Here is a 72,089-nt window from a genome sequence, read left to right as displayed (position 1 = left end):
ATATAGAAGACCGGATTTTATCCCACAAACCTATGAACACCTCATTTTTGATAAAGGAGCTAAAAGTATACAATGGAAGAAAGAAAGCATCTTCAACAAATGGTGCTGGTACAACTGGATGTCATCCTGTAGAAGAATGAAAATAGACCCTTATCTATCACCGTGCACAAAACTCAAGTCCAAATGGATTAAAGACCTCAATATCAGCCCGAACACACTGAAAATGATAGAAAAGAAAGTGGGAAGTACCCTACAGGAGATGGGCACAGGAGATCGCTTCCTATGTATAACCCCAGAAGCACAGACATTAAGGGCAACATTGAATAAATGGGACCTCCTAAAACTGAGAAGCTTCTGTAAAGCAAAGGACACTGTCACTAAGACACAAAGGCAACCTACTGACTGGGAGAAGATCTTCACCAACCCCACAACAGACAAAGGTCTGATCTCCAAAATATATAGAGAACTCAAGAAACTAGACTTTAAAATGCTAATTAACCCAATTAAAAAATGGGGCACTGAACTGAACAGAGAATTATCAGCAGAGGAAGTTCAAATGGCCAAAAGACACTTAAAGTCGTGCTCAACTTCCTTAGCAATCAGGGAAATGCAAATCAAAACAACTTTGAGATATCATCTTACACCTGTCAGAATGGCTAAAGTCAAAAACACCAAGGATAACCTTTGCTGGAGAGGCTGTGGAGGAAGGGGTACCCTCATCCATTGCTGGTGGGAATGCAATCTTGTGCAACCACTGTGGAAGTCAGTGTTTCGGTTTCTCAGGAAATTCGGGATCAACTTACCCTTGGACCCAGCAATACCACTCCTGGGAATATACCCAAGAGATGCCCTATCATATGACAAAAGCATTTGTTCAACTATGTTCATAGCAGTATTATTTGTAATAGCCAGAACCTGGAAACAACCTAGATGCCCTTCAATTGAAGAATGGATGAAGAAAGTATGGAATATATACACGCTAGAGTACTACGCTGCGGTAAAAAACAATGACTTCTCGAATTTTGCATGCAAATGGATGGAAATAGAAAACACTATCCTGAGTGAGGTATCCCAGACCCAAAAAGATGAACATGGGATGTACTCGCTCATAATTGGTTTCTAGCCATAAATAAGGGCCACGGAGTCTACAATAGGTGATCCCAAAGAAGCTAAGTAAGAAGAACCTTCATCTGGTGATGGATAGAGAGAGAGACAGAGACCCACACATGAGCACTGGACTGAACTCCCAAGGTCCCAATGAGGAGCAGAAGGAGGGAGAACATGAGCAAAGAAGTTGGGACCACGAGGCGTGCACCCACCCACTGAGACAGTGGAGCTGATCTACTGGGAGCTCACCAAGGCCAGCTGGACTGTGACCGAAAAAGCATGGGATAAAACCGGACTCTCTGAACATGGCGAACAATGAGGGCTCATGAGACGCCAAGGACAATGGCACGGGTTTTGATCCTACTTAATGTGCTGGCTTTGTGGGAGCCTAGCCAGTTTGGATGTTCACCTTCCTAGATATGGACGGAGGGGGGAGGACCTAGGACTTACCACAGGGCAGGGAACCCGGACTGCTCTGTGGACTGGAGAGGGAGGGGGAGAGGAGTGGGGGGAGGGGGAGAAGCGTGGGAGGAGGGGGAAAGGGTGGGAGGAGGGGGAGGGAAATGGGAGGCTAGGAGTAGGTGGAAACTTGTTTTTTGTTTATGTTTTTTTTTCCTTTTTTCTTAATAAAAAAAAAAGGAAAAAAATGCCAGGGCAAAGGGGAAACAAAACTTGTAGCAGTAACCAACTGATAACTAATTTGGCCAAAGGTGCCCATGAGATGAAACTCATGCCCAACACTGCTCAGCTGCCCAAGAACCTGAGAACATGTTGCCCAGGGATCTAGAATAAAACCAAGTACTACCTGTCTATGAAAAAAAATGTAGTAATAAAATGACTCCTAATGATATTCTATTGCATGCCTAGATCAGTGTCTTGTCCAGACATCATCAGAGAAGCTTCCTCCTGCAGCAGATGGGAACAAATACAGAGACCCTCAGACAGACAATACACAGAGAATGAGATTTTGGAACACTCAGTCCTTAAGTGGGATGTCTACATCAAATTCTTCCCCTCAGAGGTCAGAGAATCCTGTAGAAGAGGAGGTGGAAAGAATGTTAGAGCCAAATGGAAAGCAGGACATCAAGAAAACCAGACTCTAAATCGACACGAGCAAAGCCCTTGTGAACTCACAGCGACTACAGAAGCATGCCCAGGGACTGCACAGGTATGCAACAGGTCCTCTGTGTATACATCATGGCTTAAAGTTTAGTGTTTTTATAGGATTCCTGAGTGTGCAAATGAGTTGGTCTCTGATTTCTGTGTGTTCTTCTGGGTGATTTTACTTCTTTTTGCCTTAGCCAACATCAGCGTAATAGCTCTTGTTTTATATTATTATTTTTTTAAAAAATTAATAAATTAAATGAATTAATTAATTAATTAAAGCCTAACCAGTGGGATAAAGGTTAATGACTAAACTGTCACTTATGCTTTCTCTGAAAGCAAAAATCAGTTTTCTCCAAAAGTCACACTGGGTGTATCAACCATTCCAGGATAGGTCTCAGGGACAGGAGAAGCTGAAAACATATGATTGACCTATGAACGCTTTTGCTTTGGTACTTTTATTTGGTTAAAGTTTGGTTTTGGTTTGGTTTTTTGCATGTATTTTTTGTTTTCTTGGTTTTATGTGATTTTATTGTTATATTCATTTTTGTGTGTGTTGTGAAATTTACTTTGTATTTGGGAGGACAGAGATGAGCAAGGGATCTGGAAAGACTGGGGAGGGACAAATTATGATAAAAATATATTTTAAATAGTAAGATGAAATAACAATAATAAAAAGAAATTTAAAATAATTATCTCTGATTCCAGAAGGAGCACCTCCTTCTGCTTTTTATTTTGTTTAGAAAAATTCTAAATATCTTTGTTGTCTTTGAAATATAAAGAAAAATATAACAGTTTAAAGTTTGTAGTGCTTTGAATAGGTTGTTCTGTAAAAGATGAGAAAATAGCTGGATCTTTGGGCTACCGGCGGCCCTGTTTAGTTGCTGAGGAATCCCATCAGGACGGGTGAGTGTGTGCTATCCAGGGGTGGACTGTCCCGGAAGAGAGCACAAACCCCCCTCCCCCAGCTCCTTCTGCAGGGCTGTCTTTCTTTTGCACGACCCAGGCGCCCCCCAGCACCCCTCCCCAACCCTGCCCTGCTGTATGCTAGGACCAGTGCTCAAGAACAGTTTTAAGCTGCTACACTAAGACTACCCACCCAGAGCGGTGAGTGCCTGCCTACTGGGCAGGCCTCAGGGTCCCCTGTAAGGGAGCCCGGGCACCTTCAGCTCAGGAGCCAGGCTTCCTGTGTGCACCTGGATACCCCCTCCCCTTGCTCCATTCATCCATCTGGCCCTGGATCTTTGGGCTACGGGAGGCCCTGTTTAGTTGCTGAGGAATCCCATCTGGACGGGAACGGTTCATGCTTCTACACTGAAGAGATATACCCAGAGAGCCAATCACAGCAAAGACTGGACCAAGACACCAGGCCTCTCCTGGCTCCATTTGAAGGAAGAGATGGGAAGGCGCCAATGCAAGAATTCCTCCAACTACCTGAAAGGCAACATGACACCACCAGAATCCAGGGATCCCGAAATAAGAAGAACTGTACACCCTACTCCAGAAGAAATAGAAGATATCGACTCAAAAGTGAACTATATGAAAATAATATAAGACCTTAAACAGGAGGTGAAAAACTGCCATAAACAATTAGAGATTACAAACAAAAAGGTAGAGGAAATGAATAAATGGCTCAAAGACACGCAAGAAAACCAAGAGAAACAAGAAAAAGCAATCAAACAGGTTAGGGAAGCGGTTCAAGACTTGAAGAATGAAATGGAAGCAATGAAGAAAGCACAAACCAAGGGAAGAATGGAGATGGAAAATCTGGGTAAACGAACAGAAACTACAGAGACAAGTACTAACAACAGATTACAAGAGATAGAAGAAAGAATGTCAGACACTGAAGATACCATAGAGAAAATAAACACACTGATCAAAGAAAACAGCAAAACCAACAAATTCTCATCACAAAACATTCAGGAAATATGGGACACAATAAAAAGACCAAACCTAAGAATAATTGGAGTAGAAGAAGGAGAAGAAGGGCAGCTCAATGGTCCAGAAAATATACTTAATAAAATTATAGAAGAAAACTTTCCCAAACTGAAGACAGATGTACCTATGAAGGTTCAAGAAGCATACAGAACACCAAATAGGCTGGATCAAAAGAAAACATCCCCTCGCCATATAATAATCAAAACACAAAATATACAGAATAAAGAAAGAATATTAAGAGCCGCAAAGGAAAAAGGCCAAGTTACTTATAAAGGTAAACCTATCAGACTTACACCTGACTTCTCTATGGAAACCATGAAAGCCAGAAGGTCCTGGATAGATGTTCTCCAAAAACTAAGAGACCACGGATGCAAGCCCAGACTACTATATCCAGCCAAACTTTCATTCACTATAAATGGAGAAAACAAAATTTTCCAGGATAAAAACAAATTTAAACAATACGTAGCCACAAATCCAGCCTTACAGAAAATAATAGAAGGAAAATCACTAACCAAGGAGTCCAACCATACCCACAATGACTCAGTCATCTAGAGACCCTTCACCAGCGCAACGCAAAGAAGGGAAACACACAAACCCTACTACTAAAAAAGTGACCGGAGTTAACAACCACTGGTCATTAATATCACTTAATGTTAATGGGCTCAACTCACCTATAAAAAGGCACAGGCTAAGAGATTGGATCCGAAAACAGGATCTGACATTCTGCTGTTTACAAGAAACACACCTCAACCACAAAGACAGGCACCTACTTAGAGTAAAGGGCTGGGAAAAGGCTTATCAAGCAAATGGACATAAGAAACAAGCAGGTGTGGCCATACTAATTTCTAAAAATGTTGACTTCAAACTTAAATCAATCAGAAGAGATGGAGAGGGACATTTTATACTCATAACAGGAACAATTCATCAGGAAGAAGTCTCAATTCTGAATATCTACGCCCCTAATATAAAAGCACCCACGTACGTAAAAGAAACATTACTAAAACTCAAGGCAGCCACCAAACCACACACACTAATAGTAGGAGACTTCAACACTCCTCTCTCACCAATGGACAGGTCAATCAAACAGAAACCTAACAGAGAAATTAGAGAATTAATGGAGGTAATGAAGCAAATGGACTTAACAGACATCTATAGATTATTCCACCCAAATAGGAGAGAATATACCTTCTTCTCTGCAGCTCATGGAACCTTCTCGAAAATTGACCACATACTCGGTAGCAAAGCTAACTTACACAGTTGCAAAAAAATATTAGTAAGCACTTGTGTCTTATCAGATCACCATGGATTAAAGTTAGAATTCAACAACAATGCTACCGCCAGAAAGCCTACAAACTCATGGAAACTGAACAGTCAACTACTGAACCATACCTGGATTAAGGAAGAAATAAAGAAAGAAATTAAAGTCTTCCTGGAATTCAATGAAAATAAAGTAACAACATACTCGAACTTATGGGACACTATGAAAGCAGTGCTAAGAGGAAAGTTCACTGCACTAAGCGCCGACTTAAAGAAAACAGAGAAAGCACATATTGGAGACTTAACAGCCCACCTGAAAGCTCTAGAAAAAAAAGAAGCAGGCTCACCTAGGAGGAGTAGAAGACTGGAAATAATCAATCTGTGGGCTGAAATCAACAAAATAGAAACACAGAAAACAATCCAAAGAATCAATGAAACAAAAAGCTGGTTCCTGGAGAAAATCAACGAGATTGATAAACCCCTATCCAAACTAATCAAACGGCAGAGAGAGAATACGCAAATTAATAAGATCAGAAATGAAAAGGGGGACATAACCACAGACACAGAGGAAATTCAGAGAATGATTAGATCTTATTACAAAAGCCTGTATAACACAAAACTGGAAAATGTAAAAGAAATGGACACTTTTTTAGATAAATACCATTTACCAAAACTAAACCAGGACCAGGTGAACAATCTAAACAGACCTGTAAGTCGCGAAGAATTAGAAGCTGTTATCAAAAATCTCCCTACCAAAAAAAGCCCAGGACCAGATGGCTTCAATGCGGAATTCTACCAGAACTTCCAAGAAGAGCTAATACCTATACTCTTTAATGTATTCCACAATATAGAAACAGAAGGGTCATTACCTAATTCCTTTTATGAAGCTACAGTTACTCTGATACCAAAACCACACAAAGACTCAACCAGGAAAGAGAATTACAGGCCAATCTCACTCATGAACATCGACGCAAAAATCCTCAACAAAATACTGGCAAACCGAATCCAAGAACACATCGGAAAAATTATCCATTATGATCACGTAGGCTTCATCCCAGAGATGCAGGGCTGGTTCAACATATGAAAATCTATCAATGTAATCCAGCATATAAATAAACTGAAAGAAAAAAAACCATATGATCATTTCATTAGATGCTGAAAAAGCATTCGACAAAATTCAACATCCATTTATGTTAAAAGTCTTGGAGAGATTAGGGATACAAGGGTCATACCTAAATATAATAAAAGCTATATACAGCAAACTGACAGCTAACATCAAATTAAATGGAGAGAAACTCAAAGCCATCCCGCTTAACTCAGGAACATGACAAGGCTGTCCACTCTCGCCATACCTCTTCAATATAGTGCTTGAAGTTCTAGCAATAGCAATAAGACAACATAATGGAATCAAGGGGATTCGAATTGGAAAGGAAGAAGTTAAACTTTCGTTATTCGCAGATGATATGATAGTGTACTTAAGCGACCCCCCAAACTCCACCAAAGAACTTTTACAGCTGATAAACAGCTTTGGGAATGTGGCAGCATAAAAGATCAACTCCAAAAAATCAGTTGCCCTCTTATACACAAAGGATATGGAAGCAGAGAGGGAAATCAGAAAAGCTTCACCATTCATGATAGCCAAAAACAGCATAAAATATCTTGGGGTAAATCTAACCAAGGAAGTGAAAGATCTATTTGACAAGAACTTTAAGGCATTGAAGAAAGAAATTGAAGAGGATACCAAAAAATGGATGGACCTCCCTTGCTCTTGGATTGGGAGGATCAACATAGTAAAAATGGCAATTCTACCAAAGGCAATTTATAGATTCAATGCAATCCCCATCAAGATCCCATCAAAATTCTTCACAGATCTGGAGAGGACAATAATCAACTTTATATGGAAAAACAAAAAACCCAGGATAGCCAAAACAATCCTATACAATAAAGGATCTTCTGGAGGCATTACCATCCCTGACTTCAAACTCTACTACAGAGCTACAGTAATGAAAACAGTGTGGTACTGGCATAAAAACAGAGAAGTCGACCAATGGAATCGTATAGAAGACCCGGATTTTAACCCACAAACCTATGAACACCTCATTTTTGATAAAGGAGCTAAAAGTATACAATGGAAGAAAGAAAGCATCTTCAACAAATGGTGCTGGCACAACTGGATGTCAACCTGTAGAAGAATGAAAATAGACCCATATCTATCACCGTGCACAAAACTCAAGTCCAAGTGCATTAAAGACCTCAATATCAGCCCGAACACACTGAAAATGATAGAAGAGAAAGTGGGAAATACCCTACAACAGATGGGCACAGGAGATCGCTTCCTATGTATAACCCCAGAAGCACAGACATTAAGGGCAACATTGAATAAATGGGACCTCCTAAAACTGAGAAGCTTCTGTAAAGCAAAGGACACTGTCACTAAGACACAAAGGCAACCTACTGACTGGGAGAAGATCTTCACCAACCCCACAACAGACAAAGGTCTGATCTCCAAAATATATAGAGAACTCAAGAAACTAGACTTTAAAAGGCTAATTAACCCAATTAAAAAATGGGGCACTGAACTGAACAGAGAATTCACAACAGAAGAAGTTCAAATGGCCAAAAGACACTTAAGGTCGTGCTCAACTTCCTTAGCAATCAGGGAAATGCAAATCAAAACAACTTTGAGATATCATCTTACACCTGTCAGAATGGCTAAAGTCAAAAACACCAAGGATAGCCTTTGCTGGAGAGGCTGTGGAGGAAGGGGTACCCTCATCCATTGCTGGTGGGAATGCAATCTTGTGCAACCACTGTGGAAGTCAGTGTTTCGGTTTCTCAGGAAATTCGGGATCAACCTACACCTGGACCCAGCAATACCACTCTTGGGAATATACCCAAGAGATGCCCTATCATATGACAAAAGCATTTGTTCAACTATGTTCATAGCAGTATTATTTGTAATAGCTAAAACCTGGAAACAACCTAGATGCCCTTCAATGGAAGAATGGATGAAGAAATTATGGAATATATACACACTAGAGTACTACGCTGCGGTAAAAAACAATGACTTCTCGAATTTTGCATGCAAATGGATGGAAATAGAAAACACTATCCTGAGTGAGGTATCCCAGACCCAAAAAGATGAACATGGGATGTACTCACTCATAATTGGTTTCTAGCCATAAATAAGGATCACGGAGTCTACAATAGGTGAATCTAAGGAAGCTAAGTAAGAAGGTGAACCCAAGGAAAAACATATAGTTATCCTCTTGGCTAAGGGAAGTAGACAAAATTGCCGGGGAGAAAATTGGGATCTTGGGGGTGGGATGGGATGTGGGTAAGGGGAGATGGGGAGAGAAAAGTTAGAAGGGAAGGAGGGGGGGCCTTGGGGAAACAGGAGGATTGGGATAAAGGAAGGTTGGACAGGGGAGCACGGAAGCACAATTCTTAGTTAAGGGAGCCACCTTAGGGTTGGCAAGAGACTTGAACCTAGAGAGGCTCCCAGATGCCCAAGCCGAGGTCCCCAGTTAGTTCCTTGAGCAGCTGAGGATAGGGAACCTGAAATGACCCTATGCTATAGCAATAATGACGAATATCTTGCATATCTTCATAGAACCTTCATCTGGTGAGGGATGGAAATAGAGACAGAGACCCACACTGGAGCACTGGACTGAGCTCCCAAGGTCCCAGTGAGGAGCAGAAGGAGGGAGAACATGAGCAAAGAAGTCGGGACCACGAGGGATGCACCCACCCACTGAGACAGTGGAGCTGATCTATTGGGAGCTCACCAAGGCCAGCTGGACTGTGACTGAAAAAGCATGGGATAAAACCGGACTCTCTGAACATGGCGAACAATGAGGGCTGATGAGAAGCCAAGGACAATGGCACGGGGTTTTGATCCTGCTTAATGTGCTGGCTTGGTGGGAGCCTAGCCAGTTTGGATGTTCACCTTCCTAGATATGGACAGAGAGGGGAGGACCTAAGACTTACCACAGGGCAGAAAACCCTGACTGCTCTTTGGACTGGAGAGGGAGGGGGAAAGGAGTGGGGGAGGAGGAGAAGGGTGGGAGGAGGGAGAGAAGGGCAGGAGGAGGGAGAGGGAAATGGGAGGCTGGGAGGAGGTGGAAACTTGCTTTTTTTTCTTTTTCTCCTTTTCTCAATAAAAAAAAAAAAGATGAGAAAATATTAGAAAGAGATCCCTTCATGCAGCTTCTATCTGGGAGATGTGTAGATAAAATTGGCTCCCACAAAGAGAGTACATGGTGGGATCACTGGTGACCTCCATTTTGTCCCACACTCTAACCTCATATGAAGGATATTACCTTGTAACAGGGTAGCACTGAAGAGTAATATACCCTGGCTGGAGAACTGCTCAGTGCTTAGAATGCTTTGCTTCCAAGTCTGAGTGTCCCCTCAGTTAACACCTGGTGGGGAGCAGCTTGCCTGTAATTCCAGGTTCAGAAGCCAGGGACAGGTTATCTCTAGAGGAACTGGGTAGTGAGATTGGCCATTTGTTTTGCTCTGTGTTTGACTGACATCTCCCGACGCAGTAAAGAGCACGATGGAGGATGATTCCTGACACCAACCTCAGTTTCCTGCATGCAGGGGAGCACAAATGTGCATGTGCACCTCCTCACACACGAGTGCCCGTCCAGTCCCAAAGATGTAAACACACATGAAAATCAACACTACGAAAAAATCCACAAGGCCACTGCTTCTTTCAGAAATCAGGAGCCAAACTGACAAAGCAAATGGCTTTATTTATTGTTTGGCTAAAGCCTTTCTCTCCCTCTTGTCTGCAGCAAAGTTACAATTTTATAACAATCGAACAGTCTCTGTCTACAGCCTCCAGACCTACAATGCCATCGTTTAAGAGATCCTGCTATCCCAGTGTTTCTCGTGGTGGTACTTTAATGTCTAACCTGGTTATAATTGTCCAGTTGCATCGTCACTAGTTTTCTTAGTTTAGGAACTTAGCAATGTTCAACAACTGTTGATCAAATGTGCTGGCTATGGTATTTGCTTCTCTCACTGTCATCTTCAATCTGCCATGCAAACTCACCACAGATAAGGGTCATCTCATCTCCACCTCCGCTTTCTGATGTTGCTCTCATGCTCTGACTTTGGAGAGAAATTATTTATATCTGACAGAAGGATTACTGCCGGCATTTTCCCAGTGTAAACACAAATCTAATCCTCATACAGTAGCGATGGTGAAATGAGAAGATGATATGAATCCACTTTCCACCTGTTTGGAAATCCTGAGCTAGTCTTGAGATAGTGCAATGGCAGACTTCTTAAGAAAAAGAGATGTATTGTTATAATATTTAATCTAATGTCATAATACATTTCATCATTAAAGCAAATGGCAGTTTGGTGGGAAAGGTCTGTAATCACAACATTTGGGAATCTGCAGCAGCTCAAGATCAGCCTGTGCTGCTAACTGATGCCAGGTCAGCCTGTGCTACTGTGACGGCTACAGAAACTCCATTTTATCCTTGGCATCCACCTTGGTACCCACAGCCTTTTGTCTCTGACTCCAATGCCTGGAAAATTAATTCCCAGTAATCATGAGTCAGTTATTCCCACCCAAAAATATGATAATATCACTTGTTATGATATGAATCATTTATTTTTTTGGCTTTTGTAAGTTGCTTATGTTGATACCCAAAGAGTGTTGTGAGTACCTTAGCCACTTTAACTTGGAAGAGCAGACTAGTTTTTGCTTGCTGAGGTAGATACAGAAGGTCTGCTTGTGGTTTTCCCCTTTAAAAACCCTTCCCCACAGGAGCACTGGACTGAGCTCCCAAGGTCCCAATGAGGAGCAGAAGGAGGGAGAACATGAGCAAAGAATTCGGGACCACGAGGCGTGCATCCACCCACTGAGACAGTGGAGCTGATCTACTGGGAGCTCACCAAGGCCAGCTGGACTGTGACCGAAAAAGCATGGGATAAAACCGGACTCTCTGAACATGGCGAACAATGAGGGCTCATGAGACACCAAGGACAATGGCAGGGGGTTTTGATCCTACTTAATGTGCTGGCTTTGTGGGAGCCTAGCCAGTTTGGATGTTCACCTTCCTAGATATGGACGGAGGGGGGAGGACCTAGGACTTACCACAGGGCAGGGAACCCGGACTGCTCTGTGGACTGGAGAGGGAGGGGGGGGAGAGGAGTGGGGGGAGGGGGAGAAGGGTGGGAGGAGGGGGAGAAGGGTGGGAGGAGGGGGAGAAGGGTGGGAGGAGGGGAAGGGAAATGGGAGGCTGGGAGGAGGTGGAAACTTGTTTTTTTTGTTTATGTTCTTTTTTCTTCTTTTCGCAATAAAAAAAAATTTAAAAAAAAAAAAAACCCTTCCCCATATGCTGCTTTGATGTTATGCCTGGAATTTGGCCGTGGCTTCTCTCTCTCTCTCTCTCTCTCTCTCTCTCTCTTCCCTTTCTTCTAGCCTCCTTTCAACAAATTCCACACTCAAACTCTATCTCTATGGTATATTTGTCACCTGCTGAGGTTTGGACCTACCACCAGCCACTAAGGTCTCTCTTCTGTGGTCCTCACCCTCCCTGGGACCCATAAAGGTCCCAACTCATGCTGAAATCCTAAAAATGACAACATGTAACTCTAGTTCCCTGGGACTCAATGTCCTCTTCTGGTCTGTGTGGGCACCTATACAAATGTGGCATACACTCAGACAGATATATACATAAAAATAAATCATATTAGAGAAACAAAGTATTTAATAATCTGTAGCACAATACACATTACTTGAATGTTTTGTATACACAGTGCAATGAAGCAAAATATAAAAACTTATACATCTTTGTAAAGTAGAGCCATGATGCTCCCAATATGTTACAAGGGTTTAGCAATATATGACAGAGCGGTTTTAAAAAAACAAGACATAAACCGAACTCTAGTGAGTCTATAATTTCATGTTCCATGATTATATCAATTAATTTTCAGAATGGGTCTATCAAAGTCTTAGAACCATGTCACTATCTTATTGTGTATACCCAATTTAAGAAATCAAGCAGTGAATCCTTCATTTAAATGAAAGTAGAATCAGATCCTTTTGCAACTCTTTGGTGACAAACAGCTGGATAGTGTTGTGGGAAACAATCAAGGCATAGACAAAGAACAGCTGCAAACAAGCTTCAACTACTTCAGTCTCACTACTTATTAGTCTTGCAAAAAGGCAAATCCATATTTTGTGTTTAACGTAGAAACTATAAATGAATATAAAATGAAACTTTACTGTGTATACCTTATCCAATTTATCCCATATCTATGATCTTTATTCTTGCAGAGAACCTTCATGAATATAGCACCAAAGAAATATTTCAGCACATTTACTCTCTGTGACTGGTGCATTGGGATTCTATGAAGTGGATGTAGTTCATATCATTTTTTCACAATTCTATAAAATATTTTCTACACATAGAAACTTTGAAGAACCCCAAATAGCATCTTAGTAGTAACATTTAGCAAGCACAGTATCAGGTATAAAATATAAAATTTCTTGGAATAACTTGACTAAACCACTATGAAATTGATAAAAATTTACCAGACTCATGTGTGTGCTTCCAGTCATGGTGACAGTTTTACTAAACATAATTAAGACCATTTTCTCTGTGCTGGAGACATGACTCCATGGTTGAGTGCACCAGCTTGTCTTCCAGAGGACCCAGGTTAAAATCCTAGCAACCACACTTTGGTTCAGAGCAACCTCTCTAACTCCAGTCAAGGGTGTTTGATGATCTCTTCTACCCTTTACAGGCACCAGGCATGGATGTGCTACATGGACAAAAATGCAGTTAATCCACGTGCAATTCAAATAGAGAAAAGTTTTTAAAAATTCCTTCAAAAGAGAGGAAAAGTGGAAAATGAGGTTTCATTTATCACTGTAATTCACTAAGATCTCTCTCTCTCAGCACAAAGCTGAGAGTCACCAGGAAAACTGACTGAGAATAAACACATGCCTGACCAGCTTTGTGAGATTTTTATCTTACCCACAACACTATGGAACTGAAATCCCTTCACACTCATTGAATAGAAAAATTAGAGAGATATTTTCCCGATTTCTCCAACTGAACATGCCAACATGCAGGCAGAAGTCCTTCCCTGTGAATCAACACAATGGGGCTAAAAGTTGCATAACCAAGGACCAGAAATTTTTGAATATTTCCCATCAAGGTTTTTTCTGCTAAAGAGAGACTTAAAAATAGAGAAAAAGTGCAGTCAGTCCAATAGAAGAAAACAAAACAGAGCATCAGAAGGAGGACACTCTGAGCAGCTCTCAGCTCAGGGGGAGTTCTGTAGAGAAGCTTGGAGTTCTGAAGGTAAAGGACGTGTTGGTGGTGCTTGTGGAGAAGAAGTACCATGTAGCCACTGGCCCCTCCCATGGCTCCCTGAAACACAGCATCTCTCAGGACCATGAGAGGGAGAACAATCCACTTTATTTTCTGACTTTGTAGCATAACATAACAATAGTTGTCTTCATTATTAAGCTGGGATATATTCAGGATTCTACTTGTGGCAGAGTGAATTAGGTTTATACTTATGAAAGCGTTGAGTATCCAAAAGAATAAAAAGAATGGAAGGATGTGCCATGCAGACTGTGGTCTGAGTCTCCTCCACCCAGATGCTCTGGGACTGATGATGATGGCCTGGACCACAGTGAGGAGACTGCTGGTGCAGATGGAAACCCCACGGGCCACCCTTGACAGGTAAATGAGGATCTTGCATCCTATGTCATCTAGGAAGTTTCTCAAACCAAAAGCTGCCATTGTGTTTGGCAATCCTTTTGTAAGAAGGATAAGGAAGTTTGCAAAGGCCAAGTGGATGAGAATGAGGTCTATAGGTTTCTTCTCAGGCCCTCCACACCAACTGATCATATAATTCACTGAAACAGAAATGTTTCCCAGCATGCCAAGCACAGTCATGAAGAAAAAAAATATTTCTTTAATGAACTTCAAGAGCATTTCTTTCTTCCTGGATACAAAGAAGAGTTTTTCAAGAAAACGTTAGTAATGCTAGACATTTATCTGAAAAACATTTTTGCATAATAGCATTTTCTGGTATACGAGAGTCAGTGATGGACACATGTGCTGCTATACACTGGGTCCCTGAGCTCCACCACTTCCCTGTAGATTCTGAGTTATGTGTGTGCTCTGACAGGGGAGCTTGGTAAACAGAAAAAACATCGTACAGTTTTAAAGGAGATATGTTTGAGCTCTGTAAAGGAAAATCAGCTTCTTCAAGTGTGTATTTGATGTCTGTCTGCTGTCTGTCTACACATATAGATCATCCTAGTTCGTTCTCAGCACGCCTGAATTGAACTGTAAATTTTTCTACTTTTTCCTTTATGTCATCATATTTCCCCACCCAGTTTACAAAGACACAGGCTCCTTTCTTATTTGTATCTTAATCAGTGTAACAATTTCTAGATTTGCACGTAACTTCAAAGCTTTATAACTTCAAATTCTACATCCTAATATTTTTAAAGTTTTAATGTTGATCACTCTGTGATTTTACTCCATATAAATGTTTACTAGATAATTTTTAAAAGTAGTTATCAAGGTCAAGTCCAATTGCACAGCCTTTTTAGATAAAACGCTACAGTAAAAGCTGAATCATAAAAAAAAAAAACTTGAAAATTTTCATATAACTCCCAGGCTGAAACTAGGAATGGTATCTAACAGAACCTTGTGTTGCCTTCTCGAAGAGGAGAAAACAGAGAGCTCTGATCCTACTGGATGACTTCTGGGCATCTGTACCCCAGTGACTTACCTCAGGACATGTAAGGGACCATGGGACAGATCTGGACCAGCGGATCTTGATGAGGTAAACCTAAGAATTGCATTAATGGGGTGTTATATACTGCCAAAAGCTATAAGTCCTCAATGTCAACTGCACGTAGCACAGTAAGTGGGGGCGTACTGGTGTGAGCAGAGGTTCCACTATCTAAGAGTTCAGGGTGGTGTTAGCTTCTGTGGGGCCTTTTGAGCAGCTATTATGTCAGCTGGATTTGCAGCCTGCTTTTCCTCCAACCTGTTTGTCAGGCAGACGGTTTTTTTATGCACCAGTCTAAGCTGATTCCAGAACTTGGACTCGGGGAGGATGTTATTCTTAAAGTTCTGGAGCTCCATTCTCATTTCTCAGGGTATTATGTTAAGCTTTGGGCACCTTTTCTAGGATATGAGGAATCAGAATATTCCAGTGACCACAAAGGTTTGTGTGTTCTAAGTACTTACAACGTCTCTGTTCACTGCCCTCCTTCCTGTTAAACTCACAAGATTGCTTTAAATGTCTATGTCTTCATCAACATAGCCTTGCCCTAGGTTTGTGTCCAGGTGGCCTCATGACTCTAAAAATGTCAGGTTTACTTTCAACTGCTGCTCTAACAGAGAGGCAATTATTGTCTATATCTGAGTCCTAGAAATCACAATACCATCTAAATATCTGTACAAATAAAAATTGCTCCAGATAGTAATAAAAATCACATCAGTATTCACTGACATAATTAGAATAAAAGCATTAAGTGTTTTGTTAGTGATTGGAATCTGTCAAAATCCCAAGAACTAATAGAAAATTTTAACAATTTTCTATTTCTTTAATCTTTGTTTCCATGGAGATTCCTACTTTTCTTGTCCTCTCTTCCTTTTTCCAAGTTTTAAGTCATATTTAGACCAGGCTGCGATCTTCTAATAATTTATTACTTTCTACTGATGTCACGGTCAGTGGAGGAAGAGATGTCTCATCTTCCACATTATTTGAGAAATGCTAAAGGAAATTAATTTAAAAGACAGGATGGACTTGTGTTTAGATGGATGGGTGATGCCAGGATGAGTCTAACCTCCAAGAGCCTGAGGTAGGTTGCATTCACCCATACTGGTTTTCTCTAAAAGAAACAAGCAGGCAAACAGAACTATGGGATAAAGTTAAGATGAGCTGTTTCAGAATGTACTCCTTCACAGCCTGGATCCTAAATAGTGCAGTTTTCAAGATGGTAACAATAACTGTTACACTGAATGTTATATTCTCCACCAGCCAGGAATACAATGACTGAACAAGTATTATAATAGTATGTGATAAAATCCAGAGCCTTTAAAGACAGGTACAGACAGAAAACCTTCAAACTGGGAGTTAGAAGGCTATTGTAAAACTATGCCAATATTAGAAAAGGGAAAATGCATCAAAAGAGAAAAGTGTAAATGTTACACACACTAGTGACACTGTTGAAGTCACAGTGCTGACAAAGTTATACCTGAAATGAGGATTTTTTTGTCTTTAATTTATCTAGTTATTTTTGAGAGAGAGTCTCCCTCTGTAAACCAGGTTAGCCCTGAACAATTCTGTTGCCTAGTCTCTCTAGTACTGACATTACAGGAGTGATCTTCTCCAGGGTTTGACAGACATCTGAAAATCTTTTGTTTCTTATTGATCCATTTTGACAGGTAACCTCAGGCAAAGGCCCAGCCAGAGCTCTGTAATGGTACTCCAGCCTGAGGATGGATAGTGATGCCTCAGCATTTCTGTCCCATTTCAGTATCTCCAGGAACTAGTCTCCTTTGATCTTTCTGGTGCCCGAACCAGCCTTCTCAGGGCCAGAAGGAAAGTAGGGGTTCTGGGGATCACAGAGCCTCTCAACTGCTCCCTGGCTTAGTCAGAGAGACTCTTCTGCTTTAATGAAACTCTCCATGGCACAGCTGAGGGGATGGAAGGTCTTACCTCCATGAACTCCCCTGGACCTCGTGGTGCAGACAGGATCTGGGACAGCTCTGGGAAGGTGACACTTTCCAGGTTGTATTTGTACTTCAGGATTTGTGGGTTCTTGGCTTCTGTCAGACTTTAGGTGTCTTGTTGTCACAGTGTCAGGGGGAAGAGCCCCTGTCCCTGAAGTACAGCTTCCCTCTCTCTTCACAATTACTGCATCTGTTTTGCTCAGAAGTTATTTCAAGCTTAATTAGGGTTTAATCACAAGAAGAAGGATATGAAGTGAGAAAATGAACAACTAAGTTTCTGTGTACAGAGCTCCCTGCATCTCCTGCCTGTTTTCCATCTTCCCAAAGTGCCAACTATGGCCTGGCAGGGGACCAACTTCTCACACACAGATCAAGTCCCTTTTTCCTTTCTAAATCCCTCCTTAAACAAGAGTAGAATAAATGATTCTCAGCACCGGAGATTCTGTTTACTGAGTAAGTTCCAAACATGGACCAGAACAAGTTTAGAGCCCCTTGTTCTACCTGTTAAGGTGTTTTCTGTAACTGATAGTTTCATTCCTGTCCATGAAATATATGAGACTTGAAATATTATTTGCCTCACCAATGTTGGCCTGATTCTAAAAGCAATGTTTGTACAATATAAAACGTCAAGGACACTTCTAAAATTTATGTGTGTCCAGGAGTGGTCCTTTGTGTACTTTTTATCCTAGTTCCTAGGAGTCTTTCCTAAATCAAATACAACCTGATGTAAATAAATGTGGGTATAGGCCTGATATTAGAAGTGATGACGTCATCATCTGGTTTTTGAGGATTAAGCTCCACTGGGTTTTCTTGGGAGATGAGTTCGAGTTCACTTGGTCTCTCTTTGTGCCCTGTGTAATGGTATCTCCAACATGTGGGTGAAGCCAACATATACTAGAAATTAGAAGTGTTTCTTCTGTACATGAAATGACAGCTTTTGGGGAAACCAGGATTTCTGTCCTCTCTATTGAATGGGGAAAATATAGATGCCGAGATATAAGTTGTACATTACATATGTTATGACAGATAAAAATTGAAAAACAAAATATTTATCTCTGTTCCAGCGAGGATCCCTTTGTTGTCTCTGTTCTTTTGTTAGAAAATTCCTAAGTATTTTGTTTTAGTTTTAAGTTTAGAGGAAAATAAAGCAGTTTAAAGCTTGTAGTACTTTGACTTATTTGTTTAATAAAAAACAGAAAAAAATATCAGACAAAGAGTCCTTCATGTGGCTTCCATCCAGGATGATTTCTGCAGAGAAAATTAGTGATCTGTAGATGGAGGACATGCTGGTGGAATTCTTGAAGGAGAAATATTATGTAGCCAATGGGTCATCATGATGCCCTTCAACAGGGTATCTCTTAGAATTATTATAATGAAAAAATCAATTTCATCATGCAGGTTTCTGATATTTTCTGAAAGAAAACAACAATCTTTACCACTTTTATTAATTAGTCTCTGATATATTAATATTACTGGTGTGTTTTATTTTGCACTTAAGGCCTTATCTTACTGACTCCATTTCTTCTAGACAGAGACTATCAGCGACTTTCTTTTCTTTTGAGCCTTATATTGTTTTACTTACTCAAATGTTTGTCAGCAGACATAGAGAGTGGTCAAAAAACAAAAATGCAGTGTGCTAGAGAATAAGTAATAGTCATGGTGTTTGTCTAATTTTGTTTTAATAAACACATAAGGCAAGCTAACTCTATAAAGACAAATTTATTTGGTTTGTATTTCAAGGACATGGCTCTCGCCATTGTCTCTATATTGACTTAAAGAAATACATTTGTCTGGATGGCATGAAGCTCATGAACATTCTCAACTGAAAAGTAGATTTTTAAGTAGAAGTTATCCAGAAAGCATTAGAGACTCCAGGCTGACCCACAAAAGTTTCCACAGAATAAAGGATAGAGTCCTTTGTCAAATATCTGTTGGAGGGAGAGCCATTTGTTTGTCCCTGACTGCTTGGCCCTGAAATAATCACACAGAAACCATATTATTTAAGTCGCTGCTTGGTCCATTAACTCTAGCTTATTATCGGCTAACTCTTACATATTAATTTAACCCATTTCTAGTAATCTGTGTATCACCACGTGACTGTGGCTTACCAGCTAAAGTTCTGGCATCTGTCTTCAGTGGGGGCTCCATGGTTCTCTCTGGGTTTTTATTCTACTGCCTGTACTGGCTTTGTGGGAGCCTAGTCTGTTTGGATGCTCACCTTCCTAGACCCAGATAGAGGGGGGAGGACTTTGGACTTCCCACAGGGCAGGGAACCCTGACTGCTCTTAAGACTGGAGAGAGGGAGGGAGGGGGTGGGGGAGGGGGATGGATAAGGAGGAGGGGAGGAGGTGGAAATTTTTAATAAATAAATAAATAAAAATTTTAAGAATCCTTTTATTTATACTTAGCCTTGAAAATGTCATTGGACAACTTAATCAAACTGTGCCTCAAAGAAAATTGGATATAAAGATAGCACAACACAAGCATGTTTTACACACTTTGGGTATCAGGAGGCCTTCTGTGGAACAAGGATACCGTGGTTCTAGGACAGGAGTCTCTTTTAAAGGCAGAAGCCCATCTGGCTAAGGATCTCTCTAACCGCTTAAGGACTGATAACACAGACTCTGAACTGGAGCCTGCCGAGGTACAACAACATCTCGTCTAATGGAAGCTCACCAAGGCCAGCTGGACTGGGACTGAGGGAGCATGTGATCAGATCGGACTCTCTGAAGGTGGCTAACAATGAGGGCTGACTGAGAAGCCAAGGACACACCTCTGAGGGATATTTGCTCAATTTGAAGTAGAAGGATCTACTTCTAATACAGATCTTTGAGGTAGGAAGACTCTCATTTTGTGCTGGGAAGAGACACATCTTTAATTCCAATCTTGAGAGGGGAAGACACACCTTTAATCCACATCATTTGAGCTGTGAAAACCCACCTCTAATCTGAGCCACACCTTCTGCTGGAAGCTTACAATACAACATGGAAGAAAGAAGCTTTTGCTCTTTGCCTGTTTACTCTTGCCTTGCTCGTAAGTCCAGTGCTTTCTGGCATTAGAGTCTACTTCTTGGGTATTCTAACATCTATTGAAGAGCAGCTGAGACATCCATCCTTGTGGCCTAAACAGATACTAGGGTCACGGACTTTCCGTCCACAGCAGACATTGCTGGATTAGGAGCACTGCAGCCTGTAAATCACTCTGAGAAATTCCCCTTCCACATCTCTAGAGAGAGACTCATGCATTTTACAAGGGCTGTCAGTCTAGAGGACCCTGACTAACATACAGGAGACTCAGGGTCATGACTAAACTTAAGGTTAAGGTATAGAACCAGAAGGGCTGCAGGGGCTGTGTCAACAGCAGTGACCAAGCTGAGCTGAGGTTTAGTGTTACTGGGGAATTCTCTACCCCTCAGGCCCTTAGCACAGACACCAAGTGGTCAAATGACAAGTTGGTGGGTACCATTGCTATCACAGTGTTTGCTGTCTTCCTCTGAGAGGGTCCAGGTGAGGACTTTGCACTCTCCTTTAGCTTGGTGTGTGCAATAAGTTCTCTGCCTGTTTGTCTGAATGGTTTTAATATGTTCACGTGGTCATATGATCCTAATCTTTAAATATGTAAATAGTACCTTTATGACTTTAAGTCAATAAGGTGATGCTAGACAGGCAGTGGTACCCAGATATTCAGTGAGGTTCAGAGACATACTTCCCCTGCATTTATTCAAAATGGAACCAAATGTGCTTGTAAAAGTGGTTTTCTAGGCCACACACAGTCTGAAAGTGACTGTTAAACACATAAGGCGGAACTGAGACTAGGATGTAGCCGAGTCTCAGCACGCCTCTGCCTTTTATTGGTTATATCAACAGCTGCCAACAACATGACCACCACCCGGAGGGAGAGGAGAAAGTTTGATCTCTGTGTCCGTCCTCTTGCTGGGCTCATCTACCATTTGAGCTGTCACTCTCCCGGTGCACTTGGTTTCTCAGTCATTTTAGAGCCAGAGATTCACAGTGAGTCAAACTTAATAAACGACACACCTAAACTGTAACTTCTATTGACTGAGACCCAGATACCGGACCTGACCGACCTTGGAGTTCTCTGAAGGAGGCTTACATGATTTGCAAATGATCTTTGTTTGCTTTGTTCATAGTGGATATGTACAACTATTTCTTCTGTATATAGCATGATCTTATTCGCACTCTCTTTTCAAAAGATCTATTCAATTATTTATTTTGTTTACTTGTGTATGTATGTGTGCCATGTGCATGCAGTACCTGAAGAGACCAGAAGAGGGCATCTGGACCTGAGTTACAAATGATTATGAGTCACCATGTGAGTGCTGGAAACCAAGCCCAGGTCCAATGCAAGAGCTTCCACTTCTCTTACTTAACCACTGAACCGTCTCTCCAGCCTCTACCATTTGTCTTCTTGAAGCAAAGCTACTAGAAAGGCCTACAGTGGCCCAAAGTCATGAAATAAGTGGAACACTTCAGTCACAGCTAGACCTAGATAATAAAGGAGCTGCTAATACTCCTCTGAAAAGAGCTCACCTACTGAAAAGATTCTTTGTTCTCATTCCATCTTTAGGTTCTCTCAGATGTAATCTAGCACGTTGTACTGGCTGGTTTTGTACATCAACTTGACACAAGTTAGGGCCATCAGAAGAAGGATCCTCAGTTGAGGAAATCCCCCCATGAGATCCAGCTGTAAGACATTTTCTCAGTGATCAACAGGGGAGGACCCAAACCATGGTGGGTGGTGCCATCCTTGCACTGATGGTCCTGGGTTCTATAAGAAGGTGGGCTGAGCAAGTCATGGGAAGCAAGCCAGCAAGCAATATACCTCCATGGCCTCTGCTTCAGTTCCTGCCTCTGGGGTCCAGCCCTGGTGGAGTTCCTGTCCTGACTTCCTTCAATGATGAATAGCAATGCTGAAGGGTAAGCCTAATAGACCCTTTCCTTCCCAACATGCTTTTGGTCATGGTGGTTTGTTGCAATAATAGAAACCCTAACTAAGACACATAGCACTGAAGGAACCCCAAATGTTGATTGCTTCTCAAATACCAATGCCAGAAAAGTATCAGTAGAAAAAGAACTGTGGAATTTTCAAGAAAACACTGCCTCTGTTTCCACTGCTTCTCGCTGTGTAGGATGGGATGCCATCTCCCTGTGATACTATGATAGCAAAGGCTTTGCTGGTTATGATAGATGCCAACAGTGATGCGGGGAAAGACGGCAGATTAGAGAACCCAGCTGTTGCTGGTATCTCCACAAGTCTGAAATAAAACACCAGGTGCTCTCACTGAAAGGAGAACTGTGCTGTAGGGGAAAGCACTGCTGTGTTATAGTCAAGAGTAGATGAGGAGAGGTCAGGTGGATTCGGAAATACTCAGCTTCAGATCTGTAACAAGATAATAAGGACTCTAGCACCTGGTGCAAGGCAAAGTGGCCTGCACAGGGAGACTCCTGTCCCTCCTGCGGGGTTTCAAGAAAGAGAAAAGGCTCAGGGAGGCTCCAGGTGGTACATTATTATGTCACTGTACAAAGTGTACTTTAATCCAGGAGAGCCTGATTCTCACGGCAGCCACAGGAGAATGGGTGCCCAGCATTTCTTGGCTCTCTGGTGCCTTCTTCTTTGAAGAACCCTTGCACTCACATATTTTGGCAGTCAAGAGCAGAAGCGCAGGACCGTATTTAGTATCTCCACATCTTGGTGAATGTCACACTCCACTAGCCAAAAAATAAAAAATAAAAAAACAGTGTCTCTCTCTCTCTACAGTCAATCTCTCCATAATAATAAAAAACAAAATACTCCAGAATGTCAAGTGGGAGAGAATGAAGTCCATATTTTTTCTTAGCACCAATGACAACACATGCATACCTTACAAACATGAGGATCTTTCCTAGGATTGATTCTAGGTTTATTACAAGAATGGAGGATTATTGTCTTGAAGAAACTAAAACTTTGAAAACATTGCAAAGGGGAAAGAAAAATATACATATTTATAACGTATGATAAAAATGTCTTAAAAGAAAGAATTGAGATTAATCTTGTCCTTTTGCTTCATTGAAAATTAAGGCTTTCATTTTTCTATTTGTATTCACCCTTGAAAATGTGATGGGACAATTTGATCCATCCAGGCTTCAATTTCCCTTTCAAAAGCAAGAAAGAAGGCAATAAAGGACTTTCCTTCCTTCACAGCCCAAGGATCTTTATCCCGCACTGGGTATCAGGAGTGCCTTTGTGTTACAAGGATACAGGGGTGTTGGAACAGAATTTGAAGCGGAAAAGGGAGGTCCACCTGGTTTGGGGATATCATTTATCTAACGAAGAAGGAGTAAACCCATCTCTTATGGCAAACTGTGACCTAGAATGTGTTCAGATGAAGCAAAGACATCTTGTTCTGCTCAGGTGTATGGTTGGGATGTGCTCAGAAAATAGAGTGTAACCTGTTGGATGTCATTTGTTATGTCCTCCACACAATAGAGGACTTGGGAAAGAGAACTGACTTCTTTCTGTATCAGAAACAGGTCTCTACTTTGATTCATAGGCTTAGTTTAGAAAGACAAAGAAATCAGGAGCGTGGGGACCTCTAGACATAGAAACTTTGTTGTTGTTCATTTTCTCACGTCACTTGTTTCTATAATATGATGAAAACCTAATTAATTCAGAGGTAACTTTTGAGGCAAACTAATGTAGTAATTGAGGAGGGAAAGGGAAAGCCATACGTTAGGGACTGAGGTCTTGCAGAGGGCTTCCTTTCCCCTGACACGTGATGTGTTAGTGTCTTGAGGACACTTCATGGTGACAAGTGCTCTACAAACATTGAAGGTACAAATATAACCCGAGAAGGCTCACTTGCCAGAAGGACCCAGAGCCTGTCTGCCCCTCTTCACCGCGGTGAGTAGACTTCCCCGTTTCTTTTAATCATGTGTGCCGTGCAACATTTTGTTAAAGACACACAGCTGACTCTCTTTGATAAACCAAGGAGTAGAGGCAAGAGGCTGAGCCTGGTCTCCTTCACTCTTCTGACCTTTAAAATAACTGGGGTCAGTTACATGAGCTGTAACGTCAGGAAAACACAGGTGCTTCATTCCCTGTGCTCAGGGTCTGCTGTCACAGGAGTTTTGGGGTGAATCTTTGTCTAATGGGTCCTCCTTTCTTCCAATAACTAAAAATAAATAGAAAGTTTTCAGATTTCTATGGAAATTGTCCATTTTCTCTAACCTCAAAGTTCACTTGCCTTATAAGGATGCCAGTGATGTAAATTTAATCCATCCATTTTATTTTTGGTGAATTTCTACATTTCTTGTGCCTACAACTTTGTCTTTTGTAGTTTGACTGTTAACTGCCCAGGCCTGGTGCTGTTTAATTTGAAGGTTTCTTTTGTGAATCCATCCTTAAAGTCTCCATCCTGACATGTGATGTTGTATAGAACTCATAAGTCAGTATCTCCATTGTGTTTCTAGATGGTGGTGAGGGCCATTAAGACCTACAAAGATGAAAAACAAGACTGGCATGGTGGCACATGCCTTTAATCCCAGCTCTAGGCAAGCAGAGGCGGGTGAACCTTGGTGAGGTCAAGGCCAGTCTAGGAGAAACCCAGGTATCTCATAACAACAACAAAAGTTTAAAGAAATAAAGTCATGAACTTGCCAGATTTGAGTTGCTATAAGATGTTCTCTCTTAGTATAATGAATCAAGGAGCAATAACCTTATATTTTAATTTGAGAAAGCTGGGTCTGACAGATTCACTTCCCAGTCCCTGCTGATTTGGAATCCAGATGGAACATTATCCATCTATCAGAATGCAAAGCCATCCTCTCTTTTGCTTTTATTTTCTGCTGCTGCTGTTTTTCTTTTGCTGCTGTTTAAAGCAATGAGTACAATTATGACATTTTCATGCATAAGTCATTGTATTTTCCTGTATTTGTCCTGACCACCTTTGCCTCTCCTTTCCGCTCCCACTGGTCCTCCCTGCACAATCAAGTTCGAAAACTACTTTTCTGGAGTCAGAGGTGTGACTGTCGTGCCATGAGGTCAAAACAGAGACCCTAAGCCAATCATTCGACAGAGCTCAGGGAACCTCACAGATGATTGGGCTGGTGCCAGGGTCCAACTGTGGCTCAGGCTGAGGTCTTGAGATGTGGAAAGGGCATCATTGGAGCCAGGAAAACCTAGGACCACTAGATGCCTTGAATTCAAGTGGCCTCAAATAGCACAATTAGTCTTTATTCATACTTTTAAGAGTTTTCTCTACCAGGCTTACATGAACCGTTTTATTATTGGCTCCTATTTTTGACTTTTAAGAAATACATTATAATCATTATTAAAGACCCCATTGTTCCGCTTTTTGTTACCTCAAGTATACTCTCCCACCCCTGACATAACCTTATTCTGGACAGATAGTTCAGCATTTTGCAGCCTTAACTAAAATATTGGCATTTTTGCAGGCTTAACTAAATATCTAGCCAGACACATCTTGTTCTTGCATCATTCATGTCAGTGGGCAGCTGCTTGCAGTTAAAAAGTTAAAAAGTAATAGACATGGACACGGTGCTTTAAGAACAATTGTCAAACACAAACAATTCTTTGTTGTCTGCAAAATGTGTTTTTTATACATTTCCCTTTTCCACAAGAGAGTCCCATGTTTCATTGTCTCTGTAAAAGGCAGACTTTGATAAGGCCCCTTTTCCCCATCCCACTATCCCGTACCTTCTTCCACCAATATAAGCTCCTACGTGTAGCAAAGATCGATCTATCCATCCCTCATTTTGCAATGCAGTTCTTCCTCTTGGGATGTACCAGATTCTACTATTGATTCTATGCTTGGTGTCCAGGGAATCTATTCTCACCAGTTGGCACTATTTGTATTTGTGAAGTCTTTTCCATATTCAGTGTATTCATGCCCTGCTCTCCTTTCTAGAACTGTGAGACATGGAGATGTTCCAAGGGTACCTGACTGTCTCTATTGTGTCAGGAATCTCTCAGGATTAGTAGTTGTAGTTAGCTATTCCAGATAAGAGGTTTGAGAAGCATCAGTGCCCTGATGGATCTTAGGCGATAATGACCAGGAAAGAACAGAATTTCCAGGGGAAATCACAGCTGTTGCCTGTGTGACTGACAGAGTAAAACTAAGAACTGCCCAAAGAATGTATAATGGGAGAGAAAAGAGCCTGCAAACTGCATGAATTTTGCAGATTCCTATGCTGTCCTGTTATTTACTGCTTCTTGCCAAGTGAGAACCCCTTTCATTGGATACTTACTTCGTTCCTAGTAAACCCATTGGATAGGTAGTCATGTGCTGGCCCGAGACAAGGCTGCACACTTGTCCATAGAGGAGGAACGATTCTAAAGTCAGAGGGATCAAAGACACCAGGAGAACAAGGACCACAGAATCTGCTAATCTGATCTCATCGTGGCTTCTAGAGACTGAAGCAGCAGTCACGGAGCCTGTGATGGGTCTCTCCTAGGTACTCTGCATATGTGCTATGGTTGCTTAGTTTGGGGATTCTGTGAAACTCCTAACAGTGAGAATGGGGGTGTCTCTGACTCTTTTGTCTATTCTGGGACCCTTTTCTTCCTACTAGGTTGTCTCATTCAGCCTTGATATGAGGCTTTGCATCTTGTCTTACTGCATCTTGTTATGCGGTGTTCAGTAGACACTTTTGGGAGGCCTGTTCTTTTCTAAGGAGAAATGGAAGAGCAGTTGCTATGAGGGAGAGGGGATGTTGTAGTCAGGACATCTTGTATCGGAGAAGAATAAATAAAAAGAAAAAAGGAGTGAAAACCCCTACTTTCCTAAAAGACTTTCCAGGAGTCTGTAATATTATGGTGAATTTTTCCTCCGACAGTATCCATTTCAATCAGAAAAGAGAGACATCACTCATTACATATGATCATTGAAGTCTGTGGAAAGGAACAGAGGGCTAGAAAGAAGCAGGCAGTCTCCGACAGACGGGCAGACAGAAGCGCTCTGAATAGAATTGAGAAGTCTGTCAGGACACTGAGATGTGTTGAGTGTCAACCGTTTTAGTATATTCTCATCTCTGATAAAATACTTGGTTTTTATCGCGGCTTGTTCATCTACACTCCTGTCATTTCTATGAAAGCCACAGCGTGTTTCATAGTGTGCTGAGAATTTACAGCAGCATTCTGCTCTCTGTCGTGTGATGGTCCAGGTACAAATCACGGCACTTGTCAGAGGGGTTGAAAGGCGATAACTGATATTCCTAGAAGAAGAGGCCGCCTGTTATTGACCTGGGTACAGCCTAGAGTACATAGTTCATGTTGTCAGAGACCTTCAGGACGGAGGTCTGCAACAATCTTTAATATTGAATACAAAGGAAAGGCAGGAGGCTTGCAGAACTGCATTTCAAGAACATAAAACTTGGACAAATCCAAAGTTTGAATTGAGCGTCCTGATCTCTTCCACTGCATAGAAAGTGCCCATCATGTGACATGCATTGCTAGTCAGGGAGACTGGAGCTCTTAGGAGAGGCAGAGCCGATCCTAGCCTGAACTGAGAACAGCCACACCAATCGCACACAGCCTTGCCGCTCTCACGTTCCCTGTGCTGGGAAAGGCAGGGATAAAACAGCCACAAGGCCACCTGGAAACACAGCTGCTCCTAAATGTCACATGACAGCGGCAAAACTCCACCCTGGCCCTCCATGAGAACAATCAGTTCATACCAGGGATTTGCCAACCAATTATTTTTAAAATTTTTATTTTTTAAAATCTCTGTGTGTGCTTTTCCTGCCAGTAACTGTCTGGCGTTCATGACTTGTGCCCACAGAAACCAAAAGAGGGCACCAGATCTTTTATTTATTAATTGTTTTAAACAAAGTTTTATCAGGTCCTGAACTTAAACATATCTTTGTTTTATAGCACCATGCCTTATTAATCTTCGAATCCATATGATAAACTTCAACATATCTAGAACAGCTCCAGGCTCTGTTAGACGTCCCAAAATTTAGAATAACTCGTAAAAAGGATGGATAAATCAAAAAAATTGGGGAGAAGATGAGGGGAAGTTTTAGAGGAAAAGCAAATATTACAGCTTATCATGTATTGTTCCACATTTGTCTTTTTGACTGGGTAGTTTTTGTTTTATTTTAATGTTAGTATTGTGAATGTTATTGTTTTCTTAGCTGGTACTGTAAGTGGTGATTTCTGTATGCTGATATTCTGTGGCTTTCTGAAATCATCACCTTTTCAAGAGCATTCTGGAATAGTCTTTGTGGTCTTTTAAGTAGAGGTTGTTGTCATCTACAAATGAAAGCATCTGTATTTCTTCTGCATTTCCTTTCTGTTTCTTTCTTGTGCCTTACAACCTGGCTAAGATGCCAAGCAATAGAAAGGAAAAGGACAAGATAGGGCACTAAAGGTGGTTATGAGGAGACTGTGAGGTATATATGTGTGAAAATGCCACAGTCGAACCTATTGTTTGGTACAGTTTATGAACGTGGATAATCATAGATTCATTCCTGGATGCCTTGGCAGATTCTGCTGTAACTAGGATCTTATCTAGTAGGACATATACTTTGACTCAATGCTGAAGAACTACAGAAGATCCACAAATATTTCTAAGAGTGAAAATTGCTACCATTGGGTCTAGCTACATGATTTAGGTCTGGGTCAGAACCGTTACTGTCATTAAGAGGAAATGAAATTTACGTGTGCAGGTGGATATGGAATAGATGTAAATAGATAATTTTTGCAGTGCAAGAGTGACACTATTCAGAAAACAGTGACAGCTTCCTGATTTCAATATGCATTATTGGTACCTAAGAGAAACAAGAGGTGCACCTTTAAAAACATACAGCCGTAAAAAGATCATCACAGAGATAATATGACTAAAAATGTGCCACAATGATGAATGCATTTAAATATAGTCTGTGACATTCACTGGAAGTGTGGGAGTTTGGAAATTTCCCTCCTCTGTGCATGAAAGGACATACAGCAGACATTCCAGAATGTGTATTCCAAATTGGACTGACCTTTCCAGCACCTTAAAGAAAGAGAACAACCAGGACATCTTTTCTTTCTGTTCCTCTCTGTGATTTATACAGATTATTACAACCACAGCACTCAGTTATCAGTTTACTGAGCATCCCATAACAGGCTTATGCAAGGGAACTGATACACAAAAGCCTCTCTCAGGGCTTCTCATCACAGAGGGAACGACATAAGCAGACTAACAGCACGGACCGGAGGATTCAGGGAAATTGTGGGAGACAAATTTGTGACCTGTGGGAAGAACTGTAGCTAGAATCACATCACAAAGAGGACATCACATGTACCCTTGTCGCAGGAGAAATGCCAGTGTTACATGTGCTTGGGAGATAAATTTGGTGAGCAGCACACAATACTAAAAAGTGGAAGAAAATGAACTTAATTTTCCCACATAAAACTATTTATGATTTGTAAAAGTGTGAAAATGAATACATTCATGATTTAATCCTCATTTTAACATTAAAAAGGATGAGAAAATAGACAAAAATGGATATTATGTGTAAAATTGCACATTAGTATGGGGTAGTAGATTGCTTGTCATTACTGACTGGTAAAAACCACTGCTTTGATGAGCCTTAGAAATCAAAATGTTATAAGGTACCATTGTTGGGAGTCCAAAGAAACAATGCCTAAGCTGAGAGCTGAGATATGATGTTTTCTTGGGAGAACATTCTCAGGAAATGGTCAGTAAATGCACCAAAGTAGGGGATGGTCTCCTTTAATATAATCCCACAACTGGATTGATAGAGAACAAAAAAATTAATCACACCATCAAGGTGAAGAAATGGGCCAACTACTTCTCTTCCTATTTAATCTATGTGTTCTTTATTGTAAAGGTCAATTCAGAGTTGGAGACAGAGAAAAGTCATGTGACTTTCCCTGGGATGCAACACCATTTGGGCAAGTATTATTATACACCTTTGGAGTAGTTATGATTTTCTATTAGTTCAATACTTGAGAGATGAATGTATACAGAATGGGAAAGAGGATGTGGGAAGAGAGGACATCTAAGTTGATTTTTAACAACATGACTCAGAAATTGCATGATGCTGCCCTTTGTTTAAATGTTCTCCTGGAAAAAAAAGGTTTAAGGACTAGGATATAAAGAATTATCTTGTGTAAAGCAGTTAATGCATGAGCACGGAGTTTATGTCCAGTTGACATCAGCATCATCTTCATGTCGGTGGAAGCAAGAACAGAAGGGACAAGAATGAAATCAGACATCTACAGCAGAGAACTCTGTGCATACAGACTACACCGTTCTTTTCAGTAAAGAAAGAAGAACACCCACAGGACTGAACTATATGGTGTTTACCTCCTTGTATTTCTCAAAAGGGCTTTCCTCGTTCTGAAAATATCATGGAGATGATTTGGAGGGACCTCATCCAGAGATTAATTTTCATTTCATTTACTGGACTTGGAGTTTTAGGGAACATCATCTTATTTGTGAGACATGTGTATACTCTCATTATGAGTCCTGAGAAAAAAAAAGTATAGATGTTATTATCATCCACTTGGCTTCTGTAAACACAATCATTATTCATTGCATAGGGGTCAGATACATAGCCGCTATTTTTTATTTTAGAAACTTCCTAGATGACGTCGGTTGTAAAACTATAATTTACCTAGAAAGGGTTGCCCGTGGCCTCTCCATCTGCACCACCTGTCTCCTGAGCGTGGTCCAGAGTGTCACCATCAGTCCCAGGACCACCCTTTGCAGAAAGCTCAAACCACAGACTGCATGGCAAGTTCTCCCCTTCCTCCTCCTCTTTTGGATCTTCAATTCCCTGATAAGCTTCAACTTGCTTCACTACATCACGGCAGCCAGGAGCACGAACAGGTCTGAAGCTGGGATTCATACTGGGTATTGCTGGATGCTGCCATCCGGCAACACAGTTAAGTGGCTGTTCCTTGCTCTCATGGCTCTTCGTGATGTTGTTTTTCAGAGTCTGATGGGCTGGAGCAGTGGGTCCATGGCTCTCCATCTGTACAAACATCACATACGTGTCCTGTACCTTCACAGCTCCAGGTCGGCAAATAATTCCAGGCTGGAAATCAGAGCTGCCCAGAGTGTTCTCACTCTCATGATCTGTTTCCTTTTCTTTTATTGGGCAGATTTCATTTTCTCCTTCTACACAGGCTTCACGGTGACACATGATTCCACAATACTCAACATAAAAGCATTTTTAGTACTTAGTTATGCTGGCCTCAGTCCCTTTGTCTTGATTTTCAGGGATGTCTATGTTGCTAAGCCCTGCTGTGTCCCCTGAGAAATAAGAAATTCTTTTTCTCACCCAGATTTTTATGAACTGAACTGTGTACACTGGGATGCTCTTCCATTCTATTGTATCACAACACTAAATGGATTGAGGTAATAGATTAATTTTTAAGAGAGCTTGTCCTGGATATTTAAGATTGGTTTGGGCTTTAGAGTGTTGGCGTTGATTCTCATTATCCCACCATCCCACCATCCCTGTCATGCAGTTTAGCTTGCTGCATCCTTCATCGGGAAATGCAGGAGGGCATGCAGTCGCCTGAAATTAAAATTTGATTTTTCCACATGCTAGATTTTTAGTCTCATATGGGTGCACAAACATTCCCTGTCTTCTTTTTCCTTCTAATATACTTCCGTGATCACCAACGCCTCTACTTATATACAAAGCACTTACTATTGCCAGAGACTGTTCTAAATATAGTAAGCAGAAGAACAAGTGAAGGAGAAGGATGTCAGGAAGCATCCTCTATCTGAAGGTCACTTGCAAAGTGGGGATGACCACAGAGAGAAGCTGTTTCATTGCACTTAGTGAATGCTTGGTATTGCTGGGTACCAAGCACTAAAAAACTGGTCAGAATAAACGCTGTAAGGCCATTACAAACACACTCGTGACACTGATGTTTGGTAATATGGAAAAGTACAGGGTAAATGTCATATTTAGAGAAGGCCATTGTGTTTTGGAAAACAAGCCCCACTTGAGAACCTCACTCCTGTGCACAGTGCTGTGTAAAAATATCCCAGGAACATTGCACCCCAGCTGCTGGCTCTCACTTCCATTCGCTCATTAGGGCCTACATAGAACATGTGGAATTGTTAGGTCGTCCTGCATGCCAGCCACACAGTCAGAGTTTAGGGCTCCATCCTCCCTATTGCTAGTCAGGCACATGTTGTTCAGCTGTGGACACAGGGGACTGCCGTCCTCAAGACACAGAGGAGAGCTGGCTGCTGAAGCTCATGCAGTCTCGCATTCTATGGCAACAGGACATTGGGGCTCTGAGGACTCTACAGCCTCCCACCCAGGAAAACACAGAGAGTCCAGATTTTGCTCTGAGACCACATCATCCAGGCTCCCTGTGCTGCAGGCATCCTAAGGAGGCTCCTGCCAGCGCCCTGTGTGCACCGCCTGGTGGGCCTCAGTGTGACAAAGGGCTGTTCACCAAAGCGCCCCATCAGCTTCTTGCAAGAAATGGAAAACCTCCACAGTCCCGGAAGGAATACTAAACAGCACCTGGCAGGGGTGCCAAAGGAACCTTCCTTCCCTGCTCAGGAGTTGAAACTTCCCAAAGCAACGCATGCAACAGTCCTGGTTGTGGGATTCTCAAATAATGGTGTCTCTTTGCTAAATTTTGGTGTCCACTTAGGTTTAAAACTACCTTGGGCACAAAGTCTGTTCCAATATTTGTGACATGTGTCCACTTCTGCCTTGGGATCCTAGGGAAAAGCCCGTAGACATTATCCTTATCCACTTGCCATTTTCTAATATGATCATTATTTGTACTGCAGGGATCATTGATATGATGACAGTGTTTTATTTCAGAAACTTCCTCGGAGATATTGGCTGTAAAGCTGTGGTGTATCTGGCAAGGATGGCACGAGGTTTATCCATCTGCACCACTTGTCTCCTCAGTGTGCTCCAGGCTGTCACCATCAGTCCCAGGACCACCCGTTGGACAAAGCGAAAACCACAGACCTCATGGCAAGTTCTTCCCTTTCTCCTCCTCTTTTGGATGGTTAATGTTCACGTAAGCTCCAACTTACTCTGTTACATCAAAGCAGGCCGTGACTTGAACAAGTCTCTACCTGGAATGTTCATTGGCCATTGCTATATGCTGCCATCAAGACATATAATCTAGTGGCTTTTCCTCTCCCTCACGGCGCTTCGAGATGTCATCTTGCAGAGTCTGATGGGCTGGAGCAGCGGGTCCATGGCTCTCCATCTGTATGAGCATCACAAGCGCATCCTCTACCTTCACAGCTCCAGGTGTGCGCACAATTCCCCTCCAGAAATCAGAGCTACATGGAGCGTGCTCATTCTAATGGCCTGCTTCCTTTTCTTCTACTGGGCAGATTTCATTCTCTCCTTCTACACTAGTTTCACAGGGACACATGATTCTATTTCACTAAATGTTAAGACACTTTTAGAACTTGGTTATGCTGGTTTTAGTCCCTATGTTCTGATTAGCAGATACATCCATGTTTCTAATGTCTTGCATGCTCACTGAGAAGTGTAGAAATTACATTCTACACATTTTCATATGAGCCAAATACATGAGCATTGTAAACTGCTTTGCCATGATGAATTTTAGAGCTGGGGACATAATGTTTGCCATGTAGCACAGGCTGACTGGCAGTCAGTACATGGCACAGGCTGACCTGAACCTTCTCAGTGTCTCAGATGCTGGGATTACCTACCAAACTACCATTTGCCTTAATGTTCTAATATATCACAGCATTAAATTAAATATTATAATTATATATGTCTGGTTCTTAAGAAATCTAACACTGTGCAGTTTCAAGATGACTTCAGGATTTCTATGCAGATGGAAAGTGGATTCTTACTACTTCCCATTCTACCACCCCTGTCATGTGACTTTTAGCCTCTCATTTGCACTGAAAAAAGAATCTAGAGGCAACTCTTCATACACAAATCAGCATTTCAGTTTTTCTGCAAAGCCAGAGCAGGAGAGTAAGATATGGTAGGTGAGCTGAGCCGGGAGTTGGTGGTGCATGCCTTTAATCCTAGCCCTTGGGAGGCAGACGCAGGTGGATCTCTTTGAGTTTGAGGCCAGCCTGGTCTACAGAGTGAGTGCCAGGGCTACACAGAGAAATCCTATCTTGGAAAACCAAAAGGAAAAGAAAAGATAGTGTAGGTGACCCTTATCAGTGGTGAGCACTCAGGGCGGAGGCAAGATAACAGGATGACAGTGAGACAAGACAAGTCAGTACGGCCCAGGAAATTTGATCAATTTGTGGATGCTGTGGAACAATTGTAATGAAGTTAGGCCTTTGATGGAGGAAGGTCATTGGTTAAAAAAATAAAGAAACTGCTTGGCTGGCCCTCATAGGTTAAAACATAGGTGGGAGGAGTAAACAGAACAGAATGCTGGGAGGAAGAGGAAGTGAGCTCAGACTCCACAGCTCTCCTCTCGGGGGCAGACGCCTCAGAGAGACGCCATGCTCCCGGCTCCTGGGCAGACACACGCGATGAAGCTCCGACCCAGGATGGATTTAGGCTAGAATCTTCCCGGTAAGACGGTTGCTCACAGATTATTAGAGATGGGTTGATCGGGATATTAGAATTAGCCAGTAAGGGCTAGAGCTAAAGGGCCAAGCAGTGTTTAAAAGAATATAGTTTGTGTGTTGTTATTTTGGGGCATAAGCTAGCAGGTGGCTGGGGCGCTGGGGATGCAGCCCAGCCGCTCTTATTACTACAGGCCTTAAGGAAAAACCACAAGAGTCTCTGGCCAACAGGCTCTCTCTCCACGTCTGGAGAACACATGGCACCCTGCTGTGTAAGTAGTTTGTGGACAGATTGTTTACACTGGAGTTTCCCCCTCACTTCCAGTCCCTCACTATGGCCTGTACTGAACATCCGAGTGTTCTATAAGTCTCAGCTCCTCTTTGGCCTAGAATCCCAGATTCTGTCTTCCCTGGAACTGCAAAGGTGCACCCTCTTGAGCTGCAGAACAGGGGACTGCAGTGCTGATCATGCAGAGAAGATCTGTGTTAGTGGTACCATTTGACACAGCCTTGGCAATTGGCAGAACACTAGGTGATATGGGATTCTTCTAGGTATGCTATGAATACCATTGTTTAATAAAGAAAATGCCTTCGCCTGATAGGGTAGAACATAGGTAAGCTTGGAAAACTAAACTGGATGCTGGGAAAAAGAAGGGCTGAGTCAGAGAGAAGCCATGGAGCCCACGCCGGAAACAGAAACTGGGAACTTTACCCAGTAAGCCACAGCCACATGGTGATACACAGATTACTTGAAATGGGTTAAACTGAGTACTAGCCAGTAAGAAGCTAGAGATAATGGGCCAAGCAGTGATTTAAACAATATAGCTTCTGTGTGATTATTTTGGGGCTGAGCAGTCGGGAACCAACAAGCAGCCCTTTTCTTCCAAAAGCTGGAAGCCTGAGAGCTCCATCGCCTCAGGCCCAGGAAAACCAGAGGATCCCAAATGTACCCGGATACCTCAGTCCTCAGGACACTGCACTGCAGTCATCTCAGGGAGGCTCTTATTCACTCTGGGCTGTGTGAGTGTGTCTCCTGAAGGGATCCAGGACCATAAGGGCTGTTCACCAACGCTGTCCATCAGCTCACTACACTCCTTCCCAGGACAGATAGAAAGACTCAAACAGTTCTTACAGGGAGTGGGCTTGAACGGCTCTGCTCCCTGTGTAGCTTAGCACTGTGCCTGGAGAGGAGCCAGTGCAGCCACACTCCTTCCTGGGTCCAAGAGTTGAAACTCTCCAGAGTAAAGCAAGAGGTAAGCCAGGCAGTGTGTCTCTGAAATACTGTTCTTTGCTAAGTTAAACTAAGTTTTTAATGTGTTGATCATATAGATTCAAGACCACTAGTATGAAAAGTTACTATGTCAGTCCTCTGAGTGGGGAGCCTCATCTTAAAATTGTCCTGATTGCCTTGATTGATGTAGGTTGTCACACCCCTATTGGGGGTGATTCCTAATGTTATCTGCCCACATTAAAAGGATGTGGTTGAGGGAAGATCTCCCTGCCTTGTGCTTGTGTAGCCTTCCCTCTTGCCTCTGAGTTGATTTGTTCTGTTGCTGCTGCTGGGGATGATTCCTTTATTGAGAGCAGAACCAGTGGCCGTCTGGGAAACTTCCAGGCTTCTGGAGCCAGAGTGGGACTACTGAGGTGCCTGATTGTGGACTAACTGCCCTTTATGGACCCAATGAGAGACAGCAATGTTGAGACTACTCCTACTGGTGAGGTACCCAGCCTGAAGGACCTCATGAATATTGGGTTCTCAGCTACTCCGACAGGATTTTGCTTTGCCCTAGTGTACTAACGTATCATATCATCATATCATATCATTATGTTAATCCGGAGTCAGACAAGGAGAGCATGCAGACAGTGGTACGGATGCAATAGGGAAGGAGAGCCAATAAAAGGACTGCGTGGTTCTGAGATGATGTTAGCAAGGCCACTGAGAGGCCCTGAGTGGAAGGTACTTTTTAGAACAACCCTACATCAGGAAGTAGCAATTCTATTTCACACTTCCTGTGCCTCTTCATCTGGGATGAGCCTGGGGATAGGGTGGCTTGGTAGACAGAATATGTGGCAACTCAAACTCAAAATTCCTATACAAGAGCAGGTTCTCTTGATAGAACGATTCAAGAGCATGATGTCTTCGTATGAGATGTGATCAAGCCATTTCTGTGAATTTAAAAATGTGGGAGTGTAGAAATTGGGCAGTAGCAGTTATAGAGGAAGCTAGATCTCCAATAATTTAAGATAGAATCAATAATGTTGTCTGAAGGCTAGGATATGAAGTGTGAGAGCATTTGACTTAAAATCCTGGGTAAATCACTGTGGAAATTTCATTAGATGAAAATGATTTAGAGGAATGCATTGCATGTTCACATAAGGAAGACCTATAGAGTTTCAGATATGTTAAACATTATTTGCATACTAAGCAACTTCTGTGGTTTCAATATGGTTTAAGGATCTCTCAGAGACCCCAGAGATTAGAAGTGTGATGTCCATCTGGCAGTGTTGAGGAGGCAGAACCTTCTTTGGAATGGAATCACCTCAACAAGTGACTCTTCATAAGCATTTAGGGGAGTCACATTGTCACTACATTGTTCCTGTCTTTAGACATGTGTTATTTGGTTTTACCCTGGGTTCCTGGGCTATTTATTCTCGGGTTCTTGATTAATCAAGCAGTGTCTAGCATAAGTTTCATCTTGTGGGGTTGGTTACTGTCATATATTTTGTGCTACCATAGTCCTATCATATACTGCAGGCAGTACACTATTGTAGACAGAGGGTTTGTGGCTGTGTTTGAGTGTATGTTTGTCTTTTGACAGAATGCAGAGTACCTTCCTACAGCAAGACACTGGGACATAGAAGTGAAGACTCTTTAGGCATTGCTTGATGTCTCCAAGTCCAGTGCGTAGTATCATGAGGTGTTAAGCAATGGAGACTTGAACTCAGTTTGTGAGGAGAAACCTAGAGTCTTGACAATAGCCTGGATTGTTTGGGGATTTCATAAGCTCCTTTGGCCAACAACCAATTTGGTTTTTTTTTTTTCAATTTCTGCCTACTATGACATATGTAATATACAACTTAGTTTTCCTAGTCCTGGATTCCACATTCAATAGAGAAGACAGAAATTCTGGTTTCCTCAAAAGCTGTCATTTCATTTACAGAAGGAGCATTTTTAGCTTCTAGTATGTGTCAACTGTGCCTATATGTATGGAGACACCATCATGCAGGGCACAGAGTAAGAGCCATGACCTCCAACTCATCTCCTATGTCAACCCAATGATGCTTTCTCTTCAAGAACAAAATAATGATGTCATTGCTTCTAGTCTTATCCCTGTATATTTATCTACATCATTTTTCATCTGTGCTGGGTAGGGCCACTTAGGAACTAGGATAAAATGTGCATGGAAACTCAACTCTTGGGAACACATAAGTTTTAGAAATGTCATTGAAGTTTTATAGTAAGTAAATGTTGCTTTTGGAATGAGACCAAGAAAATGTTAATTTCAAGTCCCATATGACATTTAATGTGAAGGAATGAAAGAATCAGTTACAACAAAGACCTTCACTACAACGGGGAAAGGTAGAACAAAGGACTCTCAACTTGTTCTAGTCCATGTGTGGGACTTGCACATGAATCCCCAGGGTTGAGCATCATTCATTCTAATCCGGTTTAGGAATGGATTTAAAAGGGAAAGCCAGTGACTTGATCTGTGCATCATAGGTTGGTCTTCTGTCAAGTCATAGCTTGGCACAGGGACTCTAAACATGTCCTGGATCATGTTTGGAATTTACTTAGTAAGCAGAATGCCTAGAGCTGGGAATTATTTATTTTACTCCTGTTTAAGATAGAATTTAGAAGGGCAGAAAGGATTTGGTCTGCCATTCAGACCACAACTTGGCACATTGAAAAGATGAAAAACACTCAAGAGATTCAGGGAGCTCCGTACACAGAAACTTAGTTAGTCGTTCATTTTCTCAACTCACATCCTTCCTCGCAGAATAATTAAACCCTAATTAAGCTTGAAATAATCTCTGAGCAAAGCAGATGTAGTAATTGTGGAAACAGAAAAGCTGTACTTCAGGGAACAGGGCTCTGCAGAAGCCTTCCTTCCCCTGACACTGTGACAACATGAAATTTGTCTGCAATTCCTGGTAGAAGCCAAGAGCCCACAAATCCTGAAGTACAAATATGACCAGGCAGTGTCACCCTCCCAGAGCTACTCCAGATCCTGTCTGTATCACAGAGGTCCAGGTGAGTACATGGAGGTAAGATCTTCAATTCCCCCTGCTGTACCATGGAGAATTTCATTAAAGCAGAAGACTCTCTCTGACTAATCCAGGGAGTAGTTGAGAGGCTCTGTGATCTTCAGGACCTCCACTTTCCTTCTGTCCCTGAGAAGGCTGGTCCCTGGCTCCAGAAAGATCAAAGGAGACTAGTTCCTGGACTTACAGAGATGGAAAAGAAATGCTGAGGAATCACTATCCATCCTCAAACTGGAGTACTATGACAGAGCTCTGGCTGGCCCATCGATTACGGTTTCTTTCTTTTTTTTTTTTTATTGAGAAAAGAGAAAAAAAAAAACAAATTTCCTCCTCCTCCCAGCCTCCCATTTCCCTCCCCCTCCTCCCACCCTTCTCCCCCTCCCCCCACTCCTCTCCCCCTCCCTCTCCAGCCCAAAGAGCAGTCAGATTTCCCTGCCCTGTGGTAAGTCCTAGGTCCTCCCCCCTCCGTGCATTTCTAGGAAGGTGAACATCCAAACTGGCTAGGCTCCCACAAAGCCAGCACATTACGTAGGTTCAAAACCCCGTGCCATTATCCCAGAGCCAAAAAGATGAACATGGGATGTACTCACTCATAATTGGTTTCTAGCCATAAACAAGGGTCACGGAGTCTACACTTGGTGATCCCAAAGAAGCTAAGTAAGAAGGTGAACCAAAGGAAAAGCATATAGTTGTCCTCTTGGCTATGGGAAGTAGACAAAATTGCCGGGGAGAAAATTGAGATCTTGGGGGTGGGGTGGGATGGGGGTAAGGGGAGATGGGGCGAGAGGGGGGAGAGGGGGAGAATGGGGGGGAGCTTGGGAAAGGGGGAGGACTGAGATGAAGGAAGGTTGGATGGGGGAGCACGGAAGCACGGTTCTTAGTTAAGGGAGCCACCTTAGGGTTGGCAAGAGACTTGAACCTAGAGTGGCTCCCAGATACCCAAGCCGAGGTCCCCAGTTAGTTCCTTGGGCAGCTGAGGATGGGGAACCTGAAATGACCCTATCCTAGAGCAATAATGACGAATATCTTGCATATCATCATAGAACCTTCATCTGGTGATGGATGGAGACAGAGACAGAGACCCACACTGGAGCACTGGACTGAGCTCCCAAGGTCCCGATGAGGAGCAGAAGGAGGGAGAACATGAGCAAAGAAGTCGGGACCACGAGGGGAGCACCCACCCACTGAGACAGTGGAGCTGATCTATTGGGAGCTCACCAAGGCCAGCTGGACTGTGACTGAAAAATCATGGGATAAAACTGGACTCTCTGAGCATGGCCAACAATGAGGGCTGATGAGAACCTACGGTTTCTTTCTTGTTTTTTCTTAAAGGAATCAATAGTATATAGACTATTTTCAGATGTCTGTCAAAACCTGGAGAAAATCATGACAACACTCCTGTAATGTCAGCACTAGAGAGACTGAGGCAAGGGAATTATTGAGACTCTATCTCAAAAATAACAAGACAAAAGAAAAATAAATTTTCTTGTTTTAGTCACCGTGTTTGCCAGCATTGTGACTCCTACAGTATCACTAGCATTTGTAACATTGATTCTTTTCAGGTTTGATGCATTTCCACTTTTCAAATATTGGCAGGTGTTTTCTTTTATAATAACATCGTAACTCCTAATTTACAGATGGTTTTTCCTCTGTATCCATTCTTTGTCTCTGCAGTCTATCACATAATATTATACATACTTATATCCGGTACAGTCTTTGTATGCCTGCTGGGTTTGGAGAAACATAAACCAGTAAGTGTATGAGTTATTATTACCATCTTGAGATTCCCTGCTACAAAGGATTAAGGCTGTAAACTAGAGCATCTTGAAATAGCTCATTTTAGTTTTGTTCCAGTGCTAAGCAGCAAAGACAAATAATCTGTTTTGCTTTTGTTTGCTTGTTTTTAGAAAACTAGGAAAGATGGATGTAACCTACATCAGGTTATTGGGGTTTATTCCCAGACAAGGGATCATCCATATAGCTAAACATAAGTCCATCCTGTCTTTTAAATTAGTTTCCTATAGCATTGCCCATTATAATGTGGAAATAATGTCTCCCTCCTGGGACAGTGCATTCCAGTAGAAGAAATCCTTTATTAGAACATCAGAATCTGTTCTGAAATGTGATTGAAACTTTGAAGGAAAAAAGATAAGAGCAGAAAAGTAGGAATTCTCAGGAAATCAAACATTCAAGAAACAGAAAAATGACAATATTTCCCATCAGGATTTAGGGTAAATTATTGAAGGGATTTTTAGAGATTCCAACCTCTGACTAAATACTTAATATTTATTGTAAATGTGCTAAGGAATGCTGATGTGCTTGGTATTAATGTCTGGAGTGTATTTCATTCTGTGCAGATACTTGGGGTGCTACTATGATTTCTAGGATGCACCTAGAAATACAGGCAATAATTACCCCTCTGTCAGAGGAGCAGTTGAAAAACAATAACTGACATTTCTAGAGCCATGCGGCAACATAAACCCAAACCTGGAAACACAGCTCAGTTTATACAGGACACAGGTGATATCATGAAGACATAGACGTTTAAAACAAACCTGTGGGTTTCACAGGAAGAAGCGCAGTGTGAACAGAGGCATTCCAAGTACTCAGAACACACAAACTCATGAAACATGCAGACTCCTCTTCTTGTAGAAAAGGTGCCAATGCTTACCACAAATCCCTGCGAAATGAGGAGGGTGCTCTGAATGACATCCTGTCGAGATCTGAATTCTGGAATCAGCTCAGACCAATGTGGAGCAATGCAGCCTGCCTGATAAGCAGGGGGGAAAAAGACAGGCAGAGAAGCACATTTCCAAACAAGCTGACATAACTTCTGCTCACAAGGTCCCACAGAGGCAAAGGCCACCATGACTTCTTTAATGGCAGAATCTTACTCATCCCAGTATGCCTAAACCACTGTACTGTACGTAGCCAATACTGAGGAGTCATAAGTCTAATGACTGCATTCAACTCACGGCTGCACCTAACACCTCATTAATCCGTTTCTTCCATCCTCCTCATCTGCTCCCCTGGTGGAGAGCTGGTCCATGCTCCCTGAGATGCCCTGAAGTCACTCACTGGAGTCACAAATGTCCTGAATTCATCTACTGGGGCCACAGTTCTCTTGTACACCCTCTCCTAAGAAGCACTACAGGGTTCTGCTAGACACACTCCTTAGCTGCTACCAGGTGGGTACATGAATTTTTCTGCCATCTTGTTATGACTCAGCTTTAACTGTCATGTCCTAAATTGAAAGGTCACACAATTTGATTTGACATTGAGGACTACCTTAAAAAATAACCAGTACACATATTTATGCAGTGAAGTCATAGAATGGTCAATAAACAAATTTTAAATTTAAAATTAAGATGGTGAAATAGAAGTTTTAATGCTTTGATGCCAAAGGCAAATCTAGAAATTGTTCAATTAGTCAAAAAGCAGAGAATAAAGGAATATTAAACAAAGAAGGGAACAGTGTGGAGGGTAAAGTTAGCAGATCTGAGAGATGTTACAGGTGCCGACCCAGCAGGGTTCCCAGTGTCTATAAGTGTGATGTGGGGGAGGCAGACAGGATCAGCAAGAGCCTCAGATTTGGGGAATTGGGTGGGGAATATAAAATATAGTGAGAAACAGAGGAAGAATTTGGATGGAGACAATGGAGTTCAATTCAGCTATGCTTAGAGTTAATCAGGATAATCCATGCAGACAGACAGACAGACAGACAGACAGAAACACACACACACACACAACTTGAACAAGTCATTTTTGCTAGTGCAGAGCTCATAAATAAAAACCTTCTTAAAAACTTTAGTTTTGAATAACAGTTACTAAACTCAGCTGTCAGAGCACACACAATATCCCAGGGTCTGCGCTGGGGAAAAGCAGGCTTTTCAAGGACCTAATCTGCAATATTACATATGTTCACCACTGCCTCTTGTACACTAGAAAATGCTATTGTGAAAAGTGCACTTTTCAGGTCCATGTCTAACATTTCTGATGTTTTCTTGAAAAATGTTTGCAGCAGTTTTTCTACCTAAAAATGGTTTTGAATTTCATAAAGGAAACCATTTTCCTCTTAATGACGATGGTTGGCACTCTGGGGAATATTTTCGTTTCTGTCAATTATATGTTCATTTGGTGGGGAGGCTCTGAGAAGAAACCCATACACCTTATTCTCATCCACTTGGCTTTTACAAACATCATAATCCTTCTTGCAAGAGGATTGCCAGCGCCAATAGCAGTTTTTGGTTTAATAAACTTCCTAGATGACATAGGATGTAAGATTTTCATTTACCTGCAGAGGGTTTCCCGTGGGGTTTCCATCTGCACCAGCAGTCTCCTCACTGTGGTCCAGGCCATCATCATCAGTCCCAGAGCATCTGGGTGGTGGAGGCTCAGACCAAAGTCTGTATGGCACATCCTTCCATTCTTTTTATTCTTTTGGATACTCAACGCTTTAATAGGTATGAACCTAATTTATTCCATCACAAGTATAAGCCTGAATATATCAGAGCTTAAGAATGGTGACAACTATTGTCATTTTATGCTAGAAAGTCAGAAAACAAAATGGATTGTTCTCCTTCTCATGGCCTTGAGAGATGCCGTGTTTCAAGGAGCCATGGGAGGGGCCAGTGGCTACATGGTACTTCTTCTCCACAAGCACCACCAGCATGTCCTCCACCTCCAGAACTCCAAGCTTCTCTACAGAACTCCCCCTGAGCTGAGAGCTGCTCAGAGTGTCCTCCTTCTGATGCTCTGTTTTGTTTTCTTCTATTGGGCTGACTGTGCTTTTTCTCTATTTTTAAGTCTCTCTTTAGTGGTCAATTATTGGGTAGTAAATACTCAAAAATTTCTTGCTCTTGGTTATGCAACTTTTAGCCCTGTTGTGTTGATTCACAGGGATGGACTTCTGCCTGAGTGTTGGCATGCTCCGTGAGAGAATTCGAGAAACTCTCTCATTATTATGTTCAACGAGTGTGAAAGAACTCTCAGTTCTACAATGTTGTAGGAAAGACAAAATCTCACATAGCAGTTTAAGCATATGTTTATTCTCAGAAAATCTTCTGAGAGACTCAAGACTTTAGCAAAGAGAGAGAAAGACCTTAGCAAATTATAGTGATATCAAGAATTCATTCTCTCTGTGACCACATGGGGAAGAAATTTTATTTTATTTAACTTTTTATATTTATATTCATTCCTTGTGTATGAATAGTTTGACTGCATTATATTTGTATAGCTTGTGTGTGCCTGGTACCTCTAGAGAAGGGAAGAGATCATAAATGATCTGTTACTGACTGGAGTAAGACTTATGGTTCTGAACCAAAATATGGTTACTAGGAATTGAACCTGCATCCTCAACAAAACCAGCTAGTGCTCTTAAGTGAACCAGCTGTCAGGCACTGAGAAAATGGCCTTAATAAGGATTTGTAAAATTGGTTTACTACTACCATGACTGGAAACATAAAGATGAATTTGGTAAATTTTATCAAACAGTGATTTAGTCACGCTAGTCCAAGAAATTCCATATCTTGTTCCTGATACTATGTTTGTTAAATGTTAGTGCCACAGGTCTGTTTGGGATTCTTCAAAGTGTCTGTAAGATTCCACCCACATAAAAGACTTTACAGAATTGTGAGAGGCTGACATGTGCTGTGCAGTACGTCACTAGATGACCAATGCTCAGTCACTGCATTTAAATGTCCTGAAACACCTCACTGGTCTTATATTCGTGAACATTCTCTGCAGGAATAAACATTATACATAAAAGATAAACTGGTTAATAAATACCATTTCATGTTTTATCTGTCTATAGCTTCTGTGCTGAGTAATAAAATGTGGATTGCCTTTTTCAAAATGAATAAATAAGGGTGATTGGATGAAGACTAACCCTCTATGTTGAAAAGCTCAGTTTTCTGTGCAGGCTACCTAAGAGCTTTGATGAAGGTGTGATGTGAAGAGTGTTTCAAGTTTTCAATAAAGGGTTCACCTTTAAAAAAAGAAAGAAAAGAGAAAAGGGACAGAGGCTTGTTTGCAGCTGCCTTTTGTTAATGCCAGGTTCTCTGCACAACACTATCCAGCTGTTTGTCACCAGAGCTGCGGAGGGTCTGATTCTACACTAATTTAAATAAAGGATATCAGAGGTGACTCTTAAGTTTTTAAAAATTAAGGCATAAGCCTAACTCTAGTGTGCAATATTCCTTTACACTGTGTATATAGGTCACTGTGATTGATTTAATAAAGAACTGCCTGGCCAATATGTGGACAGGTAGAGATTAGGTGGGACTGGCAGGCAGAAAGCTTGAAGGAGGGGAGGAGTCTCGGGAGTCACAGGGAGATGAAGAGGAAGCAGAAGATGAGCTTGCTGTACTGAGAAAAGGTACCAAGCCAAGTGGCAGAGTGTAGATAAGAAATATGGGTTGGCCAGGAGACCCAGCATTGGGGTGAGTTTCTGGCCCACGGCGCCAGCCTGGGACGGGGAGCTCGGGGGTTTCTTGGCCCCCTGTCCTGCTTGGGCTCTCTGCTGCCTCTTTCTTCCTGGCCCACCCAGCTTCCGTCCAGACCCCTCCCCACTTCGCCCCCACTGCCCTCTTTTGGCGCCTAGCATCGCCCAGCGCAGCCTATCTGGGCGCTGGGTCCGAGTAGCCGGGGCTCCCGGGGGGCAGCAGTTCCTTTGTTTCTGTGGCCTGCCTGCACCAAGCGGGGTAGGCGCTTTGTCTGCGGGCTGCCCAACCAGCACGGAGGCCTGATCTTTCGGCGCCAGGAGACCCAGCATTGGGGTGAGTTTCTGGCCCACGGCGCCAGCCTGGGACGGGGAGCTCGGGGGTTTCTTGGCCCCCTGTCCTGCTTGGGCTCTCTGCTGCCTCTTTCTTCCTGGCCCACCCAGCTTCCGTCCAGACCCCTCCCCACTTCGCCCCCACTGCCCTCTTTTGGCGCGTAGCATCGCCCAGCGCAGCCTATCTGGGCGCTGGGTCTGAGTACCCGGGGCTCCAGGGCGGGCAGCAGTTCCTTTGTTTCTGTGGCCTGCCTGCACCAAGCGGGGTAGGCGCTTTGTCTGCGGGCTGCCCAACCAGCACGGAGGCCTGATCTTTCGGCGCCAGGAGACCCAGCATTGGGGTGAGTTTCTGGCCCACGGCGCCAGCCTGGGACGGGGAGCTCGGGGGTTTCTTGGCCCCCTGTCCTGTTTGGGCTCTCTGCTGCCTCTTTCTTCCTGGCCCACCCAGCTTCCGTCCAGACCCCTCCCCACTTCGCCCCCACTGCCCTCTTTTGGCGCGTAGCATCGCCCAGCGCAGCCTATCTGGGCGCTGGGTCCGAGTACCCGGGGCTCCCGGGCGGGCAGCAGTTCCTTTGTTTCTGTGGCCTGCCTGCACCAAGCGGGGTAGGCGCTTTGTCTGCGGGCTGCCCAACCAGCACGGAGGCCTGATCTTTCGGCGCCAGGAGACCCAGCATTGGGGTGAGTTTCTGGCCCACGGCGCCAGCCTGGGACGGGGAGCTCGGGGGTTTCTTGGCCCCCTGTCCTGCTTGGGCTCTCTGCTGCCTCTTTCTTCCTGGCCCACCCAGCTTCCGTCCAGACCCCTCCCCACTTCGCCCCCACTGCCCTCTTTTGGCGCGTAGCATCGCCCAGCGCAGCCTATCTGGGCGCTGGGTCCGAGTAGCCGGGGCTCCCGGGGGGGCAGCAGTTCCTTTGTTTCTGTGGCCTGCCTGCACCAAGCGGGGTAGGCGCTTTGTCTGCGAGCTGCCCAACCAGCACGGAGGCCTGATCTTTCGGCGCCAGGAGACCCAGCATTGGGGTGAGTTTCTGGCCCACGGCGCCAGCCTGGGACGGGGAGCTCGGGGGTTTCTTGGCCCCCTGTCCTGCTTGGGCTCTCTGCTGCCTCTTTCTTCCTGGCCCACCCAGGTTCCGTCCAGACCCCTCCCCACTTCGCCCCCACTGCCCTCTTTTGGCGCCTAGCATCGCCCAGCGCAGCCTATCTGGGCGCTGGGTCCGAGTAGCCGGGGCTCCCGGGGGGCAGCAGTTCCTTTGTTTCTGTGGCCTGCCTGCACCAAGCGGGGTAGGCGCTTTGTCTGCAGGCTGCCCAACCAGCACGGAGGCCTGATCTTTCGGCGCCAGGAGACCCAGCATTGGGGTGAGTTTCTGGCCCACGGCGCCAGCCTGGGACGGGGAGCTCGGGGGTTTCTTGGCCCCCTGTCCTGCTTGGGCTCTCTGCTGCCTCTTTCTTCCTGGCCCACCCAGCTTCCGTCCAGACCCCTCCCCACTTCGCCCCCACTGCCCTCTTTTGGCGCGTAGCATCGCCCAGCGCAGCCTATCTGGGCGCTGGGTCCGAGTAGCCGGGGCTCCCGGGCGGGCAGCAGTTCCTTTGTTTCTGTGGCCTGCCTGCACCAAGCGGGGTAGGCGCTTTGTCTGCGGGCTGCCCAACCAGCACGGAGGCCTGATCTTTCGGCGCCAGGAGACCCAGCATTGGGGTGAGTTTCTGGCCCACGGCGCCAGCCTGGGACGGGGAGCTCGGGGGTTTCTTGGCCCCCTGTCCTGTTTGGGCTCTCTGCAGGGCCTCTACTCCCCGGGTGCTGCCTCTTTCTTCCTGGCCCACCCAGCTTCCGTCCAGAGCCCTCCCCACTTCGCCCCCACTGCCCTCTTTTGGCGCGTGGCATCGCCCAGCCCAGCCTATCTGGGCGCTGAGTCCGAGTAGCCGGGGCTCCCGGGGGGCAGCAGTTCCTTTGTTTCTGTGGCCTGCCTGCACCAAGCGGGGTAGGCGCTTTGTCTGCGAGCTGCCCAACCAGCAGGGAGGCCTGATCTTTCGGCGCCAGGAGACCCAGCATTGGGGAGACCCAGCATTGGGAGAGCCAACATTGGGGAGAGACAGCGTTTGGTAGGCAAGGAGACCTAATCCGGTAAAAGAAGATCCATAGGGAGCATTTGGAAGAAGAGATGGGCCGACGTCAAGGCAAGAATTCGCCCAACAAGCTGAAAAGCAACATGAAGCTACCAGAAACAAGCGACCTCACAACGGGAGGACAAGAACCCCTTAATCAAGAGGAAGGAGAAAAGATTGACTTCATGAAAGTGATTGACACCCTTAAACAGCATGTAAAAAACGCCCTTATAGAAATGGATGAGAAATATAACAGAAAGTTTGAAGAATTGAATAAATCAGTGAATGATACCCTAGAAAACCAAGGAAAAACAATCAAACAGATAATGGAAACAGTTCAAGACCTGAAAACTGAAATGGAGGCAAAGAAGAAAACACAAACAGAGGGCCGTCTGGACATGGAAAATCTAGGTAAACGAATAGAGACTACAGAAACAAGCATAACCAGCAGAATACAAGAGATAGAAGAAAGACTCTCGGATTCTGAAGATACCATAGAGAAAATAAACACACTGATCAAAGAAAGCAGCAAGTCCAACAAACTCTCATCACAAAACATTCAGGAAATATGGGACACAATAAAAAGACCAAACCTAAGAATAATAGGAGTAGAAGAAGGAGAAGAAGGGCAGCTCAATGGTCCAGAAAATCTATTTAATAAAATTATAGAAGAAAACTTTCCCAACCTAAGGAAAGATTTTCCTATGAAGGTGCAAGAAGCATACAGAACACCGAATAGGCTGGATCAAAAAAAAACATCCCCTCGCCATATAATTATCAAAACACAAAGCATACAAAATAAGGAAAGAATATTAAGAGCTGCAAAGGAAAAAGGCCAAATTACTTATAAAGGTAAACCTATCAGACTTACACCTGACTTCTCCATGGAAACCATGAAAGCCAGAAGGTCCTGGTTAGATGTACTGCAGAAACTGAGAGACCATGGGTGCAAGCCCAGATTACTATACCCAGCCAAGCTTTCATTCACTATAAATGGAGAAAATAAAATTTTCCAGGATAAAAACAAATTTAAACAATACGCAGCCACAAATCCAGCCTTACAGAAAGTAATTGAAGGAAAATCACTAACCAAGGAGTCCAACAATGACCACAATACCTCAGACATCTAGAGACCCTTCACCAACACAAAACAAAGAAGGGAAACTCACAAACTCTACGACTAAAAAAAAAAATGACCGGAGTTAACAACCACTGGTCATTAATATCACTTAATGTCAATGGACTCAACTCACCTATAAAAAGGCACAGGCTAAGAGATTGGATAAGAAAACAGGATCCAACATTCTGCTGTTTACAAGAAACACACCTCAACCACAAAGACAGGCACCTACTCAGAGTAAAGGGCTGGGAAAAGGCCTATCAAGCAAATGGTCCTAAGAAACAGGCAGGTGTGGCCATACTAATCTCTAACAAAGTTGACTTTAAACTTAAATCAATCAGAAGAGATGGAGAGGGGCATTTTATACTCATAACAGGAACAGTTCATCAGGATGAAGTCTCAATCCTGAACATCTATGCCCCTAATATAAAAGCACCCACGTACATAAAAGAAACATTGCTAAAATTCAAGGCAGCCATCAAACCGCACACACTAATAGTAGGAGACTTCAACACTCCTCTCTCACCAATGGACAGGTCAATCAGACAGGAACCTAACAGAGAAATAAGAGAATTAGTGAAGGTAATGAATCAAATGGACTTAACAGACATCTATAGAACATTCCATCCAAATAGGAAAGAATATACCTTCTTCTCTGCAGCTCATGGAACCTTCTCGAAAATCGACCACATAGTCGGTAACAAAGCAAACATCCACAGTTACAAAAAAATATTAGTAACCACCTGTGTCTTATCAGATCACCATGGATTAAAGTTAGAATTCAACAATAATGCTACCCCCAGAAAGCATACAAAGTCATGGAAACTGAACAGTCAACTATTGAACCATAGCTGGATTAAGGAAGAAATAAAGAAAGAAATTAAAGTCTTCCTGGAATTCAATGAAAATAAAGAAACAACATACTCAAACTTATGGGACACTATGAAAGCAGTCCTAAGAGGAAAGTTCATAGCACTAAGTGCCCACTTAAAGAAAACAGAGAAAGCTCACATTGGAGACTTAACAGCCCACCTGAAAGCTCTAGAAAAAAAAGAAGCAGACTCACCTAGGAGGAGTAGAAGACTGGAAATAATCAAAATGAGGGCTGAAATCAACAAAATAGAAACACAGAAAACAATACAAAAAATCAATGAAACAAAAAGCTGGTTCCTGGAGAAAATCAACAAGATTGACAAACCACTATCCAAGCTAATCAAACGGCAGAGAGAGAATTTGCAAATTAATAAGATCAGAAATGAAAAGGGGGACATAACCACAGACACAGAGGAAATTCAGAGAATCATTAGATCTTACTACAAAAGCCTATATGCCACAAAATTGGAAAATGTAAAGGAAATGGATACTTTTTTAGATAAATATCATATACCAAAGTTAAATCAGGACCTGGTGAACAATCTAAATAGACCTGTTAGTCGCGAAGAATTAGAAGAGGTTATCAAAAACCTCCCTACCAAAAAAAGCCCAGGACCAGATGGTTTCAATGCGGAATTCTACCAGATCTTCCAAGAAGATCTAATACCTATACTCCTTAATGTATTCCACAAGATAGAAACAGAAGGGTCATTACCAAACTCCTTTTATGAAGCCACAATTACTCTGATACCAAAACCACTCAAAGACTCAACCAGGAAAGAGAACTACAGGCCAATCTCACTCATGAATATCGACGCAAAAATCCTCAACAAAATACTGGCAAATCGAATCCAAGAACACATCCGAAAAATTATCCATTATGATCAAGTAGGCTTCATTCCTGAGATGCAGGGCTGGTTCAACATACGAAAATCTATCAATGTAATCCAGCATATAAATAAACTGAAAGAAAAAAACCATATGATCATTTCATTAGATGCTGAAAAAGCATTTGACAAAATTCAACATCCATTTATGTTAAAAGTCTTGGAGAGATTAGGGATACAAGGGTCATACCTAAATATAATAAAAGCTATATACAGCAAGCCGACAGCTAACATCAAATTAAACGGAGAGAAACTCAAAGCCATCCCACTTAACTCAGGAACACGACAAGGCTGTCCACTCTCCCCATACCTCTTCAATATAGTGCTTGAAGTTCTAGCAATAGCAATAAGACAACATAATGGAATCAAGGGGATTCGAATTGGAAAGGAAGAAGTTAAACTTTCGTTATTTGCAGATGATATGATAGTGTACATAAGCGACCCCAAAAACTCCACCAAAGAACTCCTACAGCTGATAAACAGCTTTAGTAATGTGGCAGGATACAAGATCAACTCCAAAAAATCAGTCGCCCTCTTATACACAAAGGATATGGAAGCAGAGAGGGAAATCAGAGAAGCTTCACCATTCACAATAGCCAAAAACAGCATAAAATATCTTGGGGTACATCTAACCAAGGAAGTGAAAGATCTATTTGACAAGAACTTTAAGGCATTGAAGAAAGAAATTGAAGAGGATACCAAAAAATGGATGGACCTCCCTTGCTCTTGGATTGGGAGGATCAACATAGTAAAAATGGCAATTCTACCAAAGGCTATTTATAGATTCACTGCAATCCCGATCAAGATCCCATCAAAATTCTTCACAGATCTGGAGAGGACAATAATCAACTTTATATGGAAAAACAAAAAACCCAGGATAGCCAAAACAATCCTATACAATAAAGGATCTTCTGGAGGCATTACCATCCCTGACTTCAAACTCTATTACAGAGCTACAGTAATGAAAACAGTGTGGTACTGGCATAAAAACAGAGAAGTCGACCAATGGAATCGTATAGAAGACCCGGATTTTATCCCACAAACCTATGAACACCTGATTTTCGATAAAGGAGCTAAAAGTATAAAATGGAAGAAAGAAAGCATCTTCAACAAATGGTGCTGGCACAACTGGATGTCATCTTGTAGAAGAATGAAAATAGACCCTTATCTATCACCGTGCACAAAACTCAAGTCCAAATGGATTAAAGACCTCAATATCAGCCCGAACACACTGAACCTGATAGAAGAGAAAGTGGGAAGTACCCTACAGGAGCTGGGCACAGGAGATCGCTTCCTATGTATAACCCCAGAAGCACAGACATTAAGGGCAACATTGAATAAATGGGACCTACTTAAACTGAGAAGCTTCTGTAAAGCAAAGGACATAGTCAATAAGACACAAAGGCAACCTACTGATTGGGAGAAGATCTTCACCAACCCCACAACAGACAAAGGTCTGATCTCCAAAATATATAGAGAACTCAAGAAACTAGACTTTAAAATGCTAATTAACCCAATTAAAAAATGGGGCACTGAACTGAACAGAGAATTCTCAGCAGAGGAAGTTCAAATGGCCAAAAGACACTTAAAGTCGTGCTCAACTTCCTTAGCAATCAGGGAAATGCAAATCAAAACAACTTTGAGATATCATCTTACACCTGTCAGAATGGCTAAAGTCAAAAACACCAAGGATAACCTTTGCTGGAGAGGCTGTGGAGGAACGGGTACCCTCATCCATTGCTGGTGGGAATGCCATCTTGTGCAACCACTGTGGAAGTCAGTGTTTCGGTTTCTCAGGAAATTCGGGATCAACTTACCCCTGGACCCAGCAATACCACTCCTGGGAATATACCCAAGAGATGCTCTATCATATGACAAAAGCATTTGTTCAACTATGTTCATAGCAGTATTATTTGTAATAGCCAGAACCTGGAAACAACCTAGATGCCCTTCAATGGAAGAATGGATGAAGAAAGTATGGAATATATACACGCTAGAGTACTACGCTGCGGTAAAAAACAATGACTTCTCGAATTTTGCAGGCAAATGGATGGAAATAGAAAACACTATCCTGAGTGAGGTGTCCCAGACCCAAAAAGATGAACATGGGATGTACTCGCTCATAATTGGTTTCTAGCCATAAATTAGGGCCACGGAGTCTACAATAGGTGAACCTAAAGAAGCTAAGTAAGAAGGTGAACCCAAGGAAAAACATATAGTTATCCTCTTGGCTAAGGGAAGTAGACCCAATTGCCGGGGAGAAAATTAGGATTTTGGGGGTGGGGTGGGATGGGGGTAAGGGGAGATGGGGAGAGAAAAGGTAGAAGGGAAGGAGGGGGGACTTGGGGAATCAGGAGAATTGGGATAAAGGAAAGGTGGATAGGGGAGCACGGAACCACAATTCTTAGTTAAGGGAACCACTTTAGGGTGAGCAAGAGATTTGACCCTAGAGGGGCTCCCAAGTGCCCAACATGAGGTTCCCAGTTAGTTCCTTGGGTAGCTGAGGACTGGGAACCTGAAATGACCCTATCCGAGAGCAATACTGACGAATATCTTGCATATCATCATAGAACCTTCATCTGGTGATGGATGGAGACAGAGACAGAGACCCACACTGGAGCACTGGACTGAGCTCCCAAGGTCCCAATGAGGAGCAGAAGGAGGGAGAACATGAGCAAAGAAGTCGGGACCACGAGGCGTGCACCCACCCACTGAGACAGTGGAGCTGATCTACTGGGAGCTCACCAAGGCCAGCTGGACTGTGACTGAAAAAGCATGGGATAAAGCCAGACTCTCTGAACATGGCGAACAATGAGGGCTGATGAGACGCCAAGGACAATGGCACGGGGTTTTGATCCTACTTAATGTGCTGGCTTTGTGGAAGCCTAGCCAGTTTGGATGTTCACCTTCCTAGATATGGACGGAGGGGGGAGGACCTAGGACTTGCCACAGGGCAGGGAACCTGGACTGCTCTGTGGACTGGAGAGGGAGGGGGAGAGGAGTGGGGGGAGGGGTAGAAGGTAGGAGGAGGGGGAGAAGGGTGGGAGGAGGGGGAGGGAGATGGGAGGCTGGGAGGAGGTGGAAACTTGTTTTTTGTTTATGTTTTTTTTCTTCTTTTCTTAATAAAAAAATTATTAAAAAAAAAAAAAGAAATATGGGTTAATTTAAAATGTGAGAGTTGGCTAATAAGAAGCATTTATAATTAATAATAAGTCTCTGTGGTTATTTGGGCAACAGCTGGCAGGACAAATCTGATCGGCAATCTAGATGGAAAAATCCACCTCCATCTAAGAATACTACAATTTTTTTTTCAGTGATTCTATCCACAACTATTTTTCAGCTGTGTCACATGACTAAAACCTCTGTAACAGTTTGGATTCTGGGTTATTATGGTTATATTTTGCCAGACAACCTGATCTATCACTAATGAAGAAAACACCCACAAGTTGTCCTCTGGCCTCCACATGCATCCTGCGACACACATATGAACCCACAAAATGAACTTTTAAATAATTAAAACATTTTAAAAAGAGAATAGACAGGAGATATGTAGTTGTTGACACAGCATGCCCAAGGATGATCTGGACTCTGAGTGGCATATAGAGTTGGTATTGTGAATTTTTCCTTAAAAAAAAGAGTAGAATGAAAGAAAATAAAACAAAAGCTTGATCAGAACAATAATTAAAAATTTAACATATGATGAAAATTCTAAATAAGTAGTGGATAGTGAAGGCAACCGGGAAATCAGATTCAAATATGCCATTCGCGTAAAGCACATAAAATTAGACAGATGGGTTAGTATAATAACTTCATCATTTCCTTATTCTGGACACATTGTTTGTAACTAGCATGGACCTGTGGACATTATGCTAAGTGAAATCGGTCATCTGCATACAGACAAACACCACGTGATTTTACTAGTAAGTGGAACGTAATAGAACAGAGAATAGAGCCTTCAGAGTGTGGTGTGCAGCCTACAGCCCTCAGAAACTACCTCATATTTGTGAGGTGTTTGTGTTTGTGTCTGGTTCCTCTATATAATCAGAATGATGAAGCTGTGGCTACTCAGAGCTTGCCAGTCTTCACTATTAAATTCTCCCTGCCATGTGACTTTTCCTAGGAAGACATTTAAAAAAAAAATCATCCAGCCCAGATCAGGGTAAAAACTGTGCAAAGAATTGATTCATCTAAGTTGAGTTGAATGGACCAGTTTACTTGGATTACCAGATTACATTGTAATTTATAGGTCATGGGAGACTCAAACGCACCTGCATGACCAGAAATTCTGGCTCCAACATAGGTGACAACCAAAAATAAATAAATAAAATAAAATAAAAGCTGTATGAGAAAAGGTCCCAAGCCTCAATCAAGATTCTACCTCCTATGCACTCCCCAAGTCAATTAGCAGCTAAGGCAGGAAGAAGTGGAGACTGGAATCTCAGGTGAAGCTGTGAAAACGGCTTCCACATCTCCATGAGATTCTAACTTTCTCATTACCAGTACCATAGGGAAGGCTACAACTCTACTGTGCCAAAGGTATTCTGTGGGCTACAGTCACTGCTTCATGGTGGCCAATGGCCACGGGCTGGCTAGTTCTGTCAACTTGACACAAGCTAGAAGTATAAGATCCAAATGTAGGGTATTTTCTTAATCACTGATTAATGGGGAAGTTCCCAGCCCTTTAGGGTGGTGCCATCTTGGGAAAATGATCCTGAGTTCTATACAAAAGTAGACTGAGCAACCATGGTGAAGAAGCCAGTAAGCAGCACCCCTCCATAACCTCTGCATCAGCTAATGCCAGGTTCCTACACAGGGTGAGTTCCTGTCCTGATACCTTGATGATAAACAGTGATGTGGAAGCATAAACCAAACAAACCATTCCCTCCGTTTAAGAACATGACCCAGGAATGGAGTAGTTTGAGAATTCTGAGTGCTTGTGGAAGCACTCCAAGAAAACAGGACAAACATCTTCTCTTTGGGTTTCTCCAAATCACAGAAATTTATTTGGACTGTTTCCACGCTCTGTCCAGGCATAGCAGAAAAGAATGGTTTATTTCTGATTGTTTTTTATTGCTTATTATCAATATTCATTAAAATGTTTTTAAAAGTCCTTTGTGTGCTTCTGTGAAGAACATGATTTTGTCATGCTCAGCTTGTCTTTGCCATTGTATACAGCGTGACCTCATGTGAACTTTCTTACCCTCAGAGTATAACTTGTCTGCTGCTCTGAATAAAGTTGGCTGTTGCATGAGACTCCAGTCCATCTCATTTTCCCAGGTCCCTCTACCTCTGGAGGGTGACAAGTGGTGCCTGAGAAGGGACCTGAAATTGGCTATGAAATCAGAGAGTGGGGACCCTCATGGAAGGAGATGAGGGACAATAAAGGGAAGGAATCATTTTATGTTGATTATCTGCTTCATTTTTTAAAGAAAGGAGGAGCACTACTATCAAAAACACAGCTTTTAAATTGCTTTCAAGTTGTTTGTGAGTACAAGCCCTGATTTTCAGAAGGAGGAAATTTAGATGAGGAAGTATGGGACAGAGTCCCAAAAACATACTGCAAAGACATATAAACCTGGTGAAAAGATCACCATTCAATTCTGGGTCACTTGGGCATTAATATGGACGGTTATAAAAAATACTTAGAGAAGATAAAGATATTATTAAAAATGAGAAAGAGATGGCTAATTCCTTTCATGACTATAAGCTGGATGGTGAAAACTTAAAATTGATTTGAGAGAGGGAGGGAGGGAGGGAGGGAGGGAGAGAGAGAGAGAGAGAGAGAGGGAGAGAATCTTCCCCATTCAGGCAAAATGGAAAGTGAAAATGCCCCACTGACAACTCTGGGGTGATTGCTCCCCAGCTCCATTACTGGAGCCTCTATCAGATATGTGCCCTCCCTTGTCTGAAGATTTCCCTACAACACGGGTGAGGAATTTGATGACCAATCTAATCTTGACATTTCTTAATGAGGACTTAGGAGAGCCTGTGGAAATCTAAGTTTAGAACCCAGACAAGCTAGGGCCTGGCAGTTCATTTATCAATTTCTCCCCAGCCTCATGAGCTGAGCTTGGTGTTTCCAGTGCAATTTCAACAAAGTCAGAATGTTTATCAGCGATTGAACATGGACATAATGAAAGAATTTTTTAAAGACGTGTGCTTCCTACGGTGCTGTTCATTGTTGTTATGAATATCTTACTGTTTAAGACAATACTACACATGATTGCCATGATTTTTATATAACTGATAAAATGATTTTTAGCCCTCCCCAAATTCTCCAATGGTAAATGTATCTTACTTTCATGAAGTCCATGAAAAGTTTTGATAAATAGGACTAAGGGGTTATCCTGGAAATGCCACTTATGAAATGCTGACGGGGACTGTTTAGATGGGTTGCAACAAATATCAGTTGCATGATATACCTCCCACGGCCCTTCTACTTATCCAGGATGTAGCTCTAGCTGCCTGGATGAAAACTGATACAGGACCTGGCTTTGGGTCTAATTATATAAAAATTATATTAGGTCCTTCTCTGAGTCTCTGCTGATTTCATAGGGAGACTCAAAGATGCTATTGAAAACCAAGTAAAGGGGATTAAATTCAAAAGCTATTATTAAAACAGCTGGCTTTGATAAGGTCAATGAAGATTGCCAAGGATTAATCAGGACTTAAGAGACAGAGAGAGAGGGAGAGAGGGAGGGAGAGAAAGAGAGAGAGAGAGAGAGAGAGAGAGAGAGAGAGAGAGAGAGAGAGAACTTATGCCTAAATGTCTGGACATACAAACAAAAACTTAGCTCCTTTAGAAACATATGCTGTTCAAAAACAGATGTCAGCAAAATGTTTCAATTATAGCTGACCTGGCCACTTAAAGAAACAATGTAAATTGCCTTTGTAACAACTGAATGCTCAGAGTCAAGGAGCCAGCTCATGCCCTAAATACAAAGGAGGAAAGCATTGGTCTATAGAATGTCAAGCTAAATATGCTGAAGACGGCGGTTTATTACCTAGCAACAATAGCAATATCAATGAATAACTGGGAAATGGATTAAAGGCCTTTCCACAAGCCTCACAATATTAGAGGATTAAATCCAAAAACAATAACATTTGTACTAACATCCAATCGCAATCAAATCTATTCTTTCATTACAGGCTGCTGCTCAAGGAAATGCTGCTATTGATATTCATTGTCCTAAAGACATGCCGTTTCCCCCTTTTCAATGACCTTTTACATTATACATAGTATATTGGTGACCTATACTGTCTGGAACAGTTGAAAATCTATTGGCTCACAATAGTTTATCTATGAAAGGAATCACAGGTCATACAGGATTTATTGATAAAGATTATATAGAGAAATTGTAGTCATGATCCCAGTATTGATTGGCAACAAAAACAGGAAAAAGTGCATGGTGATTTACTCCTTTTGTATAAAAAGGTACATTGTGGGGGAAGATTTGGTAGTATACATAAAATTATAGCTTTAAGCACCTCATTAAAGGAAAATTATAAATCACATTGGGTGTTAAAATAAGGGGAAAAAAGCTTTTACAAGGTTGATTGATTCTGGAGCTGATGGCTCTATTATAACTATGGGAAAGTTGCACCTGGAATGGTCTGTTGTTGTTTTTAACAAAGTCTCCATTGTTCTATTTTATCAAAAAAAAAAAAAAACTTGGTAGTCAGATGCTGAGATGAAAACCTGCTGATTCAGAGAGGCAGAGAAAGCACCCAACTACTTCCTCATCATCCCAGAAAAAGAGCTTTCTCCTATGCCATCTCCAAGAAGAAAAAAAAAAAGCTCCAACCAGATGTCCCTCCCTCCTACTTCCTGTTCATCTCTCTCAGTCTTACTGATTTCCTGTTTCTCTTTATGGGTCTTTTTTTCTTGTAAACTGATTGCTAACTCCTCCTCTTGGCCTATGGTTGATTTTATTTAATCCTGTTGACAATATTGAAGCAGAAAGCTCTTGGATAAAAGGTGTGTGTTAGGGAGAGTTCACACTACAACTATTTTCCACCAAATAATATAATCTTGGGGCTCACAGTGTGATCAAATAGCCTGCAGCAGACTGTCATGGATTAAATTCAACCCTGACAGGGTTAGGAACTATGAGCTTTAATGAGATTAAGCAACATTGAGAAAGCACCACCTGTAAAAATTACATGGAAATTTAGCGAAACTGTCTGGACTCCTTAATGGTCCCTTTCTAGAGATAAGTTACAGGTGCCTCACCAGAATCAGAGAACAATTGGAGAATGGGCACATTGAACACTTTTTCTCCCTGGAATTCTATTCTTGTAATTAAAAAGAAATCTGGGAGGGGGCGCTGGAGAGATGGCTCAGTGGTTAAGAGCATTGCCTGCTCTTCCAAAGGTCCTGAGTTCAATACCCAGCAACCACATGGTGGTTGTAATGAGGTCTGGTGCCCTCTTCTGGCCTGCAGACATATACACAGAAAGAATATTGTATACAAGATAGAAAGATAGATAGATAGATAGATAGATAGATAGATAGATAGAAATCTGGTAAGTGGAAGTTCCTGATTGGTTTGTGTAATATTACTGCCACCATGTGACCAAAGGGAGCATTACAGCCTCATTTATTCACCCTTATTCCTAAAGATTGGCCTTTAATAGTTTTGGGTTTGAAAGATTGCTTTTACCGCATACATATTCAGCCTGATGATAAGATGCGTTTCACCTTTTCTGTTCCCTCACTCAATCATAATGAACTTCAGCTCTGATATCAATAGACTGGATTACCTCAAAGTATGAAAAACTCCCTGATGTAATGTTAATACTATGTAGAAAGGTTTTAGAGCTGTGAGGTGAGCCTTTCCTCAGCTTATATTATTCATGTGTATATGTTGACATCCTGATGGTGACCTCTAAAGAGGAAGAGCTACAATCATGTATGACATGACTCAAGATAGTCTGCATAAATATGGGCTTAGTATGGAGCCTGAATCAGTAAAAGGATCAGACACTATGAATATATGGAAAAACTAGTTTTTACTAAAACACCATCAAACAACAAAAAATTATCTATTTGACAAGATAAATTAAAAAGCTACAAACTTTCAGAAATTATTAGGGAATATTAATTGGCTGAATCCTACTTTAGGGATATCTAAATATGCACTAACCACTCTGTTTAAAAGTAAAGAAGGAGAAACAGCATTGGGAAGTCCTCAGATATTCTCGAGAGGCAAAGGAGGCCATTTCAATTGGGGCCAGAGAAGGCATTTGTGTATCATGTGAAGCCTTCACTGGCTTTAAACTTATTTTCCCCACGAAATTGTCTTCTATAGGTATTACAGCACATGAAGATAAACCCTTGCCACAAACTTGTTTACACCACAAGGGTTATAAAACACTAACTGCTTACCGTACTCTTCTTGCTCAATTAGTAAATCAGGGGAGAACCCGACGTCAACAATTATAAGGATTTGTCCCTTGCTGTGCTAGCATCCATTTTAAGAGTGTTACAGAACTCTGTGGATTTTCAGTTCTTATTTGCAGACTACTATGGAAGCATAGGAAATCATTATCCATATGGCAAACTATGGGATTTTCTCATAAAAACTAGATTTCTAATTTCAAAAACTTGTTCAATATTTTTCCACCCTGTGGGAAGGCACTTATTTTATTGATGGCTCATCCAACAGTATAGGAGGAATTCATGGTCCGGATAGTAATCAATCTATTATAGGGCAGACTACATTGATTAATCTATTACAGTTAATCCAGAAGCCCCCTAAATACTGTTTTATATTCTGCTCACATTGTAGGGTTATTTCTAGTGATAGAAACTGCATCAATTTTGTCTTCACATCCTGTTATCCCCCCATTACTACAGGAACTACAACATCTGGTTAAATCCATCCACTTCCTTTTGTTTATTACCAATTTTCACCCATACTCTACCCTTCCTGGTTTTGCTACAGAGGGAAACAAGCAAGCTAGCCCACTCACCTGCCCAATTTTTACTTCTCCAGGGAAAGAGCCCCAGCACCACACACTAGTGCTGATGGACTCTGTGTACAACCCACGTCCCGCTGAAGGAAACAAGTGAGGGAAGCTATGGAAGGACGTCCTGTGTGTGCTCCTGTGTTAGTTATGCAGCTGGAGTTGATCCTGGGGGTTAAAAAACTAATAAATTAAAACAAATGGATGACACTCACTTTGCTTTTGTGCCTCAGGTGCCGTATTTTCACATCTGCATTAATTAATTAATTAATTAATGCATATTCTAATATTTCAGCTACACCTCAGTCCTCAGAGACTGCTTCTGCAGTGGGCTCTTCTCCAAACTTTTGCTGCTATGGGAATGCCTACTTCAATAAAAACTGACAACGGAACAGCCCATAGTAGTAAAAAAAATAAAAAAATAAAAAACATCTGTAAGGAATGAAATATTAACCATATTACAAGTATTTCTTATCATCCTCAATGTCAGGGCATGAGTGAAACCTCCTAGAGCATTAAAACAACAGTTATTTTAAAAAAGAAAAAAGGGAGCATCAAGTGCTCGCTTCGGCAGCACATATACTAAAATTGAAACGATACAGAGAAGATTAGCATGGCCCCTGCGCAAGGATGGCATGCAAATTTGTGAAGCGTTCCATATTTTTAAAAAGAAAACAGTAGCAAAGAAAAAAAGGAGCAGCAAGGGCTTTAAAAGACAGTATTTTATGAATCCACTTCAAGAGTCTCCCTATCTCCATACATATTATACTATACATGAAAAAAAGAAATGTTTGATATATACTGAACAACATAAAAAGGTGTTTTTCTAATCATTAGTGACCTTAAAGAGGACTCAGAAAAGCAGGAGGAAATAACACTCAGTAAATTCAGGATGTAGATCAGAAAAAAAATAAGCAAAAATATTAGAAATGGAAAACTCAATAAGACAAATAAAAACCAGTAAGAAATACTACCCCCCCCCCCAAAAAAAAAAAGATCAAGCAGAAAAAACATCAGGGGTTGAATGAAAATTTAAGGAAATACTACACTGAGTAAGTACAGAAATGAGCATGACCGTGACTTTGAAGACTTTATGATCAAGAGTGAAGACCTTGAACGTCACAGGCTAGGAGAGTTAATATCCTACACGCTACAAGGGAAGCTACATGTGAACTCTGCATACGCTATATGAAGTGATTTTTCTCTTACACACACATGCACAAACACACACACACACAAACTTTAGAAAGAGCCCCTAAGTCACAGTAAGGTATGCCTAAGATTGAAAAAGAATAAAAGGAGAGAAAATGTCTATACAGAAGCCCCCAGCAGTCCAGGGCTGACACTAAGTGTTGACAGAGGCTCCTTGTTTGTTTCCTGGTCGCCCAGGACTAAAATAATCACACAGAAACTATATTCATTACAACACTGTTTGGTCAATAACTTATGAATATTTCTAGCTAACTCTTACATCTTAAATTAACCCATAGTTCCTGTCTGTGTTAGCCACATGTCTTGGTACCTTTTATCAGTGAAGCATTCTCATCTTGCATCCTCTGCATCTGGATGATGACTGCAAGACTGAGCCTTCTCTCTTCCCAGAATTCTCCTATTCTAGTCCCACCCCCCAATACTTCCTGCCTGGTGACTGACCAATCAGCATTATATTAAACCAATACAAACGGCATATCTTTACAGGGTACAAGATCATTGCCTCACAGTACTTCCCACTTCTTTTTCTTTTCAAAACAAGAACTCTAAACCTAAATCTTTGTTTAGCTTTATTCCTGACCATCATCCATAACAACGTGTAACTAACACTCTAAACAAAGACAAACATCCATAACCCATTTTTGAGGAATGTGGGTATAGTTTTCTAGGCTACTTCCTGCTGATTGGGGCACTGATAATCTTATGGGGAACCTAAAGAAAATTTAGGATTATTGTCAAGTCCTGGATGGAATATTCTGTGAGGCTTGATCATCTCAACCAGCAGTCTTGAGGCTGTTCTGGATATAGAACTCAAAGAAAACTCCAATAAAGGTCCTCTGAAATGTTGAATCATCTGGCCCATCTGCCCCATCAAAGATTTTCCAGGGGATCTTCCTCGATCAAACCTGATATTTCTTAACTCAGAATGAATCTACAGCTTCTCATTTCTTGTGGAAACCAAAGCAAAGCCTCATCTCCAAAATAACATATCTTCTGACTTAAATTTTGAAGTCAAGACATTTTCAAAATATGTATTTTAGATTAATCAAACTTTAACAGCTGTTATTCCTTCCTCAGCCATCAAACAATTCAAAGACAACACAATAGCATACAGTATCCAGATTCTCTATGTATTTTCCATCATTATGTGGCTTTATTTTAAACTCTATTTCTTTTATTTTTAATTTTTGTGGGTTTTTTGGGGACAGAGTTTCTCTGTGTGTCTTTAGCTGTCCTGGAACTCACTCTATAGACAAGGATGTCCTTGAACACACAGAAATCTGCCTGCCTCTGCCTCTTAAGTGCTGGAATTAAAGGTGTGTGCTACCACACCCAACTAATCTTTCTTTTTTTTAAAAGACTTTATCCTTTTTCTTTTCTCTCCCAAGCCTACATATATTTTTAAACACACTGTAAACCATTTAGAGGGTTTTTTTATCTGAGTGTATCTTTACTGTATATCTCTCTTTTTCTCACCACATGAGTCTAATTTGCTAAGTGATATGGCTAGGATTAAAGTCATGGCTTTGATGTCTGGATCCACACCATTCCTTAGCTTTCTGAAAGACTTTGCCTTTCGTGGCAAAGGTACTGGTGGGAGCCATGTTTATTGCCACAGCTCTATGGAGTTTCAAGGTCCCTGCTACCACCAAGAAGCATGCTGCCGGTGATTCATAAACACCATTTAAGTGTTTGGTGACAGGGCTCTTAAAAGAGCTGCAAGGTTTTAGCAGCTAAAGCTGCATCAGGAAACCTGTCTTAAATGAGATGCATGTGCCTCTAACAGACACCACCCAAAGAAATGCTGCTACCAAGAAGCTATGCTGAGCTCTTTCTTTTGTATCTAGAATTAATTCCCAAATCCTCTCAAGTTTTATGTGGTTGTTGTTGCCCATGTTGGTGCCATTTGTTGACAGAGACTGCTGTGAAGTCTCAGTAAGAGACAGGCTGATGAAGCAGACAGGCCAGAGCCTCCCTTTCAGGAGAGTGAAGGACAGACCCAGGGCTTAGATACCACAGAGTGTCTCTGGGCAAAATTAGGAGCCTTCTTTTCTTTTCTCCCCCATGTCTCTTATCCACCTCACCTAACAGAAGCACAGATGCTCCCATGGTTGGGAAAAACAGTCTCCTGAATATTAGTTCCCAGATATGACCATTCCAGTGCACTCCTTCACACCAGGAAGTGGATAGACCCTGGGAAGGGAAAGGAGTCATGGAGGTGGTGACACATGACTGGCTGTGTGCATTGTGGGTGAGTCGGAGGTCCTCTCCTTGGATCTCCTCTGCTGTCTAAGGGCAATGAAAACTAAAGACTTCATATCTCAAGCTGCTTGCTGTTAGAGACCCAGAACTGATGTGTGCAGCTTAGAGTTAAAAATACATAACCCTTCTCGACGTGATCTGGACAATAACTGAGCAACTGATCTTCAAGAGACAGAAGCCCATTGTTTCACAGTGAACATCAGTCTAAAGAGTTACATCCAAAGGAGAGGAGAAAGGGAGAACTTGGCCAGGAGAGGGGTTGATTGCTCTGCACAGAGTCAGCACTCAGAGCAACAGACAGACTCCGGACTGTCCCCTGCAGCTCCACCCTGGACACCACACCTGAAAATCAGCCCCTGGCTCTCGCCCTTGGACTTCTTTGCTCTTGGTTTACTGAACTTCTTTTTATTTTTCTTGAAACCTCTATTTTTTATTAGATTGATTCATCTTAGCTATTTTTATTTTTAATCATTTTATCTGTATGTTTTGCCTGCATTTATGTATGTGTACCACATGTGCGAGATACACATGGAGGTCACAAGAGAATACTGGATCCTCTGGAATTGGAGTTATGGGTTACAGGGTGCAGAAATTGACTGGGTCCTCCTCAGGAGCAGCAATTGCTCTTAACCACTTAGCCATCTCTCCAGCCCTGGTGTTCAGCCTCTCAGAAGTTTCTACCAATTCACTAACTGACTTGGGGTAAGTGGAGGACAATTTCCCAGGAGCCAGGAACCCAGGGTGCTGTTCATCCTCACAGCCCTCCTTGTCACCACACAGGGACTGTAATTAGGAACAGAAAGTTTCAGCCTCAGCAAATGGCAGGCCACCAGGGAGTGTGCAGAGCTGGCAACCAGGAAGGACATGTGCATCAGGAGCCCCTTTCCCCTAGAGAAGCCAAACTCCTGATGGTGACATCCTAACAGCAGTGACATTTGCTGGGAACACAGGGCTTAAGGATGATAAACAGAGCCTGGCTGTGGTGTGAGAACACCCACCCTGAGCCCTGCACAGACTCCACAGGTAAGTGGTCCATCAAGTCACAGTGGACTGAAGCTGCCTTTCACCTTGACAGAAGGGCTGTGAGGTAGGAATGGGGAGGGAAGTTGGTTGAAGAGAAGGATCTGAGTTCCTCTGTCACTGTGAGAAAGAAAGGTGACAGGATCCAGGGAGAAAGCAGGCTCTCATTCCCACCTGCAGTGCAGAATTGTTTCTATGTCCATGAGGGAGCCTTGTGCAGCTGCATGGGGCGCACTGGGCCAGAGATGCTCATGACAGCCCAGGCAGGTAGAGCAGACATGGGCTGAGATTTCAGCTTGAGTGTGAGGAAGCTTTTCCTCTCCACAGTTTCTCCAGGCTGTGTGCTGTCCTCACAGGAGAAAAGGCTTCTACTGTACAGTATCTTAGGTCTGGTGCCCTCTCATCTCTCAGAAAGGGGCAGGGGGCTTTGCCCTTTTTTGTTCTGGTTTTATTATTCCTGAGGCTTTCCTGCCCAGACTCAAAACATAACACAGTGGACGGTGCAGAAAATTGTGGGGGAATCTGACATGACACAAATCGCAGAACAATGCATTAGAGCGTGGTTAACACTGGGCAGGCACTGTCCTAAGTTTCTCACATCTCTGCTCCGCTGATTCTCACAACACATGTGAACGACACCAAGCACCATCCCTACATTAGTGATTCTTAAAGGAGCCAAGCAAAATGTTCAAAGCCAGGCATAGAGCGGTTAGGAAAGATGGAGTTTGACAGACGGGATAATTGGTCCCAAACTTGAGCTTGTCAATTTTGCAATTTATCCTTTTCTAGTTTACGGATTTCTCTCTCATGCCTCTGGGCCTGGCATTGGTCCCCAGAGTCCATGACCCATTTCTGAAAGAAAACCCTGACTTCACACAGGTTGTTCTTTGCTATTTCTATTTTTTTCTTTTGGGATTTATCTTATATATCCCAGACTGGCCTTCCAGGTCATTATATAGCTAAGGATGAGCTGGAAATTCAGCGTTTCCTGCCTGCAGCTCAGCGTTAGGATTAGAGTTGCTCACTACCAGACTTTATGTACTGCTGGGGATTGGACCCAGGACTTATACATGCTAGGCAAGTGCTCTACCTACTGAGTTACATCTTCAGCCCTTTCTTAAAACAGATTTTTTTATGTGTATGGATGTTTTGCTTGCATGTATATCTGTGCACCGTGTGCATATGTGATGGAGACAAGAGGGGGCCTTCAGGTCCCCCGGAACTGCAGTTAGAGACATTGGGAGCAGCCACGAGGGTACTAGAAACTGAACCTAGGTCCTCTAGACGAGCAGTCAGTGCTCTTAACTTCTGAGCCGTCTCTCTAGCCCAAACTCTTTGCTATTTCTTACATGCTAAGAGTAAGAATTGGGAAAGTTTAATAAATATGTATGTAAATATCTCTTAATAATCACCCTGAAATAGATGTGTGTGTGTGTGTGTGTGTGTGTGTGTGTGTGTGTGTGTCTTTATATGTATGGGGGCAGCTTTTTCAACTCACATATCACACTGTTTAGGAAATCAAAGACAGTTTCACCACTATAAGTTTTGCTATAAGTGATCACATAGGACCATATGAAAAGCTATCAAATTATGAACAGATCAATACAGGCAGATTTTAAGAGAAAATAAAGCATTGTTGATGAGTTTCTTAAAGGCTAACCCATGCCCTCCACTAAACTGGTTGAAGCCTGGTATCCTACATCATTGCACAAGTGGAGAAGGACAGACGACTTCCCCAGTGTACCATCTAAAATGAATGGACTTCTCCAGGATACTCAGCTTTATCAATCTTAAGGAAAGAGATCAACTCAGATTTTCCCCAAATTGGCTTGTCATTTCGTCTCTGTGATTAAAGTGTTTTTAAAACCAACAGCTTCCTTGAGCAACCTACAAAGTTTTCAATCAGGCATTACGCTAACCCTTACATAAAACATAGAAAACCAGTGTGCCTGTGGCCATGTCAAAGGAGCAGCAGGTGCAACTGAAGCTAAAAGTGTCCGTCCACCAGGAGACTCTGATGGATCGATCCCAGTTAGGCAAGGCCCCGAGACCACAGACCCCAGAATGTCTTTTGCTTCTGCTCTGCATTGTCGTGTTTGCTGCTGCTATCTTTCTCTGGTATCTGGCATGGTTAAACTGGGTGTGGGGAGATTCCCCAGTGCCTGTAAGGGGATGAGTTTCTCTCACGGAAACATCCCATTCTATTGGGCATTTTTACCTGTGGTTATGATAAAACATGATTCCTTCCTAAGCTGTACTGTGTTCTTGATAATAATAATGCTAGCTTATACAGAGCTGTTTGCATAAATAAAAAAAATACAAGGAAATGTTACACAGCTAGAGTCTGTGAGTTTCTCTTAAGCAGCTACGTAGATCATAGCTCAAGTTAATGATTAAGAGGAACAGTTGAATCCGAGGATCCAGGCTGACTCGAATTCCTTTCATCTTAATGCTGAGAGACGCAGTCATAGGTTTCTGTGTGCATCATTAGCTGAAAGAAGGTTTGCCCTGTGCTCTGTAGGAATTCAGCAGAATCGCTGCACTGGGTAGAAATTAGGCCGAACAGCTGTTTTTTTAGAAGTGCCTTGACCTTGAAGAATCCTTGTGGAAAACAGTGATTGTTTTGCTGAGGACCCCTTGTGGCCAATTCCATGACTTTGGTCACAAGACACCTCAGGCACATCTGAGGTACTTGTATTATTGTGTATTTATTATACACAATGCATAATAAAGGACTAGATTCACGGAGGCTTGTGATGGTTGTGATGGTCCCTTTCAGTAAGATGTGTATGAAGAAATGCCTTGTGTAGCTGTTGGAGCTTGCTCCGGAAGGAATCCACTGGGGTTACCCTGAGAGGGGACTCTGAGGCTGAGGAAATAAAGACAGGATAGGGAGCAGAGAAAAATGTAGAGCTCAATAAAAATCAATTTTAAAAAAAAGAAAACATAGGATAGACTAGGAGAACTGAAGGTTAATACCAAACAGCCCCGAGTTTACTTCTTAGCCAGAATATGTACTAATTACAGGTAAAAGGCAGAACAAAAAGTAGTCCAGTCAGCTAACCACCTCCCTGCACTGTCCTTGGGAGGAAGCTCAAACAGGTGCATTAACTCATTCAGCTAAGCAGCTTCTATTTTCTAAAGAGGAGTGCTCTGGCTGGCATACAACAGCCCAAATCTTAATAGAAAAATGTGCTTTCATCTGGGCAAAAATGCTCTTCCTATGAGCTAACAGATGTTACTCATAGCCTTCAAGGTTACTGGAAACAGCACAGCAGGCAAGCTTGGACTCAAATGATTTCTTTAAGTCAGAAATGACTCTAGACAGAAACTGAGTTATATGTGCAGGCTACCACATGTTACAATTGATAAATATGCCTTTGTACGGCTCTTTGGGGTCCAAGACCAGTCCGTCCAGTTCAGTCCATCAGAAGAAGCTAGATTTTCCTGCTGCCATATAGGTCTTAAAATTTCATCATGAAATGCCTTTTTTTTAATTGACAATGAAAGAACATAGAGAGAATGCAGAAGAATTGAGAATAAAGAAAGAAACCATCAAGAGAGAATGTGAGTATCTTTTTCCCTAACTAAAGATGAGCCTTGGCTATTTCATGTTCCTGGAGAAAGGTAGGTGCCAATGTTATATTTGTAAGAGGAGGTTCAAGGTAAGTCAGAAATAATTTTGATGAGGAGAAGATGTCAAATTGTAGAGAAGAGATAGAAATTAAGGTTGTCATGTGAAGCTCTCTGTGCTTTGTGAAAAGTGAAACAAATAGAGGAAGTTTCTGCTTCAAAGGCTCATTTTGACTTCAATGTAGAAAGTAAAGAACAGGGAAAAGAGATAGCATACATAAGATGATGGTAATCACAGTGTGAGATAGCAGGGAGGACTCACAGGCTGGGGGATTTCTGACTGAGAGCATCACTAGACAGAACCAACTTTAAAACAACAAGTCAGGCCTCTGTTAAGACTCTACAGGAACAGTTTTCCTGGTGTTATGCTGGGGAAGAGATCCCAGGAGAAAGAGTAACAACAGGATAAAGTGGAGTAAACAGGAAATCACGTTCAAAATTATTCTACCCAGGAAGATTTGGAACATAATTTTTAATCACATTTAGTTCCACATGGAGGACAGTGATCTAGATGTCCATGCCCCCACTACCGCACTAACCTCTGTCTAATTTACGATCAAAGGGCGTGGGAAGAGAATACCATACCATCTCCTCTGAGAACCTGGACCATTGACCAAGAACAACTTTTTGAGAAGTTGCAAGGTTTTTATTAGTTCCACAACCATTTGAGTGATGGTTTTATATGGGGCAGTGAAGAGGATCAGGATGAGGCACCAACACTGTCCAGGAGCCTGAGGTCCCACTGGGTGTGATGAGGGAAAAGGAAGGAGGCTGTCAGGCTAATCCTCAGGACTGTATTGCTTAGAAAACTGCCATGCATTTAGCTTTTGTCTGGGGAGAGTATAGTCATATGACCTTGAGGGATGATGGATCTTTGCAAATTCAGGAAACTATCAAGTTTATGACCTGATTGTAATTATCATCATTTCCACCAGAATTGAAAACTGAAAACTAAAAACAAACCAAGCAAACCAAAAAGAACAACAAACTAAGATCAGGCATCATCAAGGAAAGAACTTGAGACCACTCTTGTCATAATAAACAGAGAAACCTTACACACGTTTCTCAGATGATTTTCCCTAGTGCACTGCATGAAGTCAGAAGATGAAGTGGAATAACATTACCCTAGCAACAATCTTCCTTTCTCTAGCCATACCTGGAATTGTAGGAAATATCATAGTATTCATAAGGTATGTGTACGGTTCTGCTTTGGGGACTGAGAAAAAGCCCATGGACCTTATCCTCATTCATTTGGCCTTTTCTAATATGATCATTATTTGTACCACAGGGATCACAGACATAGCCACACTGTTTTATTTCAGAAACTTCCTCGGAGATATTGGCTGTAAAGCTATGGTGTATCTGGCAAGGATGGCACGGGGCTTATCCATCTGTACCACCTGTCTCCTCAGCATGGTCCAGGCTGTCACCATCAGTCCCAGGACCACTTTTTGGACAAAGCTAAAACCACAGACCTCATGGCAAGTTCTTCCCTTTTTCCTCCTCTTTTGGATAGTTAATGTTCTCATAAGCTCCTACTTACTCTTCTACATCAAATCAGGGAACAGCTTGAACAAGTCTCTACCTGGAATATTCACTGACCATTGCTATATGCTGCCATCAAGACATAAAATCAAGTGGCTTTTCCTCTCCCTCATGACGCTTCGTGATGTCATCTTCCAGAGTCTGATGGGCTGGAGCAGCGGGTCCATGGCTCTCCGTCTGTATGAGCATCACAAGCGCGTCCTCTACCTTCACAGCTCCAGGTGTGCGCACAATTCCCCTCCAGAAATCAGAGCTACGTGGAGTGTGCTCATTCTAATGACCTGCTTCCTTTTCTTTTACTGGGTAGATTTCATTCTCTCCTTATACACTGGTTTCACAGGGGCACATGATTCTATATTACTAAATATTAAAGCAGTTTTAGAATTTGGCTATGCTAGTTTCAGTCCTTATGTTATAATTAGCAGAGATATCCGTGTTCCTAATGTCTTGCACGCTCACTGAGAAGTGTAGAAATTACATTCTATGTCTATTCTCGATGAGCTGAGGGTATGTACATTGTAAACTGCTTTGCCATGATGAATGTTAGAGCTGGAAGACCTACGTTTTCGATACAGCACAGGCTGTCAGTACATAGCAGAGGCTGACTTTGAGATGGCTGGAAATCCCAAATGCTGATATTGTGGGCATTCCCCCACCAAACTCCACTTGCCTTCATATGTTAGTGTGTCACAACATTAAATTAGATAATATAACAATACATTTCATTTTCTTAAGAAGTCTGGCAGCACGCCATCTTAAATTCAGTGTTTCTAGGCAGGTGGAAAGTGGATTCTTACCATTTTCCCATTCCACCAATGTTGTCACGTGACCTTCAGCTTCTCATTAGCACCGGGGGAAATGCTGCCTGTATAGCTAATGCCAGAAATCAGTATTTCATTTTGCCTCCAAAGGCAGAGCATGAGAGCAAGAGAGGGTTGGCGGAGGTGAGGAGGTGATCCTTATCTGAGGTGAGTTTGTACAGAGAGTAAAGCAGAGGAGGAGATGAGTGACATCACCGCATCAAGGCCAATTTGGTCAACAGCTGGATGACACAGCTAAATTCCAGAGTTGCTTAGAAAACTCATGTCGATGCAGGGGAACAATTATAACCAGGTCAGGTCTTAAAGTCCTCCCACAGGACACTCCGGAAAACAAGCTCTCTCAAACGATGCCATTGCAGGCCTAGAGACAATGTCCCTGACCCCCTCACAGGCACACCAATGTGTAAAGCCTGTTGACAGGTTGTTAACACTAGAGTTTCTCCCACTGGCTCCCAGTCACTCACTGTGGCCTCTAGTAAACATCCCGGTGTTTGCTAGCACTCCCTTGGCTCCTGAATCCCTTACAATGTGCAGGACACCCTGCTGGCCTACAGACAAAAGAACCAGGGTGCTGAGGGAACACTGGGGATCTGTTTGGTGAAGCCAAGGTGGCATGACCTTACTAAACAGTAGCACAATTCTGGTGCCAAGAACTCCATGACCTCCAGTCCAAGTGTACTCAGAGAATCCAGAAATCTCACCAGTCCCACATTCTCAGGGCACTATGCTGCAGTTGTTCAGGGAGGCTCCCATCTGCTCCCACAGGCTATTTAAACTGTTTCCCAAAAAATAAACACATGGTTATCCCTTTTCCTCTCCAGTGGTTGCAGTTGGCAGCTTTCTGTTACCCTTAGGGCCACCTGGGAGCACAGGTATCTAATGAAACCCAATTATCTCTTAATTTGATCTGATTTGGTTTGATTGGGATTATTTTGCG

General features: G+C 42.4%; 1 protein-coding gene, 1 non-coding gene and 4 pseudogenes across 2 annotated transcripts; 5 read left to right on the top strand and 1 right to left on the bottom strand.

The window, feature by feature from the left end:
- Positions 1-13,445: 13,445 nt before the first annotated feature.
- On the bottom strand, positions 13,446-14,507 carry LOC121434096 (annotated as a pseudogene).
- A 15,835-nt stretch (positions 14,508-30,342) lies between these two features.
- LOC121434152 lies at positions 30,343-31,435 on the top strand (annotated as a pseudogene).
- A 1,191-nt stretch (positions 31,436-32,626) lies between these two features.
- LOC121433976 lies at positions 32,627-33,662 on the top strand (annotated as a pseudogene).
- Positions 33,663-42,982: 9,320 nt separating this feature from the next.
- Positions 42,983-43,725, top strand: LOC121433975 (annotated as a pseudogene).
- A 17,492-nt stretch (positions 43,726-61,217) lies between these two features.
- LOC121434182 lies at positions 61,218-61,324 on the top strand. The gene has a single exon (XR_005972397.1). It is a non-coding gene; the product is annotated as a U6 spliceosomal RNA (small nuclear RNA).
- An 8,566-nt stretch (positions 61,325-69,890) lies between these two features.
- On the top strand, positions 69,891-70,793 carry LOC121434154 (putative vomeronasal receptor-like protein 4). The gene has a single exon (XM_041632997.1). It carries the CDS (start codon positions 69,891-69,893, stop codon positions 70,791-70,793), a length of 903 nt encoding a protein of 300 aa, XP_041488931.1.
- Positions 70,794-72,089: the final 1,296 nt, after the last annotated feature.

The sequence above is a fragment of the Microtus oregoni genome, unplaced genomic scaffold, assembly GCF_018167655.1.
Source record: "Microtus oregoni isolate MIOR12 unplaced genomic scaffold, Mior012 000042F_ref0000377, whole genome shotgun sequence".
NCBI classification, from domain to species: Eukaryota; Metazoa; Chordata; class Mammalia; order Rodentia; family Cricetidae; genus Microtus; species Microtus oregoni.
This window is presented reverse-complemented; position numbering and strand designations above follow the sequence as displayed.

What these genes read in the sequence shown, in the direction of transcription:
- LOC121434154 (XM_041632997.1), top strand. Translation starts at nt 69,891, where the DNA reads ATGAAGTGGAATAACATTACCCTAGCAACAATCTTCCTTTCTCTAGCC.